General features: G+C 42.5%; 2 protein-coding genes across 2 annotated transcripts; both read left to right on the forward strand.

Annotated features, from left to right (window-relative positions):
- The first annotated feature begins 13,969 nt into the window (after positions 1–13,969).
- On the forward strand, positions 13,970–20,470 carry LOC136157541 (zinc finger protein 708-like). The gene is given in 3 exon segments (XM_065919398.1): positions 13,970–14,114; positions 15,535–15,627; positions 18,624–20,470. Coding segments are annotated over 3 exon segments (2,085 nt in total).
- A 22,206-nt stretch (positions 20,471–42,676) lies between these two features.
- Positions 42,677–43,876, forward strand: LOC136157542 (zinc finger protein 135-like). Its single transcript, XM_065919399.1, has 2 exons — positions 42,677–43,571; positions 43,635–43,876. Exons 1-2 carry the CDS (start codon positions 42,677–42,679, stop codon positions 43,874–43,876), a joined length of 1,137 nt encoding a protein of 378 aa, XP_065775471.1.
- The last annotated feature ends 28,213 nt before the right edge of the window (positions 43,877–72,089 follow it).

Here is a 72,089-nt window from a genome sequence, read left to right on the forward strand (position 1 = left end):
TAATTTCATGGCTGCAGTCACCATCCACAGTGATTTTGGAACCCAAGAAAATTAAACCTGTCACTGCTTCCACTTTTTCCCCTCCTATTTGCCATAAAGTGATGAGACTGAATGCCTGGTCAGCCCTAATGGGAGTTATAGTTGAATGGGGAAGCTATGGAAATGCAAGAATGATGAAATTAAGGTGAGAGTTTCGATGAAGATTGGAATGTTTGAACAAATTTCTTGGGAAGTCGTTGTTTCTCCTCCTTACCTCAATATATTAATAAATAGATACTCTGTATGACCGGGGAACATTTCCCCTTTCTAGTATTATTAAGCAGGAGACATGTAAATCCTCCCTTCAACCAAAATTGATTGGGCACGATAAATGAGAACCAATAAAACTGCCCAAATCCACACAGGTTGTTAATTTGAAAAGTATAGGGTGTCTGGTGGAAAAAAGAAGTTAAAAGCCCAGTGTCCAATTGGCCTATTTGGATTTTGGAGGACACACACATATTCTACATCAGGGATTGTTGCTAGCCCCTGTCTATAAAATTATTGGAAAGAAGTCTCATAGTCCTTAAGTAGGCCAGAGATTATGGCAAAAGCCAATGAGCTCCACAAAATGGTGGCTGCTGGAATATCTGACCAGAAATCTCCTTGGTGAGACACAGATAGCTAGTTATTGGGCTTTAGTTGAGACCAACCCAATGTCTGAGGACATACAATAACCCTGGAACCTGAAATACCCATGATTTCTCTGGTAATGCTTGATTAAAATGCTAATGAGGAAGGCCATTCCCAGACGTATTTCTTCATTCTGCCTCTTTCCCAGGAATTATTGCAGAATTACTGCAGAAATGGCCCAGAGAGGAAGAGGAGTTGTCTGTGGTTCCCCAATGAATCTGTGTCATAGCCGACATAATTGGCACTCAAACCCAGGGCTCCTGCTCTGAAGTCAGTGCTTTTCAAAGAAACCAAGTGTGATGGGAGCAATAGTTTCAAGGAAGGTGAGATTGATGTGGACATTGTATCAGTGACTATCAAACAAGCTCATTTCTAAGCTCTGCAGAGGACACAGAGGTCTGCTTGATATAGGATTGGTGGTCAAGGGGGAGCTGGGTGCGGGAGGGATGGATTGGGAGTTTGGGATTAGCAGATGCAACCTATTACATTACAGAAAGGATAAATGACAAGGTCCTACTGTGTAGCACAGGGAACTACAGTCAGTATCTTGTGATAAACCATAAAGGAAAGAATATGAAAGAGAATATATATATATATATATATATATATATATATATATGTATAATTGAATTTCTTTGCTGGAAAATCCCAGGGACAGAGGAGCCTGGTGGGCTACAGTCCAAAGTGTGGCAAAGAATTGGACGCAATGCAGCAGGCATGCACGGGTGGAGGGCACCAAGGAATCAGTGTGGGTTGAGCATCTGCGGGCCAGGTTCTGGCTGGGCTGGGGAGGTGAGGGGGAGTCTGGGCCAGGGAGTAGAGTTGAGGGTGAGGGTAGGAGCTCATCATGGGGGTCTGAAGATCTTTGAGCACAGGAGCCGTCTGAATATAGCTAGCACGTTGGGAGTTCCAAGGTTAGTCAGTGTTTCAGCATCTGTCAACCACTCTCCACGGCCTGCCTCCCCAGGTGGTGAAAATGAATCATCCGGAGGTCAGTGGTGGAGGAGAGACAGGCCAATTCTTCATTCCCCCCAAGTGACCCAGATGGAAAGTCCAAGATCAAGGGCAGCTCTTCAGGGGGAAATGAGCCCTTTCCTCCAGTAACCCCAAACAACTCCAATGGCAAAGTACGTGGAAAGGCTAAGGACCGATTCCTCATTATCGGAGACCTTGAAGAGCGTGACTATCCCTTATTAACAGACAATCTCACTGGATAGACCACATGTCTGACCTGTTCTATGGAGAGTGAAGTGGTTTCTTGGTGTTCTTACTCAGAAATCAGCATAGCAGTCTTTGCTTAAGATGAATGATCAGCCCAGCCACCCGGGATGGAGAAGAGGAAAATCTAAAAATGTTCATTGAATGGGTGGTACTTGGTCCTGAATTGAGGCAGGAACGCAGTAAATCTCAGGCATTGATTGTATGCCTCTTCCAGCAATGATAGTGTGAGACGGGCTCAGGGAGTCTCTCCGTTTTCCAGACTAGGAAAGAGCAGAGAGGGAGTGACTTGCCAGGAGCATCCAGATAGTGATGGAGGGAAAAATCTGACCACAGGTGGAGCTGGAAGGGCCAGAGCTGGGGACACAAGGAAGAGAGGAGCTGAGGGTGGGAAGTCTAGCCTGGGTGGGGGTGGATGAGGGATCGCAGGCAATGCAGAGCCTCATGAGACTCCTCTGCCATCCATCTGGAAAGGTGAGTATTCTGGTTCAGGCCAGATGAGAAGAAAGGGTGAAGGGCAACTGGTCTGTGAGGCCTGACTCCTCTGGACATCCAAAAACTCTTTCTTTATTTTTTTAAATATAAAATTTTGTTCATTAATTTGTCTTTGACGTTCCTGGGCCTTCACTGCTGTGCGGGCTTTTCTCGTTGCAGTGAGCGGGCTTCTCACTGCGGTGGCTCCTCTTGTGCAAAGCACAGCGTCGAGGGTGCCTGGTCTTCAGGAGTTCTGGCTCATGGGCTCAGTTGCTATGGTTCCCGGGCTCTAGAACACAGCCTTAGTAATCATGACACATGGACTTAGCTGCTCAGCGGCCTGTGGGATCTTCCCCAACCAGGGATTGAACCCGTGTCTATAGGAACCTGGCCTCCTTGGGTGAGGATAACTTCCTTCCAGAATCCCTTATCTATCCTCAGGGTTTTGGTTCCTGCATTTCTAGAATGTCTCCTAGATTCTTCTTCTTATAATAGAGTTTCAGATCCCTGCTTTCTAGGGGTAATGGGAATATGTGAGTTGAGAAGGAGAGACTTCATCATGATTCATTATGATTTTTAACCTTCCTCTCCACTGAGATAATCTTCATCCTTCATACTAGATTGGTGGTGATACTCTTAGTTCTGTGGTATAAATTAATGGTACCCTCCTCTTCAAATCAGATTTCCACCACTTACTTTTGCCTTAGTAGTACTGGACCAGAATCTCAGGATATGAGTTTTATGTATTTGTTAGTGTTGTAAATGGAGAAGGCAATGGCACCCCACTCCAGTACTCTTGCCTGGAAAATCCCATGGACGGAGGAGCCTGGTAGGCTGCAGTCCATGGGGTCGCTAAGGGTTGGACATGACTGAGCAAATTCACTTTCACTTTTCACTTTCATGCATCGGAGAAGGAAATGGCAGCCCACTCCAGTGTTCTTGCCTGGAGAATCCCAGGGACGCGGGAGCCTGGTGGGCATCCATCTATGGGGTCTCACAGAGTTGGACACAACTGAAGCGACTTAGCAGCAGCAGCAGCAGTGTTGTAAAGGGGCTTTTAATAAAGTTTTGGGGGAAATCATTTTCTAGGCTGTGTTAACATTCTACCACAACTTTTCTTCTAATCTGAATAGATACTGCTTTGGAATCTGATGAGTCTCTAGCAGAACAGACATTCCTTTCTCTGATGAACAGGTCTTGTGATCTCTAAGCCACACCCGGTCAGCTTTTTGGAGCAAAGAAAGTTTCCTCAGGATGGAGGGAGAATGGAGAGAAAGGCCAGACACCCAGGTAGCTGTGAATGGATGGAGCCGATGACTCAGGTGAGAGGTCCAAGGATCCATGAGGAAGTCATCCTTCGTCATGTGGTTTGGGAAGATGTGCTTTAGTGGAAATGATTTTGGAGAAATCTGGGTTCAGTTCCCTCAGTGTCACAGAGGGTCAACTCCAGCCTCATTCTTGGCTCCTTGATCTTTCTTTTATTTTTCTCCAGTGATTAGCTTTCACATTCACAGTGAGAACCAAGATTCTCCTCTTGGCCTGTGCCATCCTACCTGACCTGATGGGCCTTCCATTTCTCGGGGATTCTAGGAAGACTCTGCACACTTTTGAGTAACTATGTTCAGTTAGTTCAGTTCAGTAGCCAAGTCATGTCCAACTCTTTGTGACCCCATGAACCGCAGCATGCCAGGGCTTCCCTGTCCTTCACTATCTCCCTGAATTTGCTCACTCATGTCAGTGATGCCATTCAAGCATCTCATCTTCTGTTGTCCCCTTCTTCTCTTGCTCTCTGTCGTCCTCAGCATCTGGGTCTTTTCCAATGAGTCAGCTCTTTGAATCTGGCCAAAGTGTTGGAGCTTCAGCTTCAGCATCAGTCCTTCCAATGAATATTCAGGGTTGATTTCCTTTAGGATTAAACTGATTTGATCTCCTTGTTATCCAAGAGACTCTCAAGAGTCTTCTCCAGCACCACAGTCCCAAAGCATCAGTTCTTTGGTACTCAGCTTTCTTTATCATCCAACTCTCACATCTGTGCATGACTACTGGAAAAGCCATAGCTTTGATGATATGGACCTCTGTCGGCAAAATTATGTCTCTACTTTTTAATACACTGTCTAGGTATGTCATAACTATTCTTCTAAGGAGCAAACATCTTTTAATTTCATGGCTGCAGTCAATTTCTGCATAGATAGAGCTCAAGAAAATGAAAATGAAATATGAAGTGAAAATGAAATATGACCCTTTTCATATTTTCTCATCTATTTGCCCTTTTAAGTGCTTTGGTTCTGTCTCTAGACAGAAGTGTGTGAGTGAAGTCATGGACAAACTGCCAAACTTCTAGGAATACTGGGGACAGATATTTTATAAAGCATGTTTTATAAAGATATTTTATAAAGATGTTTTCTGCTTTATAATTTCTAATCCCCTGCAAACTACACATATGACTTGATAAATTTCATACTCAACTAATTTCTTCACTACATAAGGGACCTCTCTCCAATGAGAAATATAAACCTGAAGATTTCTTCAAAGTTTGTCTTTTCTTAGTACAAACTAATGTCAACATGTTAAGTGTATTTGCCCCATTTCCACAAACCTAAAATACTTTTATATTTATTTAACTCATAGAATTTTTAAATTGTTGACTGGGAAATTAGAACATTTATCACCTAAATGTTTACAGTTTATTCTCACTATTAAACTTTTTAGATTATATAAAGAATTTTTTAATTAAAAAAATAATTTGAGTACAGTTCCTTTACAACATTGATGTTAGGTTCTGCTGTATTGCAGAGTAAATCCGTTATATGTGTATATATGTGTGTGTGTGTGTGTGTGTATGTATATAATCCTTGGAGGAGGGCATGGCCACCCACTCCAGTATTCTTGCCTGGAGAATCCCATGGGCAGAGGAGCCTGTCGGGCTACGGTCCATAGAGTCGCAAAGAGTTGGATGTGACTGAATCAACTTAGCATCATGCACATATATAATATTTATCCACTCTATTTTAGATTTCCATACCATTTAGGTCACCATAGAGCAATGAGTAGAGTTCCCTGTGTTAAAGAAATTAAACAAGAATTGAGACTTAAAAAATTCCACCATATTTTAAGCTCTCAATTCTTGTTTGATTTCTTAGAACTGTTACTTTGTTAAGTTTATCTTGTTTGTTATGAAGCTTACCAGGACTGTGTCCCATATGTTCTTACTTTCTGTTAAGTATATATCAAGATCATGTATGATTTTGGATTCGAAACATCTAATAGAACACGCCCAAATAAAAACACTTGTGTTAAGAACTGCATTACAGAATTCGTAGGCACCCTGCATTGGTGAAAAGGTTTGCTTTGTAAATTTAAGATTGCTGAGGAGGAGGCAGCAGCTGGGGTCATGAGATTGCCGTGCAGTCCCTGGGGTCGCAGAGAGTCGGACACAACTGAGCGACTGAACTGAACTGACCGTGGTGGGAGCCCTCCCTAGTGCCTGGTGAGGCAATGGCTGGAACGCGCGGACAGAGGATGGGGTGGCGGCCCTGCCCTTCGGGCCGCTCTCAACAACGCTGCTCTGCGCTTTGGTGGTTCAGGCTTCCTCCACAAACATCCCATTTGCAGAGCTCCTCCCTCCCTCCCGTCCCCTCAGGATGTCTCCTCACAGCCAACCGCAGTCCTCTGCCTGGATCTGCTCTCTAAACCCCACATTTGAGGACCCAGCCCTTGTGTGCAATGGTGGACACCCTCTCAGGCTTGGGGGAGCAGGGCTGGGGTCGGTACCATCTGCGGAGGTCTCACTCTGTCCTGCCTGCCTCTGACTGGTGCTGCCTTCTCTTCCCATCAGAGAATGAGGCTCCCTTCCATCCTGGTGAGCTCCCTCTAGGGTTGCAGGTCCCGCCCCGCTTCCTCTCCTCACCCTTTTCCTTCCTGTCTCACTGGTCCTGCCTGGCTATGAGGGGATCTTTCTTGTCCTTTCAGGTGTCAAGGTCCCCTGCTAGTGTTCAGAAGGGGCTCTGTGAATATTGTTCCATTTCAGACGTATTCTCGATGCATTTGTGGAGCGAGATGAACTCCACATCTTCCTAATCCTCTGCCGTCTTGACTCCTGTGTCTGTTTTATTCCTAACCTAGCTAAGCAAGTATCCATTTTATGTAAGTCGTAAAGTATATTCACTGAGAATAGTAAGTGGAAAAACTTGTTATTTTCTTTCAGCTGTGTCTTCTCATGACATCCAGGGTTTGATGCCCCAAAAGCCAGGCTTAGAAGATTTATTCCCCAAAGAAAAGTTAACAATATATGAAAGATTTCACATTGGAAATTTACATTTAACAAAGAAACTGGGAAGATACGAGAGCGTGTGAAAGGCAGAGAGGATGTTACGATGGACATAACCAAACTGGGACGGTTTCTCATAATGTAAACATTACTGCCAAGAGAAATCAAGGCTGGGAATCAAACTGGGAAAAACACTCATTTCAGTCATTAACATCTGCTGAGAAGTGTATGTTTGTAGGCAAAGATCTACGCTTTTTTGAAATGTACATGTTCTCTGAAAGGAAATGTGGAAAATGTGGAAAGTCACTTAGTCTATACTGCAAATACTCATTTGAACCTTTCTGAATGCAGACTTCAATTTAACACACATTCAATTATGTCTGAAAACCGGGTATTTAAAATTGAGGTTAAAAATTCCTGGTATAATCAATTTGAGGGATTCTTTAGCCAGGGTTCAATATTCTTCAACCAACAGCTATTTTCTCTTCATTCCAGTCTGTAATGTTGATAATTTTGAAAGAGTCTAACCCAACCATCATGGTTGAAGACCATGGTATACTTAATGTGAAAGAATTTTTCATGTGTAGTAACATGGGTAAAGTTATAAGCAAGAGTGCTAACTCCAACAATCACAAGAATATTCATAGGGAAGTGAGAAGATTTTCATGCAGTGAAACTGGGCATAACGTTGACCAAGATTCAAGTCTTATGAAACATCAGGGACCTCAATCTTCAGACAACGATTTTAAAAGTAATAAATGCATGAATATCATTTATCAAAGATCACGTCTTTCTCTATATAAGAGTGTTCACATTGGAGAGAACACTTATGATTGTGGTGTGTATGGGAAAGTCTTAAATCAATCTTTAAAACCTATTCAACAGCAGCATTCAAAATTCTCAGAAGCATAGCAAGTGTCATAAATGTGATAAAGTCTTTGCTAAACCATGAAATCTAAGTAGCCATAGGAAAATTCATACAGGATGGCAACCTTTCAAATGTACAGAATGTGGCGAAGCCTTTATCCAGTGCTCATATCTCACTCGACATCAGCAAATTCATACTGGAGAGAAGTCTTATAAATATATGTAATGTGGAAAAACCTTAAATGGGATATCAATTCTTGCTAGACATTTGCAAATTCATGTTGGTAATGCAGAGAAGATTTAAGAAATGTACAGAATGTGGCAAGGCCTTTATCCATTGCTCAAAATGTATTCAATGTAAGAGAATTCATACTGAGGGGAAACCTTATAAATGCACAGAGTGTGGCAAAATGTTTAATCATAGTTCCACTCTTAATAGGTATCAGATAATTCATACTGGAGAGAAACCTTATAAATAAAAGGGTTTTGGCAAAGCCTTTAACCAAATTCCTAGCTTTATTCAACATTGGCAAATTTGTACTGGAAACCATTCAGATGTAAAGAATGTGGCAAAGCCTTTACCCAGAGCTCAAGTCTTAGTCAACATCAGAGAATTCATCCTTCAGAGAAAACTTAAAAATTTAAATGTAAGGAAAGTGGCAAAGGCTTTAATCAGAGCTCTCACCTCACTAGACATCAGAGAGCACATACTGGAGAGAAACCTTAGTGATGTAGTAAGTGATGAAAGAGGTTAGTCCTAAATGTACGCTTTAGAAAACACGAGAGCATTTATACAGGAAAGATACGTGATGATGTAAAAAAAAGTAGGAAAGGTTTAATAAAAATCAAATCTAAATAAATATCAGAGAATGCATACTAGGAAGCACTTCATATTTCCTCTGAAGGAGAATTACTGTAGATAGCAATCCGTAGTTAAAACACAGAGAAAATTGATATGTTAGGATGGATCCCAGGATGGAGGGTTGTGTGTGGAGCGGTACACTTATTAGCAATGTATTCTTGTTTGTTTTGACATATTTGAGATTATTTGAAAACCACATGAAAGTAACTCAACCCTCAAAATACCACATGTCATGCTTTGTTTGTACTGTGCATGTGAACTTAAGTTTTTGATGGTTGCTGCCTCTGTGAGAAGAGAATCCCTTCTACATGAGGTAGGAACCATTGGTATTTATTCTCCATTGAGGACATTAAGGACATAGTAATATAACATGTACACTGAACATCTAAATGGAGGTGTTTGTCACTGGTGTCAAGCAAGCCTGTAGGTCACCATGATGTAAGTGTTCAGGAAACAATTCCACAGAGGTTTGTTCTAAAATTTCAGTGTCACTTGCTTTTTAAGGATAATACAATGACAGTTCACTGAAATTTTGATGCATCTTTATAATACTAACAGAAGTCAAGGATATTAATTGACATGTTTGAAATAAAGACTTCTCTGATACCCTGGAAAAGTATGGGAAACCCTTCCCAGAAAAATCATGTAACTAATCTGTGTCTTGTTTATTAAATGATTAGCCTTCATTTTGTAAACATAGAAAGTGCAACTCTCAGAACAAATTGTATCAGAAAAATGAATATCATGGTCTATGCTTGTAATCTGTATTCTAATCAAAGATTACACAGTGGATTGTAAAAGGTTTCATTCTGACTATGTGTGCTATTCATACATGTGATCAATAAAACTGAATGGTTTTCGGTGATACAGTTGATGTGTAATGAATGAAGTGTTTACCTACCACCTCCGTTAACCTCTCCCATCGTATTTAAGGTTGCAGGAAAGAATCATAACAGTACACTATTAGGTAGCACTGTGGGATGACATCTGTTACTGCCCTTAAGCCTCATATAATTTGATCATGCATTTCCCATCGTTTCTCCATTGTACTTTTCCCCCTCTCTGTAACTGCTGGGGCATGGTGACAGCTCTAATAAGAAGGATCCTACAGAGCACTGTTGAGAGCTCCCCTGAACTGCTCCATGCTGTTGCTGCCTCAGCATCTGTCTGGGGAGCAGGCAGCCTGCAGGTCCTTGAACTCACACCAGCCAGTCCTGTGAGCACCTGCTCTAGGTGACCCCCTTCCTTGAGACGAGCAATCTTGCTGAACCCCAGGGCCTACTTCACAGGCCCGCCTTCAGTGACACCCTCAGAGCTCACCAGAATCCTGCTCCTCTGGTTTGAATGGACCCATCCACACTCAGCCTGGGGAACCCACAGCACTTCACCCAGGGTCACTTAGAAAGGCCTGGACCCCAAGTATTGCAGCTTTCTCTGCCTGGTTCTAGCCTGACCTCCCTCAGAAATTCCCACCCTAAACCCTCCCCTCCTGAGAGGTCTCAGCTGTGCTGAGTGTGAGGGCTGAAGCTCAGGGCTCCTGAGTGTGGGTCTTGGGGGAGAAGCATCAGAACAGAGAACATGCTAAAGACGTATTTAATGAACCCACCTCAGACCTGCAGATTCATAACTTCTTAGAGTGGGGACCTGACCTCAAGGGGTTCATATTCACTGAAATGGTTCAGAAAGAATCTGAACCATTGGCCAAGTGGTTTCCATCTGTTTCCCATCAGGGTCACATTACCAGTGTTAGGAAATGACCTCCCCGGCACCCTCCCCAGAGTTCTCTATTAGTCCTGTGGGAGCCCCAGTGCGGTGTGTAGGAAGGGCTCCAGGGGATTCTAAGGGGACACCCGGATTAAGGACGTGGTTCCTGGTCTATTTGTGAGAGCTGAGGCCCGGTGTCAGTCCGCGGAGAGGCAGCAGGGTTGGTCTAGCTGGATTTGGACTGGGAAAGTCAACTCACATCATCTGTGTGAGCAGAGGGCTAGGAGCTCTCTGTGGGGAGAGAACAATCAAGAAATAAGTCCATAGGCTGGTCTCCAGGTAGGAAGTGATTGTTCCTGAATCTCTCCTGAGAGAGGACAGGAGAGGTGGGTCTTTTCAGCTTTTCAAGGTCCTTTTGTCTGTAGGTGAAGTAGTTGCAGGTTAAAGAGCTGTGAGGATGCCTTTGAAGGTATTTTCTCAAGATGCAGAGGTGTGTTTGCGGCATAACATCCCCAGAGAAGATGCAGAGCAGGAGGAAGGAGAGGAGGAAATGGCAGCTTCTCAGGTATGAGTCCTGTCCCGGGTCTGGGGCTGTGTCTGCTTTTCTTCCTGAAATGCCTGGACTGAGAACCTGCAAACCTTTAGTTCTCTGCTTCTAATTTTTCTGCCTGGGTGTTTGTTATCAACTTCTTTATTTTTTCCTTTTCTTCTTATCATAGTGAAACCTGGCTCTTTAGACCACTTCTCCCTTGTGCCCCAGAATCTTGTCTCCCTTGTCTGTATCCTGGCTTTCTCTGGAGCATGATGAATTCGCAACCTGAATTAGGAACTTTCAACTGGTGAATATATCCCTTTGTGAGAGATAAGCACGGAGAGGCACTTGTATCCGAGATTCCCAATGGGATGTGGTTCGGTGTTGGGATCTTCGGGAACTAGGGGAAATGCCATGATGAGTTTACATGTGGATGCAATTTCAGCTCTTTAGGAGTTAGAAAATGCCCTTATATATTGAATAAACTCAGTGATCCAGAATTTTTTAAGAAAATGCTCAGAAATGAAAAGTAGGAGATACTGTCCTCTGTAATGCTAAGACTTACTAGTTAAACACATTGTTAGGATACAAAATGGAAGAAGTATATATGAAATGAATTTTGCATAAAACTGATATTTTTTTTTATGTTAGGTTCAAGTTATAATTTCCTTATTTTTTCCGAAATGCCCAGGTTCTGATAGTGCATCTTCCGTGTGATCCATTTACACCATGACAGATCATGTCCACTGGCTCTGGTGATTTCTCTGAGATTATCAGGCTATAAAGTTCATTTTTTTTACTCTGTCTTTAAACAAGGCTGTGGAAAAATGGAATGAGGAACATGTGAAAACCCTCAGAGTTAATGGAGACACTCCACATCTTCTTGGCTTCTCTTTGCTTTGGAAAATGAACACTCACTGTGTTGTTGATAGATACTGGGTTTTGGGAGTGGGAGTTTTCATCACTCAAGCCCAAGTGTGATGTTTCCAGTACACTCCTTGCTCATATCACAGACATAGTCTTCTTACTCACATTTTTGTATTTTTTTTATCAAAATGTTTGCAACAATCATATTGGTGCTAATCTGTTTTCACCTGTGTAGAATTTCTAAGATACAGCTCAACAAAATGACACAGTTTTTCAAAAAATAAAAGTTTCAGAACCAAGAGCTCTAATTTATCTTATACCATTGTATATGTTTGCACCCTAGTGTATTTAAAATATAGAAAGAAAATCATCCACAAGTAGATGTATACATTTTAACCCATTAACAATAATCTCGAATTTATTGACATGAATATGAATGACTGAACTGAACATGAACTGAACTGAATATGAACTGATTTTATTGACATGAATATCGATTTTATTGACATGAACATGAATGAACTCATGAATCAGTTCAGTTCAGTCGCTCTTTCGTGTCTGACTCTTTCCAAACCCATGAACCGCAGCAACCCAGGTCTCTCTGTCCATCACCAACTCCTGGAGTTTACCCAAATTCATGTCCATTGAGTCAGTGATACCATCTAACCATCTCATCCTCTGTTGTCATCTTCTCCTCCTGCCTTCAACCTTTCCCAACATCAGGGTCTTTTCAAATGAGCCAGTTTTTCGCATCAGATGGCCAAAATATTGGAGTTTCAGCTTGAACATCAGTCCTTCCAATGAACATCCAGACTCATTTCCTTTAGGATGGACTGGTTGGATCTCCTTGCGGTCCAAGGGACTCTCAAGAGTCTTCTGCAACACCACAGTTCAAAAGCATCAATTCTTCTGTGCTCAGCTTTCTTTATAGTCCAATTCTCACATCCATACATGACTACTGGAAAAACCATAGCCTTGACTAGACGGACCTTTGTGGACAGAATAATGTTTCTGCTTTTTAATATGCTGTCTAGGTTGGTCATAACTTTCCTTCCAAGTAGTAAGTGTCTTTTAATTTCATGGCTGCAGTCAGCATCTGCAGTGATTTTGGAGCCCCCCAAAATAAAGTCAGCCACTGTTTCTACTCTTTCCCCATCTATTTGCCATGAAGTGATGGGACCTGATGCCATGATCTTAGTTTTCTGAATGTTAGCTTTTCTTTAATACTCTTAATTAGTATATAGTCTCATTATAATATATGTCTGTATGCATGAAAATGTTAAAATTATTTTTTTCTTGTTTTGGTATTCTCTCCAGTTATGTAAAGTTCTTTTTAAAAAATACACATGTTTATGTTTGGCTGAGTTATGTCTTGGTCGTAGCCTGCAGAATCTTGGAGCCATGTGGGAGACTTTGTTGCAGCAGGCAAACTTTAGCTGTGGCGTGTGGGATCTAGTTCTCTGACAAGGGACTGAACCCAGCCCCCTGACTTGAGAGCTCAGACTACCAGAGAAGACCCTATAAAAACTCGTATACACTTTCTTTAGTGTCGTATCTGTGTATTTGTTTTTTACTAGTTAAATTTTAGTTCACATAAACTGAAGCAAATTCAAGATCTGTCATTTAATGAATGTTTGACAAAATATTTGCAAAAGGGTGGAACAACAATGCTGTTGATTTTATGTTATTTATGTGATGCATTCAAGACCCTGTAAAAACTTTTAGAAAGACATATAGTATATACTAAATAGTTCAAATATTATTGCTGTTATGGGTACTATTCTATCAGACCTGTCAATTTTGTAAAACACTTAAAATTCAAAGTTAAGTATCAATTCTTACCTTAGTGGTCTACCTCTTTGCTATTCAGAACGGTCATTCATGTATCAGAATTTTCAACATTACTAGTTAAAATAAGCTTGTTAAAAATGCGGTACATTGGCCCCACTCCAGAACTCTTAGATCAGAGCATGCTTTTTAAAAATATTTTCTGTTTCCTTGATAGGGGGCTTCCCTGGTGGCTCAGAGGGTGAAGAATCTGCCTGCAATGTGGGAGACCCGGGTGCCATCCCTTGGTGGGGAAGATTCCCCTGGAGAAGGAAATGGCAACTCACTGCAGTATTCTTGCCTGAAAAATCCCATGGACAGAGAAGCCTGGCTTGCTACAGTCTATGGGGTCGGAAAAAATCAGACATGAATGAGTGACTAACATGCTTTCCTTGATAGACAGTTTATCCTGTATCACACGAGTACAACTCTCAAAAATAGATAAGTCAGTGTTGATGCGATTGTTTTATAATTTCTCTTCCAGATCAGAATAGTTTCTATAGTAGTCTGTGGATCATATCTCATTCTCTTTTCCAGGGGTTAGAAATACAGTGGAAAATACGGCAGTATAAAAATTATATTCTGGTGTAACACCAGACATTCTCCTAAATCAAAACCATTTCTCTTGCTGGTTTCATCTTGGGTCACATTAGGAAGTCTTCCCAGGTCCATATGGTTCATGTCCTTTATATTTCAGGGGCTGCTGACATTCCAGGATGTGACCGTAGATTTCACTCAAGAGGAGTGGGAATGCCTGGACCTCGGTCAGCGGGAATTGTACAGGGACGTGATGTTAGAGAACTACAGGAATCTGGCCTGCTTAGGTGAGGATAACTTGCTTCCAGAATCCCTTATGTATCCTCAGGGTTTTGGTTCATTCATTCTAGAATGTCTCCTGGAATTTTCTGCTTTGTCCAGTAGAGGTTAAGATCCCTACTTTCCAGGGGAAAGTAACATTCTTTCGTGATGCAACCTGTCTCCTTGTTGTTCAGTCGCTAAGCCATGTCCAACTCTTTGCGATCCCCTGGAATGTAGCAAGCCAGGCTTCCCTAGCCATCTTTAACTCCCAGAGTTTGCTCACATTCATATCCATTGAGTCAATACTGCTCTTCAACCATCTCTTCTTCTGCTGCTCCCTTCTCCTGCCCTCAGTGTTTCCCAGCATCAGGGTCTTTTCTAATGAATTGGTTCTTCGCATCAGGTGGCCGAAGTATCGGAGCTTCAGCATCAGTCCTTCCAATGAATATTCAGGGTTGATTTCTTTAGGATGGACTGGTGTGATCTCCTTGCTGACCAAGGGACTCTCAAGAGTCTTCTCCAGCACCACAGTTCGAAGGCCTCAATTCTTTGGTGCTCAGCCTTCTTTATGTTCCAAATATCACATCCATACATGACTATTAAAAAAACCATAGTTTTGACTATACGGACCTTTGTTGGCAAAGTGATGCTTCTGCTTTTTAATATGCTGTCTTTGTCATAGCTTTACTTCCAAAGGGCAAACATCTTTAATTTCATGGCTGCAGTCACCATCTGCAGTAATTTTGGAGCCCCCCCCCTCCCAAAATAAATCTGTCACTCTTTCCACTTTTCCCCTATCTATTTGCCATGGCCTGATGAGACTGGATGCCATGATCTTAGTTTTCTGAATGTTGAGTTTTAAGCCAGCTTTTCCACTATCCTCTTTCACCCCCATCAAGAGTCTTTTAGTTCCTCTTCAATTTCTGCCATTAGAGTGGTATCATCTGTATATCTGAGGTTGTTGATATCTCTCCTGGTAATCTTGATTCCAGGTTGTGATTCATCCCGCCCAGCATTTCGCATGATGTACTGTGCATAGAAATTAAATAAGCAGAGTGGCAATGTATAGCCTTGATGTACTCCTTTCCCAATCTGCAACCAGTCAACTGTTCCATGTACGATTTGAACTGTTGCTTCTTGACCTGCATATTCTTCATTCTAGGTTCGTGGTAATTCTGTAGGTTCTGTGGTATCAAATAGTGCCACTCTCCTCTTAAAACCGGAGCTCCACTACCTGCTTTTGCCTTAGTAGTACTTGAGCATAATATCAGAATCTGATTTGGATGCATTTGTCTTTTAAAGATGCTTCCAATAAACTATTTGGTGAAATCATTTTTTTAATGCTATTTTAACTTTCCACCTTGACTTCTCTCTCAGCTGAACACATATTGGATTGGAAATTGATGACTATCTCAGAAAACACATATTCCTTTTTCTGATGAACAGGTCTTGTGGTCTCTAAGCCAGACCTGGTCACATTTCTGGAGCAAATGAAGGATCCCTGGGGTGTAAGGAGAATAGAGACAGCCATACACCCAGGTATGTGTCTATGGATGAAGCAGATAACTCGGGTGAGAGGGACAAGAATTGTGGAGGAAGTCGTATTTTGTCGTGTGGTTTGAGAAGATCTGCTTCTCAGATTTATTTCTGTCACTGTCATAGAGTGTCATCTCCTGACCCATTCCTGATTCTTTTTATCATTTGTGTATTTTTCTCCAGTGATTAATTTTCACATTCACAGTTAGAACCAAATACTTGTCTTGGCCTGGAACAACCTGCATGACCTGATAACTCGTCCATTTTGGGGAGGTTTTAGAAAATCTGCATATTTCTGAGTAACTATATTAAGCCCTTTTAAAAGTGCTGATTCTGTCCCTAGTCAGAAGTGTGTGGGTGGAGCTGTGAAAAAATTGCCAACGTGTAGGAATACTGGGGACAGATGTTTTTTGTTTTCTACCATATAATTTCCAGTCCACTGGAAACTACACATATGACCTTAGAAATTTCATAATCAAATCCTTTCTTCACTGCATAAGACACCTCACTAAAATGAGAAAATGCAAATCTGAATTTTATGTTAAAGTTTCTCTTTTTTATATGATTTAACATTAAATATGTTAAGTATATTTGCCCAGTTCATTAATGCTAAAATACTTTAATATTTTTTAACTCACAGAGTTTTTAAACAAATTATTGGCGTGGGAGTTTAGAACATTTCCCACAATGCTTTTTTCTGACTCTTCTTCACTATTAAGGTTATAGATTATATAGAGAAATCTTTAAGAAGAAATTTTTCTGTTCCAATAATGCTATTTTACAATGTTATGTGAGTTTTGCTGTACAGAAAGAATAAGTGATACTTATACACATTTCCCTTCTTGATTAGATTTCCTTCCCATCTAGGTCACCACAGAGCATTGAGTAGAGTTCCCTGTGTTCTCACCATGGTTTTCAAGTCTCACTTCTCATTTTGTTTGTTAAGAGCACTTACCTTATTAAATCTATCTTGTTTGTTATGAGACATCCCACAACATTATCATTTATGCCATCTATTTCTGATTAGTTCTAAGTAAATATCATTTATGATTTTAGACTCTATTAGAACATGCTCAGATAACAACATGAGTTGTAAGTGGGTTAAATAATTAGTAGGCATTAGCATTTGTGAAAATGTTTTGTTTGTAAATTTGATTACTTAAAGCAAAAATTACTCATTGCACTGCTCAACTGCTCCTCGCTTCATTGTTCTTGTACGTTTCTATCTTGACTTTTCTGCACCATACTCCTTTGTCATCTCATCTTGTCCAATGTTCTGTGTTTGTGGTCTCTGTTCTGCAGGCTGCAGATGCTAGTTCCTCTTGCTCTGGTGTCTCCTCCGGGGTGGGTGAGGTGGTCCTGAGACTTGTGCCCTTATGCCCTTGAGAGGGGGTTGATGGTTACTATTGTGACCAATGCCTGCCCAGATCTTGAGGGCCGCTTCGCCTTTTCTCTGTGGCTGTCACTGTCTGTGGCGGGATCTGCTTCCTGATTGGTGGAACAGAGGCCCCAGATCTGAAATTAGCTCTGCTCTGATCTGTGGTGCTTCTGATCTAGTGGGACTGGAGCACACCCACTGGGAGGGAAGCCATTGAGTGTTGCTCCTCTGGGATTGCTCTCCTCGGAGAGTGCTCTGCGTGTCATCCTTCATGTGCTGTATGAGCCCTCATGTGACCCCTGTGTTGGCATTGACCTTGACCCCACCTGAACCATGGGTATGCTGGCACTTGACCCTGGTGTCTCTCAGATGTTGTTTTCACCAGGTCACCAGCAGAGATCCACTGTGGTCGTATCCCACGTGTACATTCATTGTGGAGGTGGACCTGCTGCGGTGCTATGGGGGCAATGGAGACTATGACCTGGCCAAAATGCCTCATGTGCGTGCCTACAAACTCTACACTTGCTAAAGCCAGACTGGTCTTGTCTGCCAGAGCCTCATTTCCATCCAGATGTTCTGTTGGGGCTGAGTTTACCAAGCCAGTTGTGGGGTGTAACACCATGGTTTGTACAGATGCAAGGAGATATCTCAGCTCTTCTTGCTTAGTGTCAGGGCCTTGAGACTCAGCTGTGGTTTCAGCACCACCTGTGCATTGGGACCACCCACAGGCGTGTGCTCTGAAGGTGCCCCTGGAGCCCATGAGGCTACCTTGGTGGGGAGGAGGCTGTGGAGGAGGAAGCAGATGTGGGAGTCGTGAGATCACCCACCTAGGTGGGAGCCATTGCTAGTGCCTGGGGAGGCAGGGACAGGCAGAGGGTCAGAGAGGCTGCAAGGAGGTTCTTCCCTTCGGGCATCAGCAACAGCGCCCCTCTGCTTCTCTGGTGGTTCAGGCTTCCTCCACAAGCATCACATTTGCAGAGCTCCTCCCTCCCTCCCGTCCCCTCAGGATGTCTCCTCACGGCCAACTGCAGTCCTCTGCCTGGGTCTGCTCTCCAAACCGCACGTTTCAGCACCCAGCCCTTGTCTGCAGCGGAGGACACCCTCTCAGGCTGGGTGGGCAGGGCAGGGGTCAGTACCCTGCGTACACGTCTCACTCTGTCCTGCACGCTGGTTGCCGTGTTCTCTTCCCACAGGGAACGAGGCTCCCCGTCTGTCCCAACTGAGCTCCCCCCAGTGAGGGGCTTCCCTGGATGTGGAGACCTCTCCTCTCTTCAGATCCCTCCAGGTTTTTGCGGGTCCCATCCGGCTTCTTTTCCTCTTCCCTTTCCTCCATCACTCTCTTGTCCCACCTGGCTCAGCAGGAATCTTTCTTGTCCTTTCAGGTGTCCAATTTCCTCTGCCCGTGTTCTGCAGGGCTCTGTGAGAATTTTTCCACTACAAGATGTATTCTTGATGCTTTTGTGGAGAGAGATGAACTCCGTGTCTTCCGAATCCTCTGCCATTTTGACTCCTTCTATCTTGGTTTTAGGCTTAATCTAGCCAAGTGTATGCCAATTTTATGTAAATTGTAGAGTATATTCCCCAAGAATAGTAAGTAGAATAACTTATTCGTATCTTTCAGCTGTGTCTTCTCATGACACCCAGGGTTTGAGGACCCAAAAGCCAGGCTTAGAAGATTTACTCCCAACAGCAAGGATAGGAATATATGAAAAATTTCACCTTCGAAGTTTACATTTAACCAAAGACTGGAAATCTATGAGGGCATATAAAGAGCGGAGAGCATGTTATGATGGACACAACCAAGTTGGTACAGTTTCCCATAAAGTAAACATTACCGCCAAAAGAAATCAAGGATGTGAATCAAATAAAGAAAAACCAATTTCAGATAACCAATTTCAGTCATCAACATCTGCAGATAAGTGTATATTTGTCAGCAACGACCCACATCATCTCTTGAAACATACATGTTCTCTGAAGGGAAATGTGGAAAATCTGGAAAGTCATCTAGCCTCTACTGGAGATACTCATTCAAACCTATACTCTGAGCATAACTGTCCATTAAATATACATTCAAACATTTCTGGAAACCAGAAACTTAAACATGATGGTGAAAATTCCCAAAACAATCAATTTGAGGGATCCTTTAACAAGGGTTTCTTGTTCTTCAACCAACAACTATTTTCTCCTTGTTCCAAAATCTGTAATGGTGTTAATAATGGGAGACACCTTATTCAACCATCATTGTTCAATACATATGGAGGTATAATTAGTGTGGAACAACTTTACAAGTGTAACAAAATGAGGAATGCCTTAAGCAGGAGCTCTGCCCCCAATAATTACAAGAGAATACATGATGGAATGAGAAGCTCTTCATGCAATGAAACTGGGCATAATGTTGACCAAGACTCATATCTCGTGAAACAACAGGGACATCAATCTTCAGACAACAATTCTGAGCATAATAAGTGTAGGAATATATTTTATCAAAGCTCAAATCTTACTATAAATCCTTATAAGTGTATGGATATTGGAGACAAGAGTTATAATTGTTATGATTATGGTAAAGTTTTTAACCAGTTTTCAAAACTTATTCAACAGCAGAATATTCAGACTAAGTGGAAACATTGCAAGTGTAATACATGTGGAAAAGTCTTTAGTAACTCACCAAATCGAAATAGACATAGGAAAATTCATACAGGAAGGAAAGATTTCAAATGTACAGCATGTGGCAAAGCCTTTAGTCAGAGATCATATTTAACTGAACATCAGCGAATCCATACTGGGGAGAGACCTTATAAATGTACAGACTGTGGCAAGGGTTTTAAGCAGCGTTCAACTTTAACTCAACATCAACGAATCCATACTGGGGAAAGACCTTATAAATGTACAGACTGTGGCAAAGCGTTTATCAATTATTCACATCTTACTCAACATCAACGAATCCATACTGGGGAGAGACCTTATAAATGTACAGACTGTGGCAAGGCTTTTAAGCGGACTTCAGCTTTAACTGAACATCACCGAATCCATACTGGGGAGAGACCTTATAAATGTACAGAATGTGGCAAAGCCTTTATCAATTATTCACTTCTTAGTCGACATCAACGACTCCACACTGGGGAGAGACCTTATAAATGTACAGCATGTGGCAAGGCTTTTAAGCAGAGTTCAAATTTAACTCAACATCAGCGAATCCATACCGGGGAAAGACCTTATAAATGTACAGACTGTGGCAAAGCGTTTATCAATTATTCACATCTTACTCAACATCAACGAATCCATACTGGGGAGAGACCTTATAAATGTACAGTCTGTGGCAAAGCCTTTTCCCAGATTTCAGGTCTTTCTCGACATCAGAGAGTTCATGCTACAGAGACACGTTAGAAATGTATGGAATGTGGCAAAGGATTTCCTCACAGCCGTCACCTCCCTCACAATCAGAGAATTCATACTACAGAGAAACCCTAGAAATGAATCAGTGATAAAAAATTTGGTCCTAAATATACTGTTTTGAAAAAAAGAGTGCTTTCTTTGGAAAGATACATGAATGAAATAAAAACATGTACAAAAGTGCTTAATCAAACATCAAAAGTAACTCAATACCAGAGATTTCATACTAGAAAGCATTTCATTAGTACCACTTTTGTTGAATTACTCTAAGCAGAAACACTGTAGCAAGTATTCCATAAGTAAAACACATACAAAATTGATATATTAGTATGGATCACAAGATGAAGGGGTGGATATTTGTAACGGTATAATTATTATTAATGTATCCTTGTTTATGTTAACATTATTTGAGATTATTAAGAAACCAAAACGAATGTAATTCAACTCTCAAATTACTACATGCTGTGATTTGTTTCTACTGTATATACGAACTTATGTTTTTGATGGTTGTTGCCCAATGGTAAGAGAAGCCCTCCTATATTAACTGGGAATCATTTACATTTATTCTCCAATTTACAAGATTAAGAACACAGTCATGTTATATACACAATAAACCTCTGAATGGAGGTATTTGTCACTGATGTCAAACACCTCTGTGGTCACCATGATGTAAGTGTTCAGGAAATAATTCAAAGTAAGACAGAAGTTTGCTCTAAGTTTTCAATAATTATGTCAGTTGCTTTTTAAGCATAAAACAAGGATAGTTCATGAAAATCGAAGGTATTTTTATAACATCAGCATAGAGAAATCATGCATATTATCTGGCAGGCTTGAAGTAAGGACACTTTCTCTTCTATCTGATGTAAGTATAGAAAACTCTTTCTGGGAAAGTCATATTAATATAATGAATGTCCATCCATGTTTACTAAATTAGCCTCCATTTTGTAAACCATATAAATCACATTCTCAGATCATTTCATCAGAGAAACAGGAAAGGTTTTAGAAGCTTGTAATGTGTATTTTAATCAAGGATCAAACAAGAATTGTAAAAGGTTTTATTCCATCTGTGTAAAATTAATGTACCTTAATTAATAAAAGTGAATGGTTTTTCAGTGTTACAATTGATGTGGAATGAATGAAGGGTGAACGCACCACCAGCATTACCCTCTCCCACCTATTTAAGGTTGCTGGAAAGGTAACGTCATGATAAACTATTTGTAGCACAGGGGGATGGCATCTGTAGAAATTAGTTCCTTACTGCCATTAAACCTCTCATAACTTCATATATTTCCCACCATTTCTACGTTGTATCTCCTCTCCGATTTTTATCTATTTGGACATTGTGGTGGTTCTAAAAAGAAGGATCATACAGAGTACTGTTGTGAGTTGCCCTGAGCTGCTCCATGCTGTTGTTGCCTCAGCATCTGTCTGGGGAGCAGGCACCCTGCAGGTCCTTGAACTCACACCAGCCAGTTCTGTGAGCACTTGCACTAGATGACCCCTTCCTTGGGACCAGCAGTCTTGCTGAACCCCAGGGTCTACTGCACAGGCTCCCCTTCAGTGATACCCTCTGAGCTCATCAGAATCCTGCTCGTCTTTGTTTGAATGGATCCCTCCACACTCAGCCTGTGGGACCCATAGCACTTCACCCAGGGTCAGGTCTGAACCCCAAGTAGTGGAATTTTCTCTGCCTGGTTGTAGCCTTGATCTTCCTCAGTGGCCTTCAAGGCTTGCTCTGAATTTTCTGAGGACCTAAACTCAGAGTCATAAACTAACCTTCTGTAATTGTCCTTTCTTGTTCTGTTAGCTTAAACTTTTCAGGGGCTCATTTAAGCAAATGTAAGTTTAACAAAGTCACAAAAAGAATAATCAGAAGCCATGATGGGAAAATTCTGAAACAAGATTTATAAAATCTTACCCTGTATCATTCTTAGCACATGTGTCTTGTAAGGCTTAAAGGAACTGTTTCCTGATGGCTTTGTCATACTTTGAATGCAATATATAAATATCTGAAGATATATACATAATATAATTTATATAACACACATTGAATAGAAGATATAAGTATCTGAAGATATACATGTTAGTGAGAAAACCAAGTAGGAATATGTGAGTGTATGTGTATTCCTACACATTTAACTTAGAGAATTTAGAAATGTTAGATCAAAACTGGTCATTTCAGAATTGCAGATGATTTACTAAAAACTGTAAAGCTTCTCAATTTGTTGATTAATCTCTTTTGTCTACTTTTCATGGAATTCACTTCCTTAAATGTCAGAAGGTTATGTTTTTAAGGAACTTCCACACGGTCCAGCCACGTGACTGCACCAGCTTACATTCCCTCCAGCCATGTAGGAGGTTCCCTGATCTCCAAGCCCCTTCAGCGTTTGTGATATTATTAGTGGGCTTTTTGCTCATTGTTCTGACTGGCATGCGGTGATACATCCCTGTAGCTTTTCTCTGCATTCCTTATTGTTCAGCGCTGGTGAGCATCTTTCTTTGCCTCCTGCCCATGGAAAGAGCAAGCTGCCCGCCCGGCCTCAGCAGCTGTGGGGCACAGGCTCAGTCTCCCCACAGCACGTGGGGGATTCCTGGTCCAGGGGTGCGGCCCTTGTCCCCGCAGGGTCAGACGGGTTCCCACCGCCGGTGACCAGTCTGCTTAGCTTTTTTTCCTTTTGAGACATATATATATATATATATATGTATACTTATTTATTTATTTATTTATTTATTTATTGGAACATAATTGCTTTACAATGTTCTGCTAGTCTCTGCTGTATGACGTCATCAATCAGCCGTGAGTATACATAAATCTCCCTCTTGGCCCTCCCTCCCGTGGTCTCACTTTCACCCCTCTGCTCAGCACAGAGCACCGAGCTGAGCTCCTGTGGTAAACAGCAGCTTCCCACCAGCTACCTATATTAACCATCAGTTCAGTTCAGTTGCTCAGTCGTGTCTGACTCTTTGCGGCCCCATGGAGTGCTGCACGCCAGGTCTCCTGTCCATCATCAACTCCTGGAGCTTGCTCAAACTCATGTCCATTGAGTCAGTGATGCCATCCAACCACCTCATCCTCTGTTGGCCCCTTCTCCTCCCCCTTTCAATCTTTCCCAGTGTCAGGGTCTCTTCAAACGAGTCAGTTCTTCATATCAGATGGACAAAGTATTGAAATTTCAGCTTCAACATCAGTCCTTCCAATGCATATCAGGACTGATTTCCTTTAGGATGGACTGTCTGGATCTCCTTGCAGTCCAAGGGACTCTCAAGAGTCTTCTCCAACGTTTTACCCATGGTGGTGTATATATGTCAATGGTACCCTTTCAATTGGTCCCCCTCTTCTTCTCCTGCTGTGTCCACGTCTGATCTCTATATTTGTGCAAATATTGTCTTAACGGATATGTATGGAATTTAAAAAAATAGTATTGATGAACTTATTTACTAAGCAGGAATATAGGCGCAGAGGTAGTTCTTAAGCTTTTGCATGTTAAGCGTTCAAGGCATAAAATACATTGACAATCATTTCATGCATTTTACAGTTGTAGCCACGCGTTCTGGGAAACAAACTGACTCAGAAGGATAATGCAGATAGTGGAGAGCAGTTTATTACATGGGGGTGGGGTGGGGTGGGGGTGGGGGGCAAGGCAGAGTCTCCTCTTAGCCAAGGACCCCGATGAGTTTTTGTGAAAACTATATATAACCTAAGTGTACTTGCTCAAACCCACCTCCCCAAATTGCTTGAAACTAGTCTGGACAAGGTAAAAGAGAGATGCAATCAAAGGTAACCCATGATTCATGTGTCACAGGACTAAATAAACAGTGGATATTTATCAACAGGCCTGTGGTCATATCCCAATAAACAAAATGAAATTTACCACTTTGTTCTGTTACAGAGATAATTAGCATATTTTTTTTGGCAACAGAGTCCTAGTGCAATTCCTGAGGCTCTTTTATGGGGGGCGGGGTGGGATCTGAGTTTCCATTGGTATGCCATTTCTACAGACACCAGGGCGCAAAGTTCAGAGTCCACTGGGAGGGTGACCATGCGTGTAGCCTAATGCTCACAGCCTGGCCTAAGACAGAGGCCAGCTCTATCTGTTTCCTCCTTCATTACTAAGTGAAAGAAGCCCATTTGAAAATGCTACAAAAAGTACGATTTTTACAATATGACATTTTGGTGTAGGTAAATGTTCTTATGTGTGCTCAGTTGTGTCTGAATATTTGTGATCCCAGGGAATGTAGCCTGCCAGGCTCACCTCTGTCCATAGATTTCCCAGGAAAGGATACTGGAGTGGGTTGCCATCTCTTCCTCCAGGGGATCTTCCTGACCCAAGGATTGAACCTGAATCACGTGGATGTCCTGAATCGGCAGGCAGATTCTTTACCACTCAGTCACTGGGAATCTAGTAAGAAATATAGAAGAGATTAAAAAGGTCCATGATTACTGTGGGTTTCAAAGGAGAGACTATGAATATCGTAAGTCTAGAGAACTTTCATTAACACAGATGAAATAATTTGTGTTAAGCTGTCATGATGGACACATGTTATTAAACATTTATCTAGAGGTATGGAGTGCACATTCCTAAAAGAGGAACACAGGGGCAAACTAGAGAGTTGATCTATTTACTGCCCATGTAGATTCAGCAGTGGTAATAAATGCTCGCTCTGGTGGGGAAAGCTCAGTAGGGAGATTGTCCACACGTGGGAACAAGAGGTATATGGGCAATGTCTATACTTTATTCTCACTTCTGCTGTGAAACTAAATCTTCTACAAAGTTGGTACTGGTGAATGCATGCCGGACCAGCCGGGAGATTTCAGCGAGCAACACGACGCGTTCCTTTAGGCTAAGAAATAAAGACACAGGACAGATGGGGTCGAGAGGATCGCTGCAGTCAACAATGCTCCATTATTAATCTAAGCTTCATTTATACTTAAACCAAGAAGGAGGCATCCCAAAAAAATTCTTCCCCATGTACATCATCTTTAAGATAACAATCACTACAACTCTCACTAGGCGCCAGAGCACAGGAATAGCATCCTGGTTTATTCTAAGGGTAATCGTAAAAAGGCTATCTGTCTGCGTTTTGTGTGCATTCAAGGCTTACTAGTGTTCTGTCTAACTTTGGATAGTAAATTCCAGAGGAGTGGCGGGACAGAGAGCTATGTCCTTGAAGGGACCCTTGATAATCAATCAAGGCAGCTCCGAGAGTCAGCTCTTTCAAGCCGCTCCCAGAAAATGCAGACTGAATATTTTTTAGAATATATAATATGAGAAAGATGTATATGCTTCTATCTTTAATTTTCCTTGGTCATTATACTTTAAAGATGTGGGAAAATAGAGCTCTCTAAATGGAGCAGACAACAAACTGGAGCAGTTGATTCATAAAACCTAGAAAAACACACACAGGAAATAGAGCAACATTCTCAGGTGTTAACTCATGTGTGATGTAACTTATGACAACACGGATCATTACTTCTTTGGTTGGTCATCAGAGAGCATTTAGGGCACCGCTTTCAGAGGCATTTGGCTCCGCCCAAACGCACTGTGAATCTAGCGTGTCCTGCTCAGTTCAGTTCAGTTCAGTGGCTCAGTCGCCCTGAACTGCAGCACGCCAGGCCTCCTGCTGCCCCTGGTTTCTTTTCCAAGAAAGCGGGGCTGGAAATGCCTCCAGGCTCCTGGTCTCTGAAGTTGGAGGTGCCACGCCTGCAGAGAGGTGGTCACAAAGCAAATCATTTTGTGAAAACCCGTGTCCCCAGGCTGCAGAGGGGGGTGAGAAAAACTAAGGACAGGGGAGATCTATGGGGAGAATTCAGCAAGTAAAGCCTGGCAGGGATCCAAGACCCCCAGGTGATTCCCACCACTCACTCACCTCTCCCCTCCCAGACCCCAAGGGTACAGGCAGGCTGTGGACCACCACACCCATCCTAGAAAGAGCCCCTCCCCAGGGAATCAGATGACTTTCTTTGTTTCTAGAAGTTCCCTCCTTAAACCCTCTCTTCCTGAGGTCTCTGGTGTGAGGTTCCCCTCAGAACTCTGAATGCGGATCTTCCTCTTGCATTTTTTTCTCAACCCTCAAGGCTGGGTCAGCCAGCCCAGAAGGAGGTCCATTGTCTCTTTTCAGCTGTTCTCTGTAACTCGAGAACGAAGGAGAAGAGCTAGCCCGGACGATCTGCAAATAGTGTAGAGCACCACGATGTGATTAGCATTATCACGTTCCTCTTGATTCCCCACTACAGATTGGGAACACAGAAAGTCGAGAAGGGGCTCAAGCGCGTGAGGGAAACAGGAAAACTTTTTCTTCTCTTTCCCTACAGCAGTTGCAGGTTAAACAGCTGCATGGATGCCTTTGAAGGTATTTTCTCAAGATGCAGATGTGAGTTTGCGACATAACATCCCCAGAGAAGACGCAGAGCAGGAGGAAGAAGAGGAGGAAATGGCAGCTTCTGAGGTACGAGTCCTGTCTCGGGTCTGGGGCTGTGTCTGCTTTTCTTCCTGAAATGCCTGGAGTGAGAACCTGCAAACCTTTAGTTCTCTGCTTCTAACTTTTCTGCCTGGGTGTTTGTTATCAACTTCTTTATTTTTTCCTTTTCTTCTTCTCATAGTGAAGCCTGGCTCTTTAGACCACTTCTCCCTTGTGTCCCAGAATCTTGTCTCCCTTGTCTGTATCCTGGCTTTCTACGGAGCATGATGAATTCTCAGCATGAATTAGCGACTTTCAACTGGTGAATATATTGCCTTTGTGAGAGAGAAACACGGAGAGGCACTGGTATCCGAGATTCCCACTGGGATGTGGTTCGGTGTTGGGATCTTAGGGAACTAGGGGAAATGCCATGATGAGTTTCCATGTGGATGCAATTTCAGCTCTTTAGGAGTTAGAAAATGCCCTTATATATTGAATAAACTCAGTGATCCAGAATTTTTCAGAAAATGCTCAGAAATAAAAAGAAAACTAGGGGATACTGTCCTCTGTAATGCTAAGACTTAGTAGTTAAGCACATTGTAAGGTAGTTAGAATAGGGAAAAGAGTCCAAAATGGCGGTGGCTAAAAGACCTGGAAGGGAAAGCCCGCGAAAATAGAGCAAAGGTCCGAGGACTGGAGTGAGAACCTCAGGTAAAACAAACAACACCCCTGCCTAGGTCCGATTTACATAAGACAGACCCAGGGGCAGAGAAACGAAAAAGAGGAGCCAAAGCCCTCTTCCTTCTTCTTTCTCTCTCTCTCTCTCCCACGCGATGGGGCGATCCTCTCTTCGTGTCTTTGGATCGATATTTCCTCACAACTCGAAGGTGGATTTTCCGGCTATTATCTAAATAAATAGAGCTGTAACACTGATTTATTTAAGTGCTCTAACACGGTCTGTCCTCTGAGAGCTCTGACCCGACAAGGGGCTTTAATATCCATCACTCGAAACTTTTGTTGTGACGAGACAAAGATCCCAGGAACATACACTCGGGTGACAACATTGTTAGGATCCAAACAGAGGAAGTATATATGAAATTAATTTTGCATAAAACTGATATTTTTTATGTTAGGTTCAAGTTATAATTTCCTTATTTTTTACAAAATGCCCAGGTTCTGATAGTGCTTCTTCTGTGTGATCCATTTACACCGTGACAGATGATGTCCACTGGCTCTTGTGATTTCTCTGAGATTAACAGGCTATAAAGTTCATTTTCTTTTTCCCTCTGTCTTTAGACAAGGTTGTGGAAAAATTGAATGAGGAACATGTGAAAACCCTCACACTTAATGGAGAAACTCCATATCTTCTTGGTTTCTCTTTGCTTTGGACAATTAACACTCACTGTGTTGATGATAGATACTGGGTTTTGGGAGTGGGAGTTTTCATCACTCAAGGCCAAGTGTGATGTTTCCAGTACAGTCCACGCTCATATCACAGAGAAAGTCTTACTCACATTTTTGCATTTTTTTTATCAATATATTTGCAACAATCCTATTGGTGCTAATCTGTTTTCACCTGTGTTGAATTTCTAAGATACAGATCTACAAAATGATACTTTTTCAAGAAATTAAAGTTTCAGAACCAACAGCTCTAATTTATCTCATACCATTGTATATGTTTGCACCCTAGTGTATTTAAAATATAGAAAGAATATCATCCACAAGTAGATGTATATATTTTAACCCATTAAAAATAATCTCGATTTTATTGACATGAATATGAATGACTGAACTGAAATGAAAATGAACTGATTTTATTGACATGAATATCGATGTTATTGACATGAATATGAATGAACTCAGCTGAACTGAACTGAACTGAACATGAATCAGTTCAGTTCAGTCGCTCATTCGTGTCTGACTCTTTGCGACCCCATGAACCGCAGCACTCCAGGTCTCCCTGTCCATCACCAACTCCTGGAGTTTACCCGAACTCATGTCCATTGAGTCAGTGATGCCATCTAACCATCTCATCTTCTGTCGTCCCCTTCTCCTGCCTTCCATCTTTCCCAACATCACGGTCTTTTCTAATGAGTCAGTTTTTCGCATCAGATGGCCAAAATATTGGAGTTTCAGCTTGAATATCCGTCCTTCCAATGAACATCTAGACTGATTTCCTTAGGATGGACTGATTGCATCTGCTTGCACTCCAAGGGACTCTCAAGAGTCTTCTCCAACACCATAGTTCGAAAGCATCAAATCTTGTCTGCTCAGCTTTATTTATAGTCCAACTCTCACACCCATACATGACTACTGGAAAAACCATAGCCTTGATTAGACGGGCGTTTGTGGACAGAGTAATGTTTCTGCTTTTTAATGTGCTGTCTAGGTTGGTCATAACTTTCCTTCCAAGGAGTAAGCGTCTTTTAATTTCGTGGCTGCAGTCAGCATCTGCAGTGATTTTGGAGCTCCCAAGATAAACTCAGCCACTGTTTCCACTCTTTCCCCATCTATTTGCCATGAAGTGATGGGACCGGATGCCGTGATCTTAGCTTTGTGAATGTTAGCGTTTCCTTAATACTCTTAGGAAGTATACAGTCTCATTGTAATATATGTCTGTAAGCATGAAAATGTTAAAATTACTTTTTTTCTTGTTTTGGTATTCTCCCCAGTTATATAAAGTTCTTTTTAAAAAAAACATGTATTTATGTTTGGCTGTGTTGTGTCTTGGTCGTAGCCTGCAGAATCTTGGAGCCATGTGGGAGACTTTGTTGCAGCAGGCACACTTTAGCTGTGGCGTGTGGGATCTAGTTCTCTAACAAGGGTCTGAACCCGGCCCCCTGACTTGGGAGCTCAGACTACCAGGAAAGACCCTATAAAAACTCGTATACACTTTCTTTAGTGTTGTCTCTGTGTATTCGTGCTTTACTAGTTAAATTTTAGTTCACATAAACTGAAGCAAATTCAAGATCTGTCATTTAATGAATGTTTGACAAAATATTTGCAAAACGGTGGAACAACAATGTTGTTGATTTTCAATTATTTATGTGCTGCATTCAAGACCTTGTAAAAACTTTTAGAAAGACATATAGTATATACTAAATAGTTCAAAGGATTATTGCTGTTCTGGGTACTATTCTATCAGACCTATCAATTTTGTAAAACACTTAAAATGTAAAGTTAAGTATAAATTCTTACCTTAGTGATTTACCTCTTTGCTATTCAGAATGGTCACTCATGTATCAGAGTTTTCAACATTACTTGTTTAAATAAGCTTGTTAAAAATGTGGCACATTGGCCCCACTGCAGAACTCTTAGATCAGAGCATCATGCTTTTTAAAACTATTTCCTGGTTCCTTGATAGGGGGCTTCCCTGGTGGCTCAGATGGTGAAGAATCTGCCTGCACTGTGGGAGACCGGGGTCCGATCCCTTGGTGGGGAAGATTCCCTTGGAGAAGGAAATGGCAACTCACTTCAATATTCTTGCCTGAAATATCCCTTGGACAGGGATGCCTGGCATGCTACAGTCCATGGGGTCCGAAAGAATCAGGCATGACTGAGTGACTAACACGCCTTCCTTGATAGACAGTTTATTCTGTGTCACACGAGTACAACTCTCAAAAATAGGTAGGTCAGTGTTGATGTGATTGTTTTATAATTTCTCTTCCAGATCAGAATAGTTTTTATAGTAGTGTATGGATCATATCTCATTCTCTTTTCCTGGGGTGAGAAATACAGTGGAAAATACAGCAGTATAAAATTAATATTCTTGTGTAACACCAGACATTCTCCGAAATCAAAACTGTTTCTCTTGCTGGTTTTATCTTGTGTCACATTAGGAAGTCTTCCCAGGTCCACATGGCTCATGTCCTTTATATTTCAGGGGCTGCTGACATTCCAGGATGTGACCGTAGATTTCACTCAAGAGGAGTGGGAATGCCTGGACCTCGGTCAGCGGGACTTGTACAGGGACGTGATGTTAGAGAACTACGGGAATCTGGCCTGCTTGGGTGAGGATAACTTGCTTCCAGAATCCCTTATGTATCCTCACGGTTTTGGTTCATTCATTCTAGAATGTCTCCTGGAATTTTCTACTTTGTCCAGTAGAGGTTAAGATCCCTACTTTCCAGGGGAACTAACCTTCTTTCTTGATGTAACCTGCCTGCTTATGTTCAGTCGCTAAGTCATGTCCAACTCTTTGCGATCCTGTGGCATGCAGCAAGCCAGGCATCCCTAGCCTTCTTTAATTCCCAGAGTTTGCTCAAATTCACATCCACTGAGTCAATAAAACTATGCAACCATCTCATCTTCTGCCACTCTCTTCTCCTGCCCTCAATCTTTCCCAGCATCAGGGTCTTTTCCAATGAATTGGCTCTTCGCATCAGGTGGCCGAAGTATCAGAGCTTCAGCATCAGTCCTTCCAAGGAATATTCAGGGTTGATTTCTTTAGGATTGACTGGTGTGATCTCCTTGCTGACCAAGGGACTCTCAAGGGTCTTCTCCAGCACCACAGTTCAAAGGCATCAGTTCTTTGGTGCTCAGCCTTCTTTATGTTCCAAATATCACATCCACACATGACTCTTGAAAAAACCATAGCTTTGACCTTTGTTGGCAAAGTGATGTCTCTGCTTTTTAATATGCTGTCTTTGTCATAACTTTTCTTCCAAAGGGCAAGCATCTTTTAATTTCATGGCTGCCGTCACCATCTGCAGTAATTTTGGAGCCCACGCCCACATCCCAAAACTAAATCTGTAACTGTTTCCACTTTCCCCCTATCTATTTGCCATGAAGTGATTAGACTGGATGCCATGATCTTAGCTTTCTGAATGTTGAGTTTTAAGCCAGCTTTTTCACTCTCCTCTTTCACCCCCATCAATAGCCTTTTTAATTCCTCTTCAATTTCTGCCATTAGAGTGATATCATCTGTATATCTGAGATTGTTGATATCTCTCCTGGTAATCTTGATTCCAGGTTGTGATTCACCCAGCCCAGCATTTCGCATGATGTCCTCTCCATAGAAATTAAATAAACAGGGTGGCCATGTACAGCCTTGATGTACTTCTTTCCCATTCTGCCACCAGTCAACTGTTTCATGTACGATTCTAACTGTTGCTTCTTGACCTGCATATTCTTCATTCTAGGTTCGTGGTAATTCTGTAAGTTCTGTGTTATAAAATAGTGCCACTCTCCTCATAAAACTGGAATTCACTACCGGCTTTTGCCTTAGTAGTACTTGAGCATAATATCAGAATCTGATTTTGATGCATTTGTCTTTTAAAGATGCTTTCAAAAAACTGTTTGGTGAAATCATTTTTTTAATGCTATTTTAACTTTCTACCTTGACTTCTCTCTAACCTGAACACATATTGGATTGGAAATTGATGAATATCTCAGAAAACACATATTGCTTTTTCTGATGAACAGGTCTTGTGGTCTCTAAGCCAGCCCTGGTCACGTTTCTGGAGCAAATGAAGGATCCCTGGGATGTAAGGGGAATAGAGACAGCCATATACCCAGGTATGTGTCTATGGATGAAGCAGATAACTCGGGTGAGAGGGAAAAGCATTGTGGAGGAAGTCATACTTTGTCATGTGGTTTGAGAAGGTCTGCTTCAGTGGAGATGATTTTGGATTAGCATAGGTTTATTTCTGTCACTGTCATAGAGCATCATCTCCTGACCCATTCCTGATTCTTTTTATAATTTCTGTATTTTTTCTCCAGTGATTAATTTTTGCATTTGCAGTTAGAACCAAAGTATTTGTCTTCACCTGGAACAACCTGCATGGCCTGATAATGCGTCCATTTTGGGGAGGTTTTAGAAAATCTGCATATTTCTGAGTAACTATATTAAGCCCTTTTAAAAGTCCTGATTCTGTCCCTAGTCAGAAGTGTGTGGGTGGAGCTGTGAAAAAATTGGCAAACTTCTAGGAATACTGGGGACAGATGTTTTTTGTTTTCTACCATGTAATTTCCAGTCCACTGGAAACTACACATATGACCTTAAAAATTTCATACTCAAATTGTTTCTTCACTGCACTGTTATAGCTATGCTTTCCGGGAAACAAACTCACTGAGAAGGACAATGCAGATAGTGGAGTGCAGTTTATTACACCGGCGGGCCCAAGGCAGAGTCTCCTCTTAGCCAAGGGCCCTGACCAGCATTTGTGAAAATCTTTTATACCTCATGTGTATGTGTCCAAACCCACCATCCCAATCCCTTGATGCTTACATAGGAAGGGTCAATACAATCACAATAACCCCATCATTCACGTGTTATGTGTTCAAACAGTTAATAATCAATAAGCCCACGGTTACATTCCAACCAGTTAATAACCAATAACCTGTGCTTACATTCTGATAGTTAGTGTCCAGAGGCAGGGGTGATTAGTGTCTGTTTACTCTTAGGTGATGAGGAACCTGAATATGATCTTCAAGGTTCCCCTGTCCGGAGGAGGTCTTATCCTTCTATTGCCTTTCCCACAGGCACTAAGCAGAGAGTTCAGAGACCACTCGAGAGGTGGCCGAGCACGATCAGCACAGACAGGCCTGAGATGGAGGCCAGGCCCTATGAATTCCTTCTTCATTCCCCCCTCTTGATGCTCCTAACTCATATTATGTGCATCATTCATAGGAATGTATTGCACCCCGGCGCTCCAACTGCCAATTAGGGAGAAGGACATCAACCTTTGGGTTACAAAGTTCATAATACATTGTACTATTCAGGGTCCACAAAGCAGAACTATCAAGGCAACTCTAACAGTGGTAAATATAGTTTTCCACAAATCGCTCTTCACCCCAGATAGGACGGAAAACCAGAAAGGAATGCTCTCATTTGACATTGCTTTTATCTGGTTTTTCATATCATCTAAAGTAGTCGATACATTGTCAGATAAGTCAGGAGTGTGTACACAACATTCAACCTTAATTATAGCACAGGTCCCTCCTTGAGCAGCTGTGAGTATGTCCACAGCCATTTTATTATGAATTAGTGCTTTTCTCATTTAGATTTGCTCTTCATTTAAGGCTTGGATGGCGTCTGCTCTATCTTGGAGGGCCTGTTTGTGAAATTAGTGAAGGACTCTACTTTATTTATTTATTTATTTATTTTTTGAGAGTTACAAGTTAAGTTTTATTTGGGACAAAATGAGGACTGCAGCCCGGGAGGCAGCATCTCAGATAGCTCTGAGAGACTGCTCCCAAGGCCTGTACTTTAATCATAATATATTTGTTGTCTCTTCAGAGGGTACGAAAAAGGCAGCAATATACTCATACCATTGAAACACAGATCTTGTCCACCTAGCATGTAAATAAGGTAGATTTACTGGGGCTTGTTGTGGGTTAGGCTTTTGCTACACTGGCATTTATATCAAATGTAACCCCATGAACCGAGTCTATTGACTGTAGGTCTTATATCAAGAGAGCAAGGAGAGGTTATGATTGACAAGAGAGAGGAACATCTCTTTGTCATCCTACAAAAGAGCAGAGTGGTTTAAAACCTGCTTGGCGGAGCGGTGACACCCACCAAGGAAGTCCATCCTTCACAGACAGAGGCATAGTCCTACATACCCAGAAGTTGTAGGTGTTCTGGAAGTCCGTGAAGGAATGTGCCCATGTGGTGTAAACATTGTCCTGAGTTGAGACAGAAGTTAAATTCAAAATCACGTTGATGAGGCCAAGCAGCAGGAGTTGATTGTGCGGCTGCATCCCGAAGGGGCTCGTCCGGGATCTTCTTTTCCTTCTTCTTAAGGATGGTCTTAGTCTCTCGAGAGTCAGTGTGGTCCCTCTGTGCAGTCCACTCAGCGTTTTCTGGCTCTGTGTGGTATGCTCGCTTCACCCTCGTATGATGGATCAAGGGACAATACCTGCAACTTTTTAACTGCCGTAGGGGTAGTTAGAATAACATAAGGGCCCTTTCACCAAGGGGCTAGCAAATCATCTTTCCAATCTTTGACCCATACTTGGTCACCAAGTGTAAACTCATGAATCTGTACCCCAAGGGGGAACGGCACCCTTTCTTGTACAAACTTAGATACACGATTTATTACCTTACCCAGTTCCATCTGCTGTGAAATCCTATGCCCCTTACCTGAGGCAAATTTGTTGACACCTGTTTTATCATGGGAGGAGGCCTCCCATACACAATTTCGTATGGAGAATAGCCTTGGGACTGTGAGGTCATCCTGAGTCTGAGCAGAGCCGTCGGAAGCACGTCCACCCAGGAGCAGTCAGTCTCTCTGATCCACTTGGAGAGTCTCTTTAAGTGTCCAGTTGGCTCCTTCCACCATCTCAGAACTCTGGGTCTATATGCAGTGTGCAGTTTCCATTTGATGTTTAAAGTTTTGCTTACTTGGTGTACTAAATCAGCTACAAAAGCCGGGCCATTGACTGATCCAATGCTGGTAGGAAATCCAAATCTGGGAACCATTTCCCTAAGCAGGCACCGGGCTACTTCTGATGTTCTTTCAGTCCAGGTAGGAAAAGCTTTTACCCATGTCGGGAACGTACATACCATGACCAGCAGATAATGGTAGTGTTGGTGAGGTTTCATTTCAGTGAAGTCCACTCCCAGGTGTTCAAGGGGCAGTGTGCCTTTCAGTTGAATCCCCGGAGGATTTTATCTGAATCTCCGAGAGGCAGCATTCACCTATGCGCAGGCAGCATGACCCAGGTGGGTCTCTTGGTGTGTCTGGCTTACCAGAGTGTGTGCCAGCTCCTCCAGTACCAATAATTTGCCACTTGGCAATTCCCACCATCCCTTTTCAGTCGTGATGGCCCCTTGCGCTTTGGCTCACCTGACAGCCATTGTCCTTGTTTTATCAGGCTAGTGCCATCAGTATATAGGACCAAATTAGGGTCTGGAACCTTGAGCCCTTCTTTAAAACAAACCCCAGATGCCTTACCACCTCTTTGTAAATCTGTGCCTTCTTCGGCACCGGGTGACCTGCTTCCATCAACAGCTGGAGCAGTGCTTTTGGCCCTTTCCAGCATTTTCCTCGGTCTCGGCAGCCAGCAGCAGGTCATCCGTGTATTGTAGGAGCCAACATCCATACTCTTCCGGATGGAATGAGTCCAGGTCAGAAGCCAAGGCTTCCCAATAGATTGCTGGGAAGTTTTTAAACCCTTGTGGGGGAGTCCAGATGAGCTGTTGTTTGGTGCTCCCGACTGGATCTTCCCATTCAAAGGCAAAGATGGGCTGTGACGCTGGGGCGAGATGGACGCAGAAGAAGGCATCCTTGAGATCTAGGCAAGTGTAAACTTTAGTCCTCTGTGGGAGGAGGCTAAGCAAAGTATAGGGGTTTGGAACAGTGGGGTGTAAAGTCACAGTAGCCTGGTTGACTAGCCTGAGATCGTGTACAGGCCTATAGTTCTGTCCTCCTTCCCTGTTGACTGGCAGTATTGGCGTATTTCAAGCCGACTGGCACTCTAGTAGAATACTTGCTTGTTTCAATCTATTGATGTGGGGCAATATGCCGGTTCAGGCCTCTATCCATAGCGGGTATTGGCAGTCTCTAACGGGGATGGTGCCTGCTTTGAGTTCCATTATCCCTGGGGCGTGATGTTTAGCCAGCCTGGCGGAAGGGGGTGTTGTCTTCCACCCAGACCTCAGGGAATAATTGACTTAGCTCCCTCGTGCTCTTGTGGCCAACCCGGTTCTGCCTTCAGAGGCTCATGCAACCTCCACTCATCTTGGGTTGGTATTGAGAGAGAGGGCAAAAAAGTCATAGAGTCCGTCCAGAAGGTGGGCCTCTCCTCATGGGAGAAATTCATTTGTGCTCCTAGTTTGGAGAGCAAGTCTCTTCCCAACAGGGGTACTGGGCACTCAGGAATGTAGAGGAATTCATGAATCACTTGGTTTCCCACCCCCCCCCCCCAAGTTTCATTTTGTAGGCTGGCAAAACGATTTAATCATCTCTTCTTCCTATACCCCAGTTACAGCGGTAGTCTTTTTGGACAGAGGTGCCACAGGTTTTGTTACTACCGACAGTTCTGCTCCTGTATCCACCAAGAAGTCAATGTTTTGGTCTCCCACTTTTACGGTTACCATGCGCTCTCAGGGACGTGATATCTCTGAGCCCTGGCAGCCCTAGTTAATTTCCAAGTCAGCAAGCCGCACAACTGCGGGAGCTTCCTCTTCCTTCCTTGCCTTAGGGCATTCATTCTTCCAGTGGCCAAAAGCTCGGCACTGGGCACACTGGTTTGGCTATAACGGGCCCAGGGCCTCCCTTGGGACCGGCTGAAGGACTGTCCTATCCTTGGGGCAGATGAGGTTTTCTGGAGGGCCGGAGATAGACTTTCCCAGAGCAGCAGCTTGCACCATAAGTCTCTTGTCTGTTCTCTTTCGTTCCCTCCAGTTCTCTAGCAGAGCGCGGTCTCTGCTTAATTCTAACGTCTCCCTCCCCCTCTTGTCAGTACTCCCCGGGAGAGGCGGGTATAGCTTGGGCGGTTCGGTTGGAGCCGGATCCTGGAAGTGTTGGCCAGAGGCTTCTGTCACTGGGATCAGAGACTTCCCTAACGGAGGCTCTTCGAACTCCGGGAAAGCTGGCGGAGGAGCAGCAGCTGTTGCAGAAACTTCACCTGGTCCTGGATCGGGCATTAAGGAGGCCTCCGGTCCTGGTGGAGCACTGGGAGGCAGGCGTGTCATTATCCAGCATCGGGGAGGGGTCAGGTCATCCCCGTCCAAATCCTGTAGAATTTCCTTTTTTTATCATCAGTCAATTTTTGTGCCCTTCATATTTTTCCCTTTCTCTTCTGGATACAGAATCTTGTCCAAGTAGGAGGATCTCAAGCTAATCCTAGCCATGAGTCAATAGATGGATATTGATCCAGGTGTCCTGGCTCTCCTGTGACTTCTGTGTAGATTGCTTCCACTATTTTTATGTGTACGGTGTTCTCTGGTGGCCATCCTGCTCCCATGGGGGCCATTCGACCTCACAGAGTATGTGGAGGCAGTTAGGCTTCATCTTCACCCCATAGTCTCCTCCTAGTCCCTTCTTTAAAATTGTCACTCCAGTACAGTTGCCTTAGATTCACTTCCCCCCATCTTGCTTAACGTCTCAGACCTCTTGTACTTTTCCTTTTCGTTCTGTCTACGAAGTTCTCAGTACCCTATGTACTTCTCATATTTCCACTCACTGACACTTAAATTGCCATTCTGCCTCCTTCCTAATTGGGGTGAGAAGAGCCTTACCTGCCAGACCCCAGAGGGAGAAGGGGGATCGGCCTGTCTTCAACTGCCGGTCAGCATAGCTGAACCAGAACATCACATTTTCCAAAGCTGTTTCTCCCTTAAAGTCCATTCTGCCTTGGTGGGCTTGATCAGGTGCGAATGAAAACACAGATGGGTTAAATATCCCAAGTCCCAGGCCATCTCCGGAAAAGCCAATTCATACTCACTTCTGTATCCCCCTCCTTCTAGCCTAACAATTCTGAGGGGGTCAAGAATTTCAGAGCATACAGGACACCTCCTGTGGGAGGGCAGAATACGAGCATACAGGGACCAGTTTCCTATCCTAAAAATCCCCTGGCGATCACTTGGTAATAATTTTCTCCGAGACGGGGTGGACAACCTCCTAAATGACCATCACAAATTTCCTTCCTAAACCCTAGCACACTCCTATCTGTGTACCAAGAAATCGCCGCCTGCCTATTTCAGGCTCCTATTCCAGTGGGTCCCCGCTTCTTCTTGTCCCTCCCAGGGGGGTGATCAGGCCCCCTTTTCCACCCTGCTGGGTGGGTTCCTCCTCACCTGAGCGCTCAGTTCCCCTGCTGCCGTCCACTACCTGCTGACGTAAAGGTCCTGGCATTGAAAAGCAGAATCCTTCCCGAGGGGTGAGGCGCCTTCCCCCCTCTAGGATATTCAAGCTACAAAGCCTCGGGGTGGCCTCAAATGAGACCTGTCTCCTCAAAGTGAGGAGCTTCCCGGCCAATGCACCAAATGTCATAGCCACGCTTTCCGGGAAACAGACTCACTCAGAAGGACAATGCAGATAGTGGAGTGCAGTTTATTACACTGGCGGGCCCAAGGCAGAGTCTCCTCTTAGCCAAGGGCCCCGACCAGCATTTGTGAAAATCTTTTATACCCCATGTGGATGTGTCCAAACCCACCACCCGAACCCCTTGATGCTTGCAAAGGGAGGGTAAATACAATCACAATAAGCCCATCATCCACGTGTTATGTGTTTAAACTGTTAATAATCAATAAGCCCACAGTTACATTCCAACCAGTTAATAACCGATAACCTGTGCTTACATTCTGATAGATAGTGTCCAGAGGCAGGGGTGATTAGTGTCTGTTTGCTCTTAGGTGATGAGGAACCTGGATATGATCTTCAAGGTTCCCCTGTCTGGAGGGGGTCTTATCCTTCCATTGTCTTTCCCACAGGCACTAAGCAGAGAGTTCAGAGTCCACTGGAGAGGTGGCTGAGCACGATCAGCACAGACAGGCCTGAGATGTAGTCCAGGCCCTATGAATTCCTTCTTCACATAAGACAAATCACTAAAATGAGAAAATGCAAATCTGAATTTTATGTTACAGCTTCTTTTTTTTTCTGTGAACTAACATTAGATGTATTAAGTATGTTGTCCCAATTCATTAATGCTAAAATGCTTTAATATAGTAATTTAACTCACAGAGTTTTTAAACAAATTATTGACGTCGGAGTTTAGAACTTTTCCCACAGCGCTTTTTTCTGATTGTTCTTCCATATTAAGCTTATAGATTATATAGAGAAATCTTTAAGAAGAAATTTTTCTGTTCCAATAATGCTATTTTACAATGTTATGTGAGGTTTGCTATACAGAAAGACTAAGAGGTACATATACACATTTCCCTTCTTGAGGAGATTTCCTTCCCATCTAGGTCACCACAGAGCGTTGAGCAGAGTTCCCTGTGTTCTCACCATATTTTTCAAGTCTCACTTCTCATTTGAATTGTTAAGAACTCTTACCTTATTAAATCTATCTTATTTGTTGTGAAACATCCCAGGAGTTAATCATTAATACCATCTATTTCTGATTAGTTCTAGGTCAATATCATTTACTATTTTAGACTCTATTAGAACATGCTTAGATAACAACGTGAGTGGTAATTGGGTTAAATAAATAGTAGGCATTAGCATTTGTAAAACCGTTTTGTTTGTAAATTTGATTACTTAAAGAAAAATTTGCTCATTACACTGCTCAAATTCTCCTCGCTTCATTGTTCCTGTACGTTTCTAACTTGACTTCTCTGCACCATACTCCTTTGTCATCTCATCTTGTCCAATGTTCTGTGTTTGTGGTCTCTGTTCTGCAGGCTGCAGATCCTAGTTCCTCTTGCTCTGGCGTCTGCTCCGTGGTGGGTGACGTGGTCCAGAGACTTGTGCCCTTATGCCCTTGAGAGGGGGTTGATTGTTACTATTGTGACCAGAGCCTGCCCGGATCTTGAGGGCCGCTTCGCCTTTCCTCTGTGGCTGTCACTGTCTGTGGCGGGATCTGCTTCCTGACTGGTGGAACAGAGGCCCCAGATCTGAAATGAGCTCTGCTCTGATTTGTGGTGTTTCTGATCTAGTGGGACTGGAACACACCCACTGGGAGGGAAGCAACGGAGTGTTGCTCCTCTGGGATATTCTCCTCGGAGAGTGCTCTGCGTGTCATCTGTCAGGTGCAGTTCCAGCTCTCATGTGACCCTGTGTTGGCATTGACCTTGGCCCCACCTGAACCATGGGTATGCTGGCACTTGACCCTGGTGTCTCTCAGATGTTTTCACCAGGTCACCAGTAGAGATCCACTGTGGTCGTATCCCAGGTGTACATTCATGGTGGAGTTGGACCCGCTGTGGTGCTATGGAGGCAAAGTAGACTGTGACCTGGCCCAAATGCCTCATGTGCGTGCCTAAAATGTCTAAAGTTGCTGACGCCAGACTGGTCTTGACTGCCAGAGCCTCATTTCCATCCAGATGTTCTGTTGGGGCTGAGTTTACCAAGCCAGTTGTTGGGTGTAACACCATGGTTTGTACAGATGCAAGGAGAGATCTCAGCTTTTCTTTCTTAGTGACAAGGCCTTGGGGCTCAGCTGTGGTTTCAGCACCACCTGTACATTGGGACCACCGACAGGCGTGTGTTCTGAATGTGCCCCTGGAGCCCATGAGTCTATTCTGATAGGGAGGAGGCTGGGGAGGTGGAAGCAGCTGTGGGGATCGTTAGATCACCCACCTAGGTGGGAGCCATTCCTAGTGCCTGCAGAGGCAGGGACAGGCAGAAGGGCAGAGAGGCTGCAAGGAGGTTTTTCCCTTCGGGCATCACTCAACAGCACCGCTCTGCTTCTCCGGTGGTTCAGGCTTCCTCCACAAGCATCCCATTTGCAGAGCTCGTCCCTCCTTCCCGTCCACTCAGGATGTCTCCTCACGGCCAACCGCAGTCCTCTGCCTGGGTCTGCTCTCCAAAACCCACGTTCCAGCACCCAGACCTTGTCTGCAGTCAGTACACCCTTTCAGGCTGGGTGGGCAGGGCAGGGGTCAGTACACTTCGTACAGGTCTCACTCTGTCCTTCATGCTGGTTGCCGTGTTCTCTTCCCACAGAGAACGAGGCTCCCCTTCTGTCCCAACTGAGCTCCCCCCAGTGAGGGGCTTCCCTGCATGTGGAGACCTCGCCTCTCTTCAGATGCCCCAGGGTTTTGCGGGTCCCATCGGGCTTCTTTTCCTCTTCCCTTTCCTCCATCACTCTCTTGTCCTACCTGGCTCAGCAGGAATCTTTCTTATCCTTTCAGATGTCCAAGTTCCTCTGCCCATGTTCCACAGGGCTCTGTGAGAATTTTTCCACTTCAAGATGTATTCTTGATGCTTTGGTGGAAAGAGATGAACTCCACGTCTTCCGAATCCTCTGCCATCTTGACTCCTTCTATCTCGGTTTTAGGCTTCATCTAGCCAAGTGTATGCCAATTTTATGTATATTATAAACTATATTCCCCAAGAATAGTAAGTAGAATAACTTATTTGGTATCTTTCAGCTGTGTCTTCTCATGACACCCAGTGTTTGAGGACCCAAAAGCCAGGCTTAGAAGATTTACTCCCAACAGTAAAGCTAGGAATATATGAAAGATATCACCTTAGAAGTTTACATTTAACCAAAGACTGGGAATCTATGAGGGCATATAAAGAGCGGAGAGCATGTTATGATGGACACAACCAAATTGGTTCAGTTTCCCATAAAGTAAACATTACCGCCAAAAGAAATCAAGGATGTGAATCAAATAAGGAAAAATCAATTTCAGATGACCAATATCAGTCATCAACAACTGCAGTTAAGTGTATATTTGTCAGCAAAGATCCACAGCATCTCTTGATAGATACATGTTCTCTGAAGGGAAATGTGGAAAATCTGGAAAGTCATCTAGTCTCTACTGGAGATATTCATTCAAACCTATACTCTGAGCATAGGTGTCTATTAAATATACATTCAAACAGGTCTGGAAACCAGAAACTTAAACATGAGGGGGAAAGTTCCCAATACAATCAATTTGAGGGATCCTTTAACAAGGGTTTCTTGTTCTTCAACCAACAACTCTTTTCTCCTTGTTCCAAAATCTGGAATGTTGATAATAATGGGAAAGACCTTATTCAACCATCATTGTTCAATTCATATGGAGGTATAATTAGTGTGGAACAACTTTCCAAGTGTAACAAAATGAGCAATGCCTTAAGCACGAGCTCTACCCCCAATAATTACAAGAGTATACGTGATGGAATGAGAAGCTCTTCATGCAATGAAACTGGGCATAATGTTGACCAAGACTCATATCTCCTGAAACAACAGGGACATCAATTTTCAGACAACAATTCTAAACATCATAAGTGTAGGAATATACTTTATCAAAGCTCAAATCTTACTATTAAAACTTCTAAGAGTATGGATATTGGAGAGAAGACCTATAATTGTTATGATTATGGAAAAGTTGTTAACCAGTCTTCAAAACTTATTCAACAGCAGAGAATTCAGAGTAACCGGAAACATTGCAAGTGTCATACATGTGGAAAAGTCTTTAGTAACTCACCCAATCGAAGTAGACGTAGGAAAGTTCATACAGGAAGGAAGCATTTCAAATGTGCAGCATGTGGCAAAGCCTTTAATCAGAGTTCATCTTTAACTGAACATCTGGGAATCCATGCTGGGGAGAAACCATACAAATGTACAGAATGTGACAAAATCTTTATCTGCTCTTCATGTGTTACTCAACATCAGCAAATTCATACTAGGGAGAGACCTTATAAATGTACAGCATGTGGCAAGGCTTTTAAGAAGTGTTCAACTTTAACTCAACATCAGCAAATACATACTGGGGAGAGACCTTATGAATGTACAGAATGTGGCAAGGCTTTTAAGCAGAGTTCCACTTTAACTCAACATCAGCGAATCCATTCCGGGGAAAGACCTTATAAATGTACAGCATGTGGCAAGGCTTTTAAGCAGCGTTCAGCTTTAACTGGACATCAGCGAATCCATACTGGGGAGAGACCTTATAAATGTACAGCATGTGGCAAGGCTTTTAAGCAGCGTTCAGCTTTAACTGAACATCACAGAATCCATACTGGGGAGAGACCTTATAAATGTACAGCATGTGGCAAAGCCTTTATCCGTTATTATTTTCTTTCCCGACATAAGCGAATCCATACTGGTGAGAGACCTTATGAATGTACAGTATGTGGCAAGGCTTTTAAGCAGAGTTCAAATTTAACTCAACATCAGCGAATCCATTCCGGGGAAAGACCTTATAAATGTACAGAATGTGGCAAAGCGTTTATCCGTTATTATTGTCTTATTCAACATCAGCGAATCCATTCTTGGGAGAGGCCTTATAAATGTACAGCATGTGGCATGGATTTTAAGCAGAGTTCAACTTTAACTCAACATCAGCGAATCCATTCCGGGGAAAGACCTTATAAATGTACAGAATGTGGCAAGTCTTTTAAGCAGCGTTCAGCTTTAAATGTACATCAGCGAATCCATACTGGGGAGAGACCTTATAAATGTAGAGCATGTGGCAAAGCCTTTTCCCAGAGTTCAAGTCTTTCTGGACATCAGAGATTTCATGCTGCAGAGAAATGTTAGAAATGTAAGGAATGTGGCAAAGGATTTCCTCACAGCCTCCCTCACAATCAGAGAATTCATACTGCAGAGAAACCCTGGAAATGAATCAGTGATAAAAAGTTTGGTCCTTAATATACAATTTTGAAAAAACGAGTGTTTTCTTTGGAAAGATACATGAATTAAATTTAAAAAATGTAGATAACTGCTTAATCAAACATCAAAAGTAACTCAATACCAGAGTATTCATACTAGAAAGCATTTCATTCGTACCACTTTTGTTGAATTACCCGAAGCAAAATTCTGTAGCAAGTATTCCATAAGTAAAACATACAAAATTGATATGTTAGTATGGATCACAAGATGAAGGGGTGGATATTTGCAGAGGTACAATTATTATTAATGTATCTTTGTTTATGTTAACATTATTTGAGATTATTAAGGAACCAAAACGAATGTATTTCAACTCTCAAATTACTACATGCTGTGATTTGTTTCTACTGTATATATGAACTTATGTTTTTGATGGTTGTACCCCAATGGTAAGAGAAGCCCTTCTATGTGGAGTTCGAATCATTTATATTTATTCTCCAATTTATAAGATTAAGAACACAGTCATGTTATATACACACTAAACCTCTGAATGGATGTATTTGTCACTGATGTGAATCACCTCTGTGGTCACCATGATATAAGTGTTCAGGGAATAATTCAAAGTAGGACAAAAGTTTGCTCTAAATTTTCAATTATTATGTCAGTTGCTCTTTAAGCATAAAACAAGAATAGTTCATGAAAATCTAAGGTATTTTTATAACAGCAACATAGAGAAATCATGCATATTATCTGGCAGGCTTGAAGTAAGTACACCTTCTCTTCTATCTGATGTAAATATAGAAATCTTTCTGGAAATGTCATATTAACATAATTAATGTCCATCCATGTTTACTAAATTAGCCTCCATTTTGTAAACCATATAAATCACATTCTCAGATCATTTCATCAGAGAAACAGGAAAGTTTTTAGAAGCTTGTAATGTGTATTTTAATCAAGGATCAAACAAGAATTGTAAAAGGTTTTATTCCATCTGTGTCAAATTAATGTACCTTAATGAATAAAAGTGAATGGTTTTTCAGTGTTACAATTGATGTGGAATGAATGAAGGGTTAACGCACCACCAGCATTAACCTCTCCCACCTATTTAAGGTTGCAGGAAATTTAACGTAATGATAAACTCTTTGTAGCACAGGGGGATGGCATCTGTAGAAATTAGTTCCTTACTGCCATTAAACCTCTCATAACTTTATATATTTCCTACCATTTCTACATTGTATCTCCTCTCCGATTTTTTTTCCCCAGACTCGCCCTCCCGCCCCTCCCCCTCCTCTCCGATTTTTATCTACTTGGACATCGTGGTGGTTCTAATAAGAAGGATCATAGAGAGTACTGTTGAGAGCTCCCCTGAACGGCTCCATGCTGTTGCTGCCTCAGCGTCTGTCTGGGGAGCAGGCAGCCTGCAGGTCCTTGAATTCACACCAGTCAGTCCTGTGAGCACCTGTACTAGATGACCCCTTCCTTGGGACCAGCAGTCTTGCTGAACCCCAGGGTTTACTGCACAAGCTCCCCTTCAGTGATACCCTCTGAGCTCATCAGAATCCTGCTCGTCTTTGTTTGAATGGATCCCTCCACACTCAGACTGTGGGACCCATAGCACTTCACCCAGGGGCAGGTCTGAACCCCAAGTAGTGGAATTTTCTCTGCCTGGTTGTAGCCTTGATCTTCCTCAGTAGCCTTCAAGGCTTACTGTGAATTTTCTGAGGACCTAAACTCATAGTCATAAACTCACCTTCTGCAATTGTCCTTTGTTCTGCTGTTAGCTTAAACTTTTCAGGGGCTCATTTAAGCAAATGTAAGTTTAACAAAGTCACAAAAAGAATAATCAGAAGCCATGATGGGAAAATTCTGAGCCAAGATTTATAAAATCTTACCCTGTATCATTCTTAGCACATGTGTCTTGTAAGGCTTAAAGGAACTATTTTATCATGGCTTTGGCATACTTTGAATGCAATATATAAATATCTGAAGATACATACATAATATAATTTATATAACACACATTGAATACAAGATACAAATATCTGGAGGTATACATGTTAGCAGTGAGAAAACCAAGAAGGAATATTTGAGCGTATGTGTATTTTTACACATTTAACTTAGCGAATTTAGAAATGCGAAATGAAAACTGGTCATTTCAAAATTGGAGATGATTTACTAAAAAGTATAAAACTTGTCAATTTGTCGAATAATCTGTTTTGTCTACTTTTCATGGACTTCATTTCCTTAAATGTCAGGAGATTATGTTTTTTAAGGAACTTCCACACGGTCCAGCCACGTGACTGCACCAGCTTACATTCCCTCCAGCCATGTAGGAGGTTCCCTGATCTCCAAGCCCCTTAAGCGTTTATGATATTTTTAGTGGGCTTTTTGCTCATTGTTCTGACTGGCCTGCGGTGATGCATCCCTGTAGCTTTGCTCTGCATTCCTTATTGTTCAGCGCTGGTGAGCATTTTTCTTTGCCTCCTGCCCATGGAAAGAGCAAGCTGCCCGCCCCGCCTCAGCAGCTGTGGGGCACAGGCTCAGTCTTCCCACAGCACGTGGGGGATTCCTGGGCCAGGGGTGCGGCCCTTGTCCCCCCAGGGTCAGACGGGTTCCCACTGCCGGTGACCAGTCTGCTTAGCTTTTTTCCTTTTGAGACATATATGTATATATTTATTTATTTATTGGAACATAATTGCTTTACAATGTGGTGCTGGTTTGTGCTCTGTGACGTCATCAATCAGCCGTGAGTATGCATAAATCTTCTCCCTCTTGGCCCTCCCTCCCGTGGTCTCCGTTTCACCCCTCTGCTCAGCACAGAGCACCAAGCTGAGCGCCCTGTGGTAAACAGCAGCTTCCCACCAGCTACCTATTTTCACCATTGGTTCAGTTAGTTTGCTCAGTCGTATCTGACTCTGCGACCCCATGGAGTGCTGCACGCCAGGTCTCCCTGTCCATCACCAACTCCTGGAGCTTGCTCAAACGAACGTCCATTGAGTCAGTGATACCATCCAAGCACCTTCTCCTCTGTCGGCCCCTTCTCCCCCTTTCAATCTTTCCCAGCGTCAGGGTCTCTTCAAATGAGTCAGTTCTTCATATCAGATGGCCAAAGTATCTGGTGTGGTTAATGTTCTTATGTGTGCTCAGTTGTGTCTGAATATTTGTGGTCCCAGGGGCTGTATCCTGCCAGGATCCCATCTGTCCATAGACTTCCCAGGAAAGGATACTGGAGTGGGTTGCCATCTCTTCCTCCAGGGGATCTTCCTGACCCAAGGATTGAACCTGCATCACGTGGATATCCTGCATCGACAGGCAGAGTCCAGTCCTTACCCCTCAGTCACCTGGGAATCTAGTGAGAAATAAAGAAGAGATTAGAAAGCTCCATGATTACTGTGGGTTTCAAAGGAGGGACTTTGAATATACTAAGTCTAGAGAACTTTCAGGACCATGAAATAATTTGTGTTAAACTGTCATGATGAACACATGTTATTGAACACTTATCTAGAGGTATGGAGTTCACATTCCTAAAAGAGGAACACAGGGGTAATCTTGAGAGTTGATCTATTTACTGCCCGGGTAGATTCAGCAGTGGTAACAAATGCTCGCTCTTGTGGGGAAAGCTCAGTAGGGAGATTGTGCACATGTGGGAAGAAGAGGTATATGGGCAATGTCTATACTTTATTCTCACTTCTGCTGTGAAACTAAATCTTCTACAAAGTTGGTATTGGTGAATGCATGCCGGACCAGCCGAGACATTTCAGCGAACAGCACGACGCGTTCCTTTAGGCTAAGAAATAAAGACACAGGACAGATGGGGTCGAGTGGATCGCTGCAGTCAACGATGCTCCATTATTTCTCTAAGCTTCATTTATACTTAAACCAAGAAGGAGGCATCCCAAAGAAAATTTTTCCCCGTGTACATCATCTTTAAGATAACAATCACTAGAACTCTCACTAGGAGCCAGAGAACAGGAATAGCATTCTGATTTACTTTAGGGGTAATTGTAAAAAGGCTATCTGTCTGCGTCTTGTGTGCATTCAAGGCTTACTAGTGTTCTGTTTAACTTTGGATAGTAAATTCCAGAGGGGTGGCATGATAGAGAGCTATGTCCTTGAAGGGACCCTTGATAATCAATCAAGGCAGCTCCCAGAGTCAGCTCTTTCAAGCCTGTCCCCGAAAATGCAGACTGAATATTTTTTAGAATATATAATATGAGAAAGATGTATATGCTTCCATCTTTAATTTTCCTTGGTCATTATACTTTAAAGATGTGGGAAAATAGAGCTCTCTAAATGGAGCAGACAACAAACTGGAGCAGTTGATTCATAAAACCTTGAAAAACACACACAGGAAGTAGAGCAACAACATTCTCAGGTGTTAACTCATGTGTGATGTAACTTATGAAAACACGGATCATTACTTCTTTGGTTGGTCATCAGAGAGCATTTGGCTCTGCCCATACGCACTGTGAACCTAGCGTGTTCAGTTGAGTTCAGTTCAGTGGCTCAGTCGCCCTGGACTGCAGCACGCCAGGCCTCCTGCTGTCCCTGGTTTCTTTTCCAAGAAAGCGGGGATGGAAATGCCTCCAGGCTCCTGGTCTCTGAAGTTGGAGGTGCCACGCCTGCAAAGAGGTGGTCACAAAGCAAATCATTTTGTGAAAACCCGTGTCCCCAGGCTACAGAGGGGGGTGAGAAAAACTAAGGACAAGGGAGATCTTTGGGGAGAATTCAGCAAGTAAAGCCTGGCAGGGATCCAAGACCCCCAGGTGATTCCCACCACTCACTCACCTCTCCCCTCCCAGACCCCAAGGGTACAGGCAGGCTGTGGACCACCACACCCATCCTAGAAAGAGCCCCTCCCCAGGGAATCAGGTTGACTTTCTTTGTTTCTAGAAGTTCCCTCCCTAAACCCTCCCTTCCTGAGGGTCTCAGGTGTGAGGTCTCCCCTCAGGGCTCTGAATGTGCGTCTTCCTCTTGCATTTTTTTTCACAACCCTCAAGGCTGGGTCAGCTAGCTCAGAAGGAGGTCCATTGTTTCTTTTCAGCTGTTCTCTGTAACTCGAGAAGGAAGGAGAAGAGCTAGCCCGGAAGATCTGCAAATAGTGTAGAGGTTGTGATTAGCATTATCAGGTTCGTCTTGATTCCCCACTACAGATTGGGAACACAGAAAGTCGAGAAGGGGCTCAAGTGCGAGGGAAACAGGAAAACTTTTTCTTCTCTTTCCCTACAGCAGTTGCAGGTTAAACAGCTGCATGAATGCCTTTGAAGGTATTTTCTCAAGATGCAGATGTGAGTTTGGGATGTAACATCCCCAGAGAAGACGCAGAGCAGGAGGAAGAAGTGGAGGAAATGGCAGCTTCTCAGGTACATGTCCTGTCCCGGGCCTGGGGCTGTATCTACTTTTCTTCCTGAAATGTCTGGACTGAGAATCTGCACACCTTTTGTTCTCTGCTTCTCACTTTTCTGCCTGGGTGTTTGTTATCAACTTCTTTATTTTTTCCTTTTCTTCTTCTCATAGTGAAGCCTGGCTCTTTAGACCACTTCTCCCTTGTGTCCCAGAATCTTGTCTCCCTTGTCTGTATCCTGGCTTTCTACGGAGCATGATGAATTCTCAGCATGAATTAGCGACTTTCAACTGGTGAATATATTGCCTTTGTGAGAGAGAAACACGGAGAGGCACTGGTATCCAAGATTCCCACTGGGATGTGGTTCGGTGTTGGGATCTTAGGGAACTAGGGGAAATGCCATGATGAGTTTCCATGTGGATGCAATTTCAGCTCTTTAGGAGTTAGAAAATGCCCTTATATATTGAATAAACTCAGTGATCCAGAATTTTTCAGAAAATGCTCAGAAATAAAAAGAAAACTAGGGCATACTGTCCTCTGTAATGCTAAGACTTAGTAGTTAAACACATTGTCAGGTAGTTAGAATAGGGAAAAAGAGTCCAAAATGGCGGTGGCTAAAAGACCTGGAAGGGAAAGCCCGCGAAAATAGAACAAAGTTCCTAGGACTGAAGTGAGAAAATCAGGTAAAACAAACAACGCACCCGCCTAGGCCCGATTTATATAAGACAGACCCAGGGGCTGAGAAACATAAAAAGAGGAGCCAAAGCCCTCTTCCTTCTTCTGTCTCTCTCTCTCTCCCACGCGATGGGGCGATCCTCTCTTTGTGACTTTGGATCATCGTTTCCTCACAACTCGAAGGTGGATTTTCCGGCTATTATCTAAATAAATAGAGCTGTAACACTGATTTATTTAAGTGCTCTAACACGGTCTGTCCTCTGAGAGCTCTGACCCGACAAGGGGCTTTAATATCCATCACTCGAAACTTTTGTTGTGACGAGACAAAGATCCCAGGAACATACACTCGGGTGACAACATTGTTAGGATACAAACAGAGGAAGTATATATGAAATTAATTTTGCATAAAACTGATATTTTTTATGTTAGGTTCAAGTTATAATTTCCTTATTTTTTACAAAATGCCCAGGTTCTGATAGTGCTGCTTCTGTGTGATCCATTTACACCGTGACAGATGATGTCTACTGGCTCTGGTGATTTCGCTGAGATTACCAGGCTATAAAGTTCATTTTTTTTCCCCCTCTGTCTTTAGACAAGGTTGTGGAAAAATTGAATGAGGAACATGTGAAAACCCTCACACTTAATGGAGAAACTCCACATCTTCTTGGTTTCTCTTTGCTTTGGAAAATGAACACTCACTGTGTTGATGATAGATACTGGGTTTTGGGAGTGGAAGTTTTCATCACTCAAGGCCAAGTGTGATGTTTCCAGTACAGTCCACGCTCATATCACAGAGAAAGTCTTACTCACATTTTTGCATTTTTTTTAATCAATATATTTGCAACAATCCTATTGGTGCTAATCTGTTTCCACCTGTGTTGAATTTCTAAGACACAGCTCTACAAAATGATAGTTTTTCAAGAAATTAAAGTTTCAGAACCAAGAGCTCTAATTTATCTCATACTATTGTATATGTTTGCACCCTAGTGTATTTAAAATATAGAAAGAATATCATCCACAAGTAGATGTGTTTCAGGAAGGGGGACCCCTTCCAGGGCCCGAAACTGGGCTCTTGTCTAACACTCGGAAATGAATTGTCCGAGGAGACACATGTTGACAAAGCAAGAGATTTTATTGGGAAAGGGCACCCGGGTGGAGAGCAGGAGGGTAAGGAACCCAGGAGAACTGCTCTGCCGCGTGGCTCGCAGTCTTGGGTTTTATGGTAATAGGATTCATTTCCGGGTAGTCTTTGGCCAATCATTTTAGTTCAGAGTCTTTCCTGGTGGCGCACGCATTGCTCAGCCAAGGTGGATGCTAGCAAGAGGGATTCTGGGAAGTGGACGGACAGGTAGTGTCTCCTTTCAATCTTTCCTGAACTCTTCCGGCTGGTGGTGGCTTATTAGTTCCGTATTCCTTATCAGGATCTCCTGCCATAAAACAACTCATGCAAATGGTTACTATGGTGCCTGGCCAGGGTGGGCGGTTTCAGTCAGTGTGCTTCCCCTAACAACTCCCCCCTGAGAGACTTCACACTCAAGATGCTTCTTGGGAATTGGGGCGGAGGTCTCTTTCTTCTGTAACTTCTTCCTGCTGTGCCTGGGCGTAGGCCTGCCTAGCAGAGTAGAAGTCTCTCTCTACCTGATCTAAGTTGGGGTGTTTTATATCTGAAACCAGCTTTCACTCTTGTAATAACAGCGACTTAGTTTGAAACTGTCAGCGCCTATCAGAGGTAAAATAGACAGGGGCCAAACAGGAGACCTAACAGGATGGTCATCACTGGTCCCCAGAAACAGGAGGCACCGCTGGGATGATTGGCGGGTGGTCAAGCGACAGAGCTGTGTTCTAAGAATCTTATGTTTAGTCTGAAGTTACCATCTTTCACCTGGGTGGGGACTCTAGTTCTGTAGAAGAACTCAAAAGACATTGTTATGCATATATTTTTTTTGAGTCGGAACCAGGACCCGTCTCAAGACTGTACCACTGTTTGATTGTTTCCCCTCTGTTTCTGTATTTTTTTCTTCTCTGATTGGTAATTGTTTGAATCTACCCTTTGGAACTCAGGGAAGGTCAAGGAGGCTGAATAAAGCCTATATTTTACAGTACAGTCGATCTGTACTCCAGAGTCGCCACCCCGCGGAGTCCTGTTTAGTTTTATTTAGGGAACAGGGCAACTATGACTGTGATAACTTTTTGTCAAAATGGGGCACAGGACCGCCTCAGCTTGGAGAAGAGACACTGAATTGAAAGTTTTCCTGAGTTCCAAGTCCTAGATTTGAGCCTTGTATGATTAAAATCTCAATCCCTTGGTCTGCCATTTTGTTGTAACATACCCAGTTAGTAGTAGCTGGAGAAGGGATAACTGGAGTTTTAATAGACAAAGTAAATCTCTTTCTTTTAGAAGAATAGGCTTGAAATCCAGTCTGGACCTGGCACTTCAGGGAGACTTGTAGCCAGGTGGCCAGTTGCCTAGTTTTATAAAAAGTAAGGTAGAAGTTACTAGCTTCCAGCAGACACTTTTGAGAATGGTAGCATCTAAGCCTGACACGATTCAGAAAACTCAAGTGTTTAGCAATACAATGTCTAATCTGAAATTACACCCATAGTAACACCTGGTTATTTCCCAGGATGTCTGAACCATAGCTGAGTACTCTATTTTGAGTTTTAATTGTAAAATTTTTCTTTAATAGCCAAAGCAGATGGCACCATTAATGATGTCAGTGTTTCTCTAGGTATGAGAAGATGCAAGAATTGGGACTCATAAAATCTCTTGAAAAGATCTAACTATCTGAAGGCCTGTTCTGCCAGTTTTTCCCAGAGCACGGAGCGCCTCATTCCTGATCTTCACCCTGAACTCCTTTCAGGGCCGTTGAAAGTCAGCAGTTGCAGTGGCCATGATATAATCACTGTAGATGTAGATGGCAAGTGTCAATCTTCAGTTGGCAAAGCCCCTTTTTGCTCACAAACTTGACAATGACTTTGAGGGGGGCATTTCATGACCATTTTATCCCATGGTGCTGAGAATGTCCATTCTCAGGTTTGGCAAAGATTTTGTCGACCGGCCTCTCAATGTGCTGTTACTGGATTAGGCCATAAAACAGTATCTAAAATTCTCTGGACCACCTGTCTTACTAGCCTCTGGTCCAGGAAAACATTCCCTCTTGTTGCTTTTTCTCATATCTAGAGTTACACTGTCATCATCATCGATTTCATAAGGAACTATATATTATTTTATCAGAGGCCTCAGTCACACATTTGGCAGTGTAAGAAACAGCCATTTTGTAAAACAGGTGAAATACAAAGAACATAGCCAGCAGTATTAGTAAAGTCACGAGTAAGACTTAAGAGCTTCCATTAGATGTAGCCCAGTATATCCCAGGTCGTCTGACTTAGTCTACTCTGTATGAATCTTTATCTTTCAGGGAAATTATACATTGGCACCACCATCTATAAGGCACACAGCCCAGTTTTCTAGTGTTACTAGACTGGTTATCTTTAGTATGATTTAATTGTTTTTAACACAGAGACTTTAAACCTAAATTACCATAGCTTAGTGTTATCTATATAAATCTATCTCATAATTGTGGGAGACTTTTTTCTCCTTTGCTAAAACTTTTTTTTTTGTTGCTCTGATTGAGCTTGAGGAATAGAAAAAGACTCAAATTTATGGCCAGAGTCAGAGTAGGCATTATTAATTGGCCCAGTGAGGGGATCTCGTCTGGTAGTATCACAGTGACCTGAATATGACTATAATTTTCTTTTTTTAAGTAAATTTCTTCAGGGCCAACCAGTTAGAGTCTTGTAGTAGAGAAATTTACCAAGGTAACCCAGAACTAGATACAGGTAATTGGCCACAAACCCAGCAATTGGATTGATTTTTAAATCTAGCATAGTATCAGGCCTGTGATAGAAAAGCATTTGATTTATATGCAAAAGTCTAAGAAGTCAAGAAAACATTATAAATAATCATATGAATCAGGTCCAGCATCTTGGACAAGCTGTCTACCTCTGATGTTGTTGTCTTCTCATCCTGGTGTACTGTAGTTTTTCTTGTTTGAGCATCATTTTAAGGTGAGATCAGGTCAGCTGTCTTCTCTATAGATTAATCCAGTGTAGGGGCCTTTGGAAGTTGGAATTAATCTAAGAGTTAATTTTCTTCAGTTTCATTGTGCAAGAGTTAGTTAAGAGTACCTGATAAAAAGTCCTTCCATCCACGTTGGAGACCGTCCCTTAAATTATGTCTTTTTCCAGTCCTGGTTGCAGGTCATGAGGATCCAATTTTCATCCAAAGATAGATTATTGAGGTAAGCTTCAGAAACAAACTTAGGGTGTTCTTTAAGAATTCAATTAAATTTGCATTAATATCACATAACAGCAAAGAACTATCCAAGAAATGAGTCTTACTACATGCAGACCTCCATGAACAAACTGGGATTTAACAATTTTTTAAAATATCTTTTTTCCCAAAGTTACCCTCATTTTTATCAAATATAACCAAATTAAGGCTATTTTGTTTGCAAAATAGGTCTGTTCTCACTAATTTTGGTCTGATGATTTATATAACCATAATTGATTATAGACTTTTTATTTTGCTGAAACACCTATAGAATCTCAGACTGAACTTTTAATATAAAACAGGGCTGGGAAACTCACACCAAAGGCTTATCACAGATTTTGAATAACAAATCTAGGTGAACTCTTCTCTTTTTAAGGTCTCAAAAATTCCTTGAGATTTTTGTACCTGTTAGTGAGATAACCTTTTTAGCTCATTTGATAAACTTACTGGAAACTTAAGAGTTTCAAATTTCTGGAGGAGTCAGATAGAGAGAAAATATAATTGTTTTGTTTATAACATAATTTTACCAAATTATTTTCATAATTAGTTTGAGAGGAATGTTTTCCTTACTCCTGGAAAACACAAGATTCAAACCTGTAATTTTTCAGATAGAAACCATAAAAATTATAAGCATATTCGCTGGTTCATTTAGTTCTTTGTTAACTTTTGTGAAGTCATCAGGTTTCTCATTAGAACACCAAGACATATCAAAATGTTAAGAACTCCATATAATTTCTAGGATATCTGTATTAGTAATTTTACCATACATTATAACACGAGCAGATTTATTGCTCATTTGATAATCTTTTTTATGTAATTTAACCAACCAAATAAACACAGTTTAATATCTCTCTTTGGGATGTTTCAGGGGCCCTCTGAAGCACCCCAAAGTTAGCTAGAGGCCAAAGGAACTTTAAAAGAATTCGATTTAGGAATTTTTATCGAAAAGATCAATTAAAAGCGTTTAGAACATTTGGTCAGATTTAGTCAATGTTGATGGCTGTATCATTTAACTTGTTGATATGTCACAATGGGCGTAAATACCAAGGCTCAAGGTCTAGTGAAAGTCAGCTCCGCCATCTTGGACCTAATTGGCTCTAAGCAGTTTTCTTACAACCATGTCATTCCTAACAAAATCCACTTATCTAACTAATTGTAATCCAATTTTAGAAAATCCTGATTATGCATAACTCTTTTTAGTATTTTTTCATACTATTTTACTGAAATCACTCTTCCTGCTTTCCTTTAGCAACCAAGAGCTAACTTTTATATTAGCATTTTATAGATTGGTGAACATAAATACCAGTGATAAATTCTAAAACCCTTGCTTTCTTAAAACATTTTAGGATGACATCAAACATTATTCATTTATGGTCCCAAATCTCTTTAGTTTTTCTGTAAAAGGAAGTCAGTGTTTAGTAGTAAATGTTTTAAAATCTTATTTCATTTGGAAATGACCTAATTATTTAATAGACTTCTAATACTTAGTTTAGCACAACCCTTAGAAATTTAAGTTACGCCAATCTGGGGAGACTATTGTAGACAGATATTCTTAAAGAATACAAACTCATATCTCATTTACATTTTTTAGAAGTTTCTTCACTCGAGGTAATTTCCTTGTTGACAAACTTGTAACAGATATAATATTTAACTTATATTAAACCTAGGTTTAATCTTCTTCTTGATGTTAATTACTCTAAGACATGTCTATATTAGATAGGTCAACAAACAAATATTAATATCAGATATTTAATACTGAATATTTCCCAGTTCACCTGAACTTGGAATTTATTGTTTAATTTAGAATTATTTGATTTGTAAGCGCTTACCTTTTTTTTTTTTAAGCCAATTAAATAGAGCTCATTTACAAATTAACCTAAAAAATATTACCCAGAGACAAAAACATACCAAGACATATTTAGACAGACACACTGCAAGATCTAGCTTCATTTTCTAAGTTTGGTCATGAATTAGATATTACAATATAAAATTTAAATAACATTTTAAAAGGCTTTTTTCCTTTTTCTCTTAGTCTCAGGAGTTAAAGATGGTCTAGATAAGTGTTCCTGAGAGCCCTGGTCTCAAGGCACAGGGAAAGAAAATCAAGTTTTAACAAAATGGCGGCAGGTCTAAATGGTGGCCAGACAAAGAAAACGGCTGTCACAAATCACAACACAGAACAGAGTTAAAACACACACATATAAACCTGGCAGTCCTCATCAGACACTCCCTTAAATACAAGAATGCAGTCTCTCAGAAAACCTTCTATAGAGACACAGAACTTGAGATGTCTTCAAAGATTTCAAAAGGAGGAAAGGAAGCCAGGTTGAAAGAAGGAGGAGGAGGAGGCGGGAAAGGGGGGCAAAAGGGGTGACCTTACAGACGTCTCCTGCCACCTGCAGACACCCAGGCGTTACGGGACTTTTCCCTGGGATTCCAGAGAAGGGAGGACTGGAACTCGGCCCTACCAGAAACAAGACCAGAATTCGAGTTCTCTGCCAAGAGGAGGTGATCAGTCTCCAATCCACAGCTCAGGCTGAGGCCCTTCGACCAGATTCCTGCGTCCAGGACCGGGGGACTAGAAAAACGGGAAGGATAGGAAGGGCTAAAGAGAGGAAAGAGAGAGGGAAGGGGAGGGAGGTCAATAAAATCTCTTGTTCCTTACCGGTCGGGGCACTCTGGCCAGTTGTCCACGTCAGGAGGAGACCAGGGACAAAAGGGTCCCAGTCGCGGCCGCTGGGTCTGGTCCATTGGCAGGCAAGCTGGCCCCTGAGTACCCCGAGTGGTCAGGATATCAGTCTCAGCGAAGAAGATATCCCTTCGTGGTCGCCATTTGTTGCAGGAAGGGGGACCCCTTCCAGGGCCCGAAACTGGGCTCTTGTCTAACACTCAGAAATGAATTGTCCGAGGAGACACATGTTGACAAAGCAAGAGATTTTATTGGGAAAGGGCACCCGGGTGGAGAGCAGGAGGGTAAGGGAACCCAGGAGAACTGCTCTGCCGCGTGGCTCGCAGTCTTGGGTTTTATGGTAATGGGATTCATTTCCGGGTAGTCTTTGGCCAATCATTCTAGTTCAGAGTCTTTCCTGGTGGCGCACGCATTGCTCAGCCAAGGTGGATGCTAGCAAGAGGGATTCTGGGAAGTGGACGGACAGGTAGTGTCTCCTTTCAATCTTTCCTGAACTCTTCCGGCTGGTGGTGGCTTATTAGTTCCGTATTCCTTATCAGGATCTCCTGTCATAAAACAACTCATGCAAATGGTTACTATGGTGCCTGGCCAGGGTGGGCGGTTTCAGTCAGTGTGCTTCCCCTAACAGATGTATATATTTTAACCCATTAAAAATAATCTCGATTTTATTGACATGAATATGAATGACTCAACTGAAATGAAAATGAACTGATTTTATTGACATGAATATCGATGTTATTGGCATGAATATGAATGAACTCAGCTGAACTGAACTGAACTGAACATGAATCAGTTCAGTTCAGTCGCTCATTCGTGTCTGACTCTTTGCGACGCCATGAACCGCAGCACTCCAGGTCTCCCTGTCCATCACCAACTCCTGGAGTTTACCCAAACTCATGTCCATTGAGTCAGTGATGCCATCTAACCATCTCATCTTCTGTCGTCCCCTTCTCCTGCCTTTCATCTTTCCCAACATCACAGTCTTTTCTAATGAGTCATTTTCGCATCAGATGGCCAAAATATTGGAGTTTCAGCTTGAATATCCGTCCTTCCAATGAACATCCAGACTGATTTCCTTAGGATGGACTGATTGCATCTGCTTGCACTCCAAGGGACTCTCAAGAGTCTTCTCCAACACCACAGTTCAAAAGCATCAAATCTTCTCTCCTCAGCATTCTTTATAGTCCAACTCTCACATCCATGCATGACTACTGGAAAAACCATAGCCTTGACTAGATGGACGTTTGAGGACAGAGTAATGTTTCTGCTTTTTAATGTGCTGTCTAGGCTGGTCATAACTTTCCTTCCAAAGAGTAAGCGTCTTTTAATTTCATGGCTGCAGTCAGCATCTGCAGTGATTTTGGAGCTCCCAAGATAAACTCAGCCACTGTTTCCACTCTTTCCCCATCTATTTGCCATGAAGTGATGGGACCGGATGCCGTGATCTTAGCTTTGTGAATGATAGCGTTTCCTTAATACTCTTAGGAAGTATACAGTCTCATTGTAATATATGTCTGTAAGCATGAAAATGTTAAAATTACCTTTTTTCTTGTTTTGGTATTCTCCCCAGTTATATAAAGTTCTTTTAAAAAAAAAAAACACGTATTTATGTTTGGCTGAGTTGTGTCTTGGTCGTAGCCTGCAGAATCTTGGAGCCATGTGGGAGACTTTGTTGCAGCAGGCACACTTTAGCTGTGGCGTGTGGGATCTAGTTCTCTAACAAGGGTCTGAACCCGGCCGCCTGACTTGGGAGCTCAGACTACCAGGGAAGACCCTATAAAACTCCTATACACTTTCTTTAGTGTTGTCTCTGTGTATTTATGTTTTCCTAGTTAAATTTTAGTTCACATAAACTGAAGCAAATTGAAGATCTGTCATTTAATGAATGTTTGACAAAATATTTGCAAAACGGTGGAACAACAAAGTTGCTGATTTTCTATTATTTATGTGATGCATTCAAGACCCTGTAAAAACTTTTAGAAAGACATATAGTATATACTAAATAGTTCAAAGGATTATTGCTGCTATGGGAACTATTCTATCAGACCTATCAATTTTGTAAAACACTTAAAATGCAAAGTTAAGTATAAATTCTTACCTTAGTGATTTACCTCTTTGCTATTCAGAATGGTCACTCATGTATTAGAGATTTCAACATTACTAGTTTAAATAAGCTTGTTAAAATGCGGCACATTGGCCCCACTCCAGAACTCTTAGATCAGAGCATCATGCTTTTTAAAACTATTTCCTGGTTCCTTGATAGGGGGCTTCCCTGGTGGCTCAGATGGTGAAGAATCTGCCTGCAATGTGGGAGACCGGGGTCCGATCCCTTTGTGGGGAAGATTCCTCTGGAGAAGGAAATGGCAACTCACTTCAGTATTCTTGCCTGAAAAATCCCATGGACAGAGAAGCCTGGCATGCTACAGTCCATGGGGTCGGAAAGAATCAGGCATGACTGAGAGACTAACATGCTTTCCTTGATAGGCACTTTATTCTGTGTCACACGAGTACAACTCTCACAAATAGATAGGTCAATGTTGATGTGATTGTTTTATAATTTCTCTTCCAGATCAGAATAGTTTTTATAGTGGTCTGTGGATCATATCTCATTCTCTTATCCTGGGGTTAGAAATACAGTGGAAAATACGGCAATATAAAAATTATATTCTTGTGTAACACCAGACATTCTCTGAAATCAAAAGCATTTCTCTTGCTCGTTTCATCTTGGGTCACATTAGGAAGTCTTCCCAGGTCCACATGGCTCATGTCCTTTATATTTCAGGGGCTGCTGACATTCCAGGATGTGACCGTAGATTTCACTCAAGAGGAGTGGGAATGCCTGGACCTCGGTCAGCGGGACTTGTACAGGGACGTGATGTTAGAGAACTACGGGAATCTGGCCTGCTTGGGTGAGGATAACTTGCTTCCAGAATCCCTTATGTATCCTTAGGGTTTTGGTTCATTCATTCTAGAATGTCTCCTGGAATTTTCTGCTTTGTCCAGTAGAGGTTAAGATCCCTACTTTCCAGGGGAAACTGACCTTCTTTCTTGATGTAACCTGCCTCCTTGTGTTCAGTCGCTAAGTCATGTCCAACTCTTTGCGATCCTGTGGAATGCATCATGCCAGGCTTTCCTAGCCTTCTTTAATTCCCAGAGTTTGCTCAAATTCATATCCACTGAGTCAATAAAACTATGCAACCATCTCATCTTCTGCCACTCTCTTCTCCTGCCCTCAATCTTTCCGAGCATCAGGGTCTTTTCCAATGAATTGGCTCTTCGCATCAGGTGGCCGAAGTATCAGAGCTTCAGCATCAGTCCTTCCAAGGAATATTCAGGGTTGATTTCTTTAGGATTGACTGGTGTGATCTCCTTGCGGACCAAGGGACTCTCAAGAGTCTTCTCCAGCACCACAGTTCGAAAGCATCAGTTCTTTGGTGCTCAGCCTTCTTTATGTTCCAAATATCACATCCACACATGACTATTGAAAAAACCATCACTTTGACATTTGTTGGCAAAGTGATGTCTCTGTTTTTTAATATGCTGTCTTTGTCATAACTTTTCTTCCAAAGGGCAAGCATCTTTTAATTTCATGGCTGCAGTCGCCATCTGCAGTAATTTTGGAGCCCACGCCCACATCCCAAAACTAAATCTGTCACTGTTTCCACTTTCCCCGTATCTATTTGCCATGAAGTGATTAGACTGGATGCCATGATGTTAGTTTTCTGAATGTTGAGTTTTAAGCCAGCTTTTTCACTCTCCTCTTTGACCCCCATCAAGAGCCTTTCTAATTCCTCTTCAATTTCTGCCATTAGAGTGATATCATCTGTATATCTGAGATTGTTGATATCTCTCCTGGTAATCTTGATTCCAGGTTGTGATTCACCCAACCCAGCATTTTGCATGATGTACTGTGCATAGAAATTAAATAAGGAGAGTGGCAATGTACAGCCTTGATGTAGTTCTCTCCCATTCTGCCACCAGTCAGCTGTTCCATGTACGATTCTAACTGTTGCTTCTTGACCTGTATATTCTTCATTCTAGGTTCGTGGTAATTCTGTAAGTTCTGTGTTATAAAATAGTGCCACTCTCCTCATAAAACTGGAATTCCACTACCTGCTTTTGCCTTAGTAGTACTTGAGCATAATATCAGAATCTGATTTTGATGCATTTGTCTTTTAAAGATGCTTCCAATAAACTATTTGGTGAAATCGTTTTTTTAATGCTATTTTAACTTTCTACCTTCACTTCTCTCTCACCTGAACACATATTGGATTGGAAATTGATGAATATCTCAGAAAACACATATTGCTTTTTCTGATGAACAGGTCTTGTGGTCTCTAAGCCAGCCCTGGTCACGTTTCTGGAGCAAAGGAAGGATCCCTGGGATGTAAGGGGAATAGAGACAACCATATACCCAGGTATGTGTCTATGGATGAAGCAGGTAACTGAGGTGAGAGGGACAAGCATTGTGGAGGAAGTCATACTTTGTCGTGTGGTTTGAGAAGGTCTGCTTCAGTGGAGATGATTTTGGATTCCCGTAGGTTTATTTCTGTCACTGTCATAGAGCATCATCTCCTGACCCATTCCTGATTCTTTTTATAATTTGTGTATTTTTTCTCCAGTGATTAATTTTCGCCTTTGCAGTTAGAACCAAAATATTTGTCTTCACCTGGAACAACCTGCATGACCTGATAACGCGTCCATTTTGGGGAGGTTTTAGAAAATCTGCATATTTCTGAGTAACTATATTTAGCCCTTTTAAAAGTCCTGATTCTGTCCCTAGTCAGAAGTGTGTGGGTGGAGCTGTGAAAAAATTGCCAAACTACTAGGAATACTGGGGACAGATGTTTTTTGTTTTCTACCGTGTAATTTCCAGTCCACTGGAAACTACACATATGACCTTAAAAATTTCATATTCAAATTCTTTCTTCACTGCACTGTTATAGCCATGCTTTCCGGGAAACAAACTCACTGAGGAGTAGTGCAGATAGTGCAGTGCAGTTTATTACACCGGGGGGCCCAAGGCAGAGTCTCCTCTTAGCCAAGGGCCCCAACCAGCATTTGTGAAAATCTTTTATACCCCATGTGGATGTGTCCAAACCCACCACCCCAATCCCTTGATGCTTACAAAGGAAGGGTCAATGCAATCACAGTAACCCCATCATTCACGTGTTATGTGTTCAAACAGTTAATAATAAATAAGCCCACGGTTACATTCCAGCCAGTTAATAACCAATAACCTGTGCTTACATTCTGATAGATAGTGTCCGGAGGCAGGGGTGATTAGTGTCTGTTTTCTCTTAGGTGATGAGGAACCTGGATATGATCGTCAAGGTTCCCCTCTCCAGAGGGGGTCTTATCCTTCTATTGTCTTTCCCACAGGCACTAAGCAGAGAGTTCAGAGTCCACTGGAGAGGTGGCTGAGCACGATCAGCACAGACAGGCCTGAGATGGAGTCCAGGTCCTATGAATTCCTTCTTCATTCCCCCCTCTTGATGCTCTTAACTCATATTATGAGCATTATTCATAGGTATATATTGCACCCCGGCTCTCCAACTGCCAATTAGGGAGAAGGACATCAACCTTTGGGTTACAAAATTCATAATACATTGTACAATTCAGGGTCCACAAAGCAGAACTATCAAGGCAACTCTAACAGTGGTAAATATAGTTTTCCACAAATCGCTCTTCACCCAATATAGGACGGAAAACCAGAAAGGAATTTTCTCATTTGACATCACTTTTAGCTGGTTTTTCATGTCGTCTAAAGTAGTCGATGCATTGTCAGATAAGTCAGGAATGTATACACAACATTCAACCTTAATTATAGCACAGGTCCCTCCTTGAGCAGCTCTGAGTATGTCCAAAGCTATTTTATTATGAATTAGTGCTTTTCTCATTTAGTTTTGCTCTTCATTTAAGGCTTGGATGGCGTCTGCTCTATCTTGGAGGGCCTGTTTGTGAAATTAGTCAAGGACCTTACTTTAATCATAATATATTTGTTGTCCCTTCAGAGGGTACGAAAAAGGCAGCAATATACTCATACCATTGAAACACAGATCTTGTCCACCTAGCATGTAAATAAGGTAGATTTACTGGGGTTTGTTGTGGGTTAGGCTTTTGCTACACTGGCATTTATATCAAATGTAACCCCATGACCCGAGTCTATTGACTGTAGGGCTTACACCAAGAGAACAAGGAGAGGTTATGATTGACAAGAAAGAGGAAAACCTCTTTTTCATCCCAAAAAAGAGAAAAGTGGTTTAAAATCTGCTTGGTGGAGAGGTGACACCCACCAAGGAAGTCCATCCTTCACAGACAGAGGCATAGTCCTACATACCCAGAAGTTGTAGGCGTTCTGGAAGTCCGTGTAGGAATGTGCCCATGAGGTGTAAACGTTGTCTTGAGTTGAGACAGAAGTTAAATTCAAAATCACGTTGATGAGGCCAAGCAGCAGGAGTTGATTGTGCGGCTGCATCCCGAAGGGGCTCGTCCGGGATCTTCTTTTCCTTCTTCTTAAGGATGGTGTTAGTCTCTCGAGGGTCAGTGGGGTCCCTCTGTGCAGTCCACTCAGCGTTTTCTGGCTCTGCGTGGTATACTCGCTTCACCCTCGTATGATGGATCAAGGGACAATACCTGCAACTTTAACTGCGGTAGGGGTAGTTAGAATAACATAAGGGCCCTTTCACCAAGGGGCTAGCAAATCATCTTTCCAATCTTTCACCCATACTTGGTCACCAAGTGTAAACTCATGAATCTGTTCCCCAAGGGGGAACGGCACCCTTTCTTGTACAAACTTAGTTACCCGATTTATTACCTTACCCAGTTCCATCTGCTGTAAAATCCTATGCCCCTTACCTGAGGCAAATTTGTTGACAGCTGTTTTATTATGGGAGGAGGCCTCCCATACACAATTTCGTATGGAGAGTAGCCTTGGGACTGTGAGGTCATCCTGAGTCTGAGCAGAGCCATCGGAAGCAAGTCCACCCAGGAGCAGTCAGTCTCTCTGATCCACTTGGAGAGTCTCTTTAAGTGTCCGGTTGGCTCATTCCATCATCTCAGAACTCTGGGCCTATATGCACTGTGCAGTTTCCATTTGATGTTTAAAGTTTTGCTTACTTGTTGTACTAAATCAGCTACAAAAGCCGGGCCATTGCCTGATCCAATGCTGGTAGGAAATCCAAATCTGGGAACCATTTCCCTAAGCAGGCACCGGGCTACTTCTGATGTTCTTTCAGTCCAGGTAGGAAAAGCTTTTACCCATGTCGGGAACGTACATACCATGACCAGCAGATAATGGTAGTGTCGGTGAGGTTTCATTTCAGTGAAGTCCACTCCCAGGTGTTCAAGGGGCAGTGTGCCTTTCAGCTGAATACCCGGAGGATTTTGTCTGAATCCCCGAGAGGCAGCATTCACCTGTGCGCAGGCAGCATGGCCTAGGTGGGTCACTTGGTGTGTCTGGCTTACCAGAGTGTGTGCCAGCTCCTCCAGTACCAGTAGTTTGCCACTTGACAATTTCCACCATCCCTTTTCAGTCGTGATGGCCCCTTCCGCCTTGGCTAACCTGAGAGCCATTGTCCTTGTTTTATCAGGCTAGTGCCATCAGTATATAGGACCAAATTAGGGTCTGGAACCTTGAGCCCTTATTTAAGCAAACCCCAGATACCTTACCTCCTCTTTGTAGATCTGTGTCTTCTTCGACACCGGGTGACCTGCTTCCATCAACAGCTGGAGCAGTGCTTTTGTCCCTTTCCAGCATTTTCCTCGGTCTCGGCAGCCAGCAGCAGGTCATCCCTGTATGTAGGAGCCAACATCCATACTCTTCCGGATGGAATGAGTCCAGGTCAGAAGCCAAGGCTTCCCCATCGATGGCTGGGAAGTTTTTAAACCCTTGTGGGGTCGTCCCGATGAGCTGTTGTTTGGTCCACTCCACTGGATCTTTTCATTCAAAGGCAAAGATGGGCTGTGACGCTGGGGCGAGGCCTATGCAGAAGAAGGCATCCTTAAGACCTAGGCAAGTGTAAACTTTAGTCCTCGGTGAGAGGAGTCTAAGTAAGGTATAGGGGTTTGGAACAGTGAGGTGTAAAGTCACAGCAGCCTGGTTGACTAGACTGAGATCTTGTACAGGCCTATAGTTCTGTCCTCCCTCCCTGTTGAGGGGCAGGATTGGCATATTCCAAGCCGACTGGCACTCTAGTAGAATGCCTGCTTGTTTCAATCTATTGATGTGGGCAATATGCCGGTTCAGACCTCTATCCGTAGCGGGTACTGGCACTCTCTAACCGGGATGGTGCGTGGTTTGAGTTCCATTATCCCTGGGGCATGATGTTTAGCCAGCCTGGGAGGAGGGGTGTTGTCTTCCACCCAGACCTCAGGGAAAAATTGGGTTAGCTCCCTCGTGCTCTTCTGGCCCACCCGGTTCTGCCTTCAGACGCTCATGCAACCTGCCGGTCAGCATACTGAACCAGAACATCACATTGTCCAAAGCTGTTTCTCCCTTAAAGTCCATTCTGCCTTGGTGGGCTTGATCAGGTGCGAATGAAAACACAGATGGGTTAAATATCCCAAGTCCCAGGCCATCTCCAGAAAAACCAATTCATACTCACTTCTGTATCCCCCTCCTTCTAGCCGAACAATTCTGAGGGGGTCAAGAATTTCAGAGCATACAGGACACCTCCTGTGGGAGGGCAGAATACGAGCATACAAGGACCAGTTTCCTATCCTAAAAATCCCCTGGCGATCACTTGGTAATAATTTTCTCCGAGACGGGGTGGACAACCTCCTAAATGACCATCACAAATTTCCTTCCTAAACCCTAGCACACTCCTATCTGTGTACCAAGAAATCGCCGCCTGCCTATTTCAGGCTCCTATTCCAGTGGGTCCCCGCTTCTTCTTGTCCCTCCCAGGGGGGTGATCAGGCACCCTTTTCCACCCTGCTGGGTGCGTTCCTCCTCACCTGAGCGCTCAGTTTACCCCTGCTGCCGTCCACTACCTGCTGACGTAAAGATCCTGGCATTGAAAAGCAGAATCCTTCCAGAGGGGCGAGGCGCCTTCCCCCCTCTAGGATATTCAAGCTACAAAGCCTCGGGGTGGCCTCAAATGAGACCTGTCTCCTCAAAGTGAGGAGCTTCCCGGCCAATGCACCAAATGTCATAGCCACGCTTTCAGGGAAACAAACTCACTCAGAAGGACAATGCAGATAGTGGAGTGCAGTTTATTACACCGGCGGGCCCAAGGCAGTCTCCTCTTAGCCAAGGGCCCCGACCAGCATTTGTGAAAATCTTTTATACCCCATGTGGATGTGTCCAAACCCACCACCCCAACCCCTTGATGCTTGCAAAGGGAGGGTAAATACAATCACAATAAGCCCATCATCCACGTGTTATGTGTTTAAATAGTTAATAATCAATAAGCCCACAGTTACATTCCAACCAGTTAATAACCGATAACCTGTGCTTACATTCTGATAGATAGTGTCCAGAGGCAGGGGTGATTAGTGTCTGTTTGCTCTTAGGTGATGAGGAACCTGGATATGATCTTCAAGGTTCCCCTGTCTGGAGGGGGTATTATCCTTCCATTGTCTTTCCCACAGGCACTAAGCAGAGAGTTCAGAGTCCACTGGAGAGGTGGCTGAGCACGATCAGCAGACAGGCCTGAGATGGAGTCCAGGCCCTATGAATTCCTTCTTCACATAAGACAAATCACTAAAATGAGAAAATGCAAATCTGAATTTTATGTTACAGCTCCTTTTTTTTCTGTGAACTAACATTAGATGTATTAAGTATGTTTGTCCCAATTCATTAATGCTAAAATGCTTTAATATATTAATTTCACTCACAGAGTTTTTAAACAAAGTATTGACGTCCGAGTTTAGAACATTTCCCACAGCGCTTTTTTCTGATTGTTCTTCCATATTAAGCTTATAGATTATATAGAGAAATCTTTAAGAAGAAATTTTTCTGTTCCAATAATGCTATTTTACAATGTTATGTGAGGTTTGCTATACAGAAAGACTAAGAGGTACATATACACATTTCCCTTCTTGAGGAGATTTCCTTCCCATCTAGGTCACCACAGAGCGTTGAGTAGAGTTCCCTGTGTTCTCACCATATTTTTCAAGTCTCACTTCTCATTTGAATTGTTAAGAACTCTTACCTTATTAAATCTATCTTATTTGTTGTGAGGCATCCCAGGACTTAATCATTAATACCATCTATTTCTGATTAGTTCTAGGTCAATATCATTTACTATTTTAGACTCTATTAGAACATGCTTAGATAACAACGTGAGTGGTATTTGGGTTAAATAACTAATAGGCATTAGCATTTGTAAAAACGTTTTGTTTGTAAATTTGATTACTTAAAGAAAAATTTGCTCATTACACTGCTCAAATTCTCCTCGCTTCATTGTTCCTGTACGTTTCTAACTTGACTTCTCTGCACCATACTCCTTTGTCATCTCATCTTGTCCAATGTTCTGTGTTTGTGGTCTCTGTTCTGCAGGCTGCAGATCCTAGTTCTTCTTGCTATGGCGTCTGCTCCGTGGTGGGTTAGGTGGTCCAGAGACTTGTGCCCTTATGCCCTTGAGAGGGGGTTGATTGTTACTATTGTGACCAGAGCCTGCCCGAATCTTGAGGGCCGCTTCGCCTTTCCTCTGTGGCTGTCACTGTCTGTGTCGTGGTCTGCTTCCTGATTGGTGGAGCAGAGGCCCCAGATCTGAAATGAGCTCTGCTCTGATCTGTGGTGTTTCTGATCTAGTGGGACTGGAACACACCCACTGGGAGGGAAGCAACTGAGTGTTGCTCCTCTGGGGATGTTCTCCTCGGAGAGTGCTCTGCGTGTCATCTGTCAGGTGCAGTTCCAGCTCTCATGTGACCCTGTGTTGGCATTGACCTTGGCCCCACCTGAACCATGGGTATGCTGGCACTTGACCCTGGTGTCTCTCAGATGTTTTCACCAGGTCACCAGCAGAGATCCACTGTGGTCGTATCCCAGGTGTACATTCATTGTGGAGTTGGACCCGCTGTGGTGCTATGGAGACAATGTAGACTGTGACCTGGCCCAAATGCCTCATGTGTGGGCCTACAATGTCTACAGTTGCTAAAGCCAGACTGGTCTTGACTGCCAGAGCCTCATTTCCATCCAGATGTTCTGTTGGGGCTGAGTTTACCAAGCCAGTTGTGGGGTGTAACACCATGGTTTGTACAGATGCAAGGAGAGATCTCAGCTTTTCTTTCTTAGTGACAAGGCCGTGGGGCTCAGCTGTGGTTTCAGCACCACCTGTACATTGGGACCACCGACAGGCGTGTATTCTGAATGTGCCCCTGGAGCCCATGAGTCTATCCTGGTAGGGAGGAGGCTGGGGAGGTGAAAGCAGCTGTGGGGATCGTGAGATCACCCACCTAGGTGGGAGCCATTCCTAGTGCCTGCAGAGGCAGGGACAGGCAGAGGGGCAGAGAGGCTGCAAGGAGGTTCTTCCCTTCGGGTATCACTCAACAGCGCCGCTCTGCTTCTCCGGTGGTTCAGGCTTCCTCCACAAGCATCCCATTTGCAGAGCTCGTCCCTCCTTCCCGTCCACTCAGGATGTCTCCTCACGGCCAACCGCAGTCCTCTGCCTGGGTCTGCTCTCCAAAACCCACGTTCCACCACCCAGCTCTTGTCTGCAGCGGAGGACACCGTGTCAGGCTGGGTGGGCAGGGCAGGGGTCAGTACACTTCGTACAGGTCTCACTCTGTCCTTCATGCTGGTTGCCGTGTTCTCTTCCCACAGAGAACGAGGCTCCCCTTCTGTCCCAACTGAGCTCCCCCCAGTGAGGGACTTCCCTGCATGTGGAGACCTCGCCTCTCTTCAGATGCCCCAGGGTTTTGCGGGTCCCATCCGGCTTCTTTTCCTCTTCCCTTTCCTCCATCACTCTCTTGTCCTACCTGGCTCAGCAGGAATCTTTCTTGTCCTTTCAGATGTCCAAGTTCCTCTGCCCATGTTCCACAGTGCTCTGTGAGAATTTTTCCACTTCAAGATGTATTCTTGATGCTTTGGTGGAAAGGATGAACTCCACGTCTTCCGAATCCTCTGCCATTTTGACTCCTTCTATCTCGGTTTTAGGCTTCATCTAGCCAAGTGTATGCCAATTTTATGTATATTGTAAACTATATTCCCCAAAAATGGTAAGTAGAATAACTTATTATTTGGTATCTTTCAGCTGTGTCTTCTCATGACACCCAGTGTTTGAGGACCCAAAAGCCAGGCTTAGAAGATTTACTCCCAACAGTAAAGCTAGGAATATATGAAAGATATCACCTTAGAAATTTACATTTAACCAAAGACTGGGAATCTATGAGGGCATATAAAGAGCGGAGAGCATGTTATGATGGACACAACCAAATTGGTTCAGTTTCCCATAAAGTAAACATTACTGCCCAAAGAAATCAAGGATGTGAATCAAATAAGGAAAAACCAATTTCAGATGACCAATTTCAGTCATCAACATCTGCAGTTATGTGTATATTTGTCAGCAAAGATCCACAGCATCTCTTGATAGATACATGTTCTCTGAAGGGAAATGTGGAAAATCTGGAAAGTTATCTAGTCTCTACTGGAGATACTCATTCAAACCTATACTCTGAGCATAGGTGTCTGTTAAATATACATTCAAACATGTCTGGAAACCAGAAACTTAAACATGAGGGGGAAAGTTCCCAATACAATCAATTTGAGGGATCCTTTAACAAGGGTTTCTTGTTCTCCAACCAACAACTCTTTTCTCCTTGTTCCAAAATCTGGAATGTTGATAATAATGGGAGAGACCTTATTCAACCATCATTGTTCAATTCATATGGAGGTATAAATAGTGTGGAACAACTTTCCAAGTGTAACAAAATGAGTAATGCCTTAAGCACGAGCTCTACCCCCAATAATTACAAGAGTATACGTGATGGAATGAGAAGCTCTTCATATAATGAAACTGGCTATAATGTTGACCAAGACTCATATCTTGTGAAACAACAAGGACATCAATTTTCAGACAACAATTCTAAACATCATAAGTGTAGGAATATACTTTATCAAAGCTCAAATCTTACTATTAAAACTTCTAATAGTATGGATATTGGAGAGAAGACCTATAACTGTTATGATTATGGTAAAGTTGTTAACCAGTCTTCAAAACTTATTCAACAGCAGAGAATTCAGAGTAACCGGAAACATTGCAAGTGTCATACATGTGGAAAAGTCTTTAGTAACTCACCCAATCGAAGTAGACATAGGAAAGTTCATACAGGAAGGAAGCATTTCAAATGTGCAGCATGTGGCAAAGCCTTTAATCAGAGTTCATCTTTAACTGAACATCTGGGAATCCATGCTGGGGAGAAACCATACAAATGTACAGAATGTGACAAAGTCTTTATCTGCTCTTCATGTGTTACTCAACATCAGCAAATTCATACTAGGGAGAGACCTTATAAATGTACAGCATGTGGCAAGGCTTTTAAGAAGTGTTCAACTTTAACTCAACATGAGCGAATCCATACTGGGGAGAGACCTTATGAATGTATAGCATGTGGCAAGGCTTTTAAGCAGAGTTCAAATTTAACTGAACATCAGCGAATCCATTCCGGGGAAAGACCTTATAAATGTACAGAATGTGGCAAAGCCTTTATCCGTTATTATTATCTTATTCAACATCTGCGAATCCATTCTTGGGAGAGGCCTTATAAATGTACAGCATGTGGCATGGGTTTTAAGCAGAGTTCAACTTTAACTCAACATCAGCGAATCCATTCCGGGGAAAGACCTTATAAATGTACAGAATGTGGCAAGGCTTTTAAGCAGCGTTCAGCTTTAAATGTACATCAGCGAATCCATACTGGGGAGAGACCTTATAAATGTACAGCATGTGGCAAAGCCTTTTCCCAGAGTTCAAGTCTTTCTGGACATCAGAGATTTCATGCTGCAGAGAAATGTTAGAAATGTAAGGAATATACAATCAGAGAATTCATACTGCAGAGAAACCCTGGAAATGAATCAGTGATGAAAAGTTTGGTCCTTAATATACAATTTTGAAAAAACGAGTGTTTTCTTTGGAAAGATACATGAATTAAATTAAAAAAATGTAGATAACTGCTTAATCAAACATCAAAAGTAACTCAATACCAGAGTATTCATACTAGAAAGCATTTCATTCGTACCATTTTTGTTGAATTACCCGAAGCAAAATTCTGTAGCAAGTATTCCATAAGTAAAACATACAAATTGATATGTTAGTATGGATCACAAGATGAAGGGGTGGATATTTGCAGAGGTACAATTATTATTAATGTATCCTTGTTTATGTTAACATTTGAGATTATTAAGGAACCAAAACGAATGTATTTCAACTCTCAAATTACTACATGCTGTGATTTGTTTCTACTGTATATATGAACTTATGTTTTTGATGGTTGTAGCCCAATAGTAAGAGAAGCCCTTCTATGTGAAGTGGGAATCATTTATGTTTATTCTCCAATTTATAAGATTAAGAACACAGTCATGTTATATACACACTAAACCTCTGAATGGATGTATTTGTCACTGATGTGAAACACCGCTGTGGTCACCATGATATAAGTGTTCAGGGAATAATTCAAAGTAAGACAAAAGTTTGCTCTAAGTTTTCAATAACTATGTCAGTTGCTCTTTAAGCATAAAACAAGAATAGTTCATGAAAATCTAAGGTATTTTTATAACAGCAACATAGAGAAATCATGCATATTATCTGGCAGGCTTGAAGTAAGTACACCTTCTCTTCTATCTGATGTAAGTATAGAAAACTCTTTCTGGAAATGTCATATTAACATAATTAATGTCCATCCATGTTTACTAAATTAGCCTCCATTTTGTAAACCATGTAAATCACATTCTCAGATAATTTCATCAGAGAAACAGGAAAGTTTTTAGAAGCTTGTAATGTGTATTTTAATCAAGGATCAAACAAGAATTGTAAAAGGTTTTATTCCATCTGTGTCAAATTAATGTACCTTAATGAATAAAAGTGAATGGTTTTTCAGTGTTACAATTGATGTGGAATGAATGAAGGATTAACGCACCACCAGCATTAACCTCTCCCAC

The sequence above is a fragment of the Muntiacus reevesi genome, chromosome 2, assembly GCF_963930625.1.
Source record: "Muntiacus reevesi chromosome 2, mMunRee1.1, whole genome shotgun sequence".
NCBI lineage: Eukaryota > Metazoa > Chordata > Mammalia > Artiodactyla > Cervidae > Muntiacus > Muntiacus reevesi.

What these genes read in the sequence shown, in the direction of transcription:
- LOC136157542 (XM_065919399.1), top strand. Translation starts at nt 42,677, where the DNA reads ATGGATATTGGAGAGAAGACCTATAATTGTTATGATTATGGAAAAGTT. An exon ending in ATGTGGCAAAGCGTTTATCC is followed by an intron (nt 43,572 to 43,634) that starts GTTATTATTGTC and finishes ATAAATGTACAG; the next exon opens with CATGTGGCATGGATTTTAAG.